Source organism: Wyeomyia smithii, chromosome 1, assembly GCF_029784165.1.
Source record: "Wyeomyia smithii strain HCP4-BCI-WySm-NY-G18 chromosome 1, ASM2978416v1, whole genome shotgun sequence".
NCBI classification, from domain to species: domain Eukaryota; kingdom Metazoa; phylum Arthropoda; class Insecta; order Diptera; family Culicidae; genus Wyeomyia; species Wyeomyia smithii.
Genome location: NC_073694.1, coordinates 92,062,423 through 92,134,511, shown reverse-complemented (window position 1 = coordinate 92,134,511; position 72,089 = coordinate 92,062,423). Strand labels below are relative to the sequence as shown.

At 40.2% G+C, this 72,089-nt stretch overlaps 2 protein-coding genes and 1 long non-coding RNA gene across 3 annotated transcripts; 1 reads left to right on the top strand and 2 right to left on the bottom strand.

The window, feature by feature from the left end:
• Window positions 1-7,726: 7,726 nt before the first annotated feature.
• LOC129718588 (uncharacterized) lies at window positions 7,727-8,167 on the bottom strand. The gene is made up of 3 exons (XR_008726975.1): window positions 8,065-8,167; window positions 7,912-7,997; window positions 7,727-7,852 (listed from the first exon to the last, which is right to left on the bottom strand). It is a non-coding gene; the product is annotated as an uncharacterized LOC129718588 (long non-coding RNA).
• Window positions 8,168-30,660: 22,493 nt separating this feature from the next.
• LOC129716930 (uncharacterized) lies at window positions 30,661-31,356 on the bottom strand. The gene has a single exon (XM_055666774.1). It carries the CDS (start codon window positions 31,354-31,356, stop codon window positions 30,661-30,663), a length of 696 nt encoding a protein of 231 aa, XP_055522749.1.
• A 10,050-nt stretch (window positions 31,357-41,406) lies between these two features.
• Window positions 41,407-45,093, top strand: LOC129716929 (uncharacterized). The gene has a single exon (XM_055666773.1). It carries the CDS (start codon window positions 41,407-41,409, stop codon window positions 45,091-45,093), a length of 3,687 nt encoding a protein of 1,228 aa, XP_055522748.1.
• The last annotated feature ends 26,996 nt before the right edge of the window (window positions 45,094-72,089 follow it).

Genomic DNA, 72,089 nt, shown 5'->3' with positions numbered 1-72,089 from the left:
GACTTATTCCGGACGTATCCGGATGGGTCGGGAGGCGCCATGGAGAAGTTAACTTCCACTTGACACAGATTCTGTCAGGTCATGGTTGCTTCAGGCAGTATCTACACAGATTCGGGCATGCGGGGTCCCCCATGTGTCCCGAGTGTGCGGATGCGGAAGAAACTGCTGAGCATGTCTTCTTCGTGTGCCCTCGTTTTGTGCATGCGCGGAGCGACATGATGGTAGTGAGCGGGCCAGACACCACTCCGGACAACCTAGTTCGGAGGATGTGTAAAGACCCAAGGTTAGTTAGCTAAGTTAGCAAAGAGATCTATAGAACCAAGAGGGTGCACAGAGCACAAAAGCCGCTCCCCGAAGCAATACCTAGCGGTGGTCCCGGGGAGTATTATGGGCTGGAGACTGGAGGGGTTTTAGTGGGTCCGGTCACTGATTCACACCAACCCCACACTCCCTGAGGTTGGTCACCTCAGGGGTTTGGATGCAAATTTCCCCTCCACCTGAAACAAAAAAAAAAAAAAAAAAAAAAAAAATATATATATATATATATATATATATATATATATATATATATATATATATATATATATATATATATATATATATATATATATATATATATATATATATATATATATATATATATATATATATATATATATATATATATATATATTTATATATATACTGACGTGTGCTGTCGGTTTTACGTAAGCGCCAAATTTTCAAATTTCATTTTTTAACGCATTACTATAGTATAGGTAACCACCTTCAAGATGCTTGTTGTCGTCCAGATCGACTTGAACTGTCCTACAGTACGGTCGCATTTTACCAACAGCTCGAGGCTAAGTCTTAGACTACCGAGAGATATTGAAATTTTGCTTTTCGCTTTCAACAGGCAATCTTTTTAAAAGACTACCTGTTGAATCGCAGAGTAATAAATTTGTTTTTTTAACGTTAACGAGTGTTTAGTGAGTAAATTTGGTTTGAGATATTTCTACTTAAATTCTATAGTGAAGTGAAAGTGTAGTGAAGTTTTCCAGTTATGCCTGGAAAAAATAAAAAAGCCCGCTTTGATGCGGCTTCAAGGAAACGTGAAGCATCTCCTCCAAGTGACACTGAAATTTCGACTAACAGGTATGATATTCTTTCTTCCGTTGGGGATCAAGAAATCCAAACTTCTCATACTGAGCATAAAGCCGTTATGAAGAAGGTTAAAGTTCCACCTATTGTGGTATTTGTAGCAAATTTAAAAGCATTTCGATCAGAACTTTCATCATTTCTGATCGGATGTCGGATGTGAAAGTTAATTTTCCAATTGGCCGCCAAGGCGAAATTCGTATTTTGGCCGAATCTCTCGATGGCCATAAACATCTTTTACAGTATTTGACTGAAAAGATGTATAAATTTTATTTTTTTGATGCCAAAAACGAGAGACCGTTTAAGGCTGTTTTGAAAGGTCTTTCAAATAACCAAACTATTGAGGAAATTAAAGATTGTTTGTCAGAATCACTTGGGCTTTGCTCCCAACCAAGTAATTTTGATGAAACGAAAGGCAAATGCCAAAATTAATCAAACTGGAATACACCAGGAAAATTACTTAGTACATTTTGATCGTACCAAAGTAAATAATTTGAAATGTTTGGAAAAAGCACGTGTTTCATTTAACGTGCGAATAAAGTGGGAAAAATTTCAAGAGACATGGAGAAATCCATAATCTTACTCAATGTCGGAATTGTCAAGCCTATGGTCATGGAACTCGAAACTGCCATATGGCAGCAAAATGTATGATTTGTGGTGACACTGGTCACACGAAAGATATCTGCCCCGTGAAAGAGACCACTAGACCGCATAGTTTCAAATGTGTAAATTGTGGGGGAAATCACAAATCTAATTTCTTTAATTGTCCTGTAAGGTCAAAAATTATTGCTTCCAGACAACGTATGAATTCTAAGCAACCTGTTGTCAATGTGGGTATACAAAAGACTTTCAATACTGTTCAGGCATCATCAGCACTTTCATTAGCAGGTTTGGTAATAAATTGAATTCAGCTAACAAATTTCAGACAAAAAATCCTGTTCAGGCGACACCAGGCTGTTCATATGCCAGTGTCTTTACAGGTAATATTTCAAATTCAAACAGTATCAAACCCTTCGTGTTTGGTGCTGAAAAGTCAGCCAGTATTGATTTAGGTAGTCCAACTCCTGAAAAGATTGAATACCTACAACAATCCATGCTGCATCTAATGTCCGTTTTGTTGAACTGTAACTCGATGTACGAGGCTGTTCAAGAAGATATAAAATTTACAACTAAAATTGTTATGAAATTGAAATTCAGCAATGATTTTAAATAATGCTGTAAATTTTCTAAATTGGAATGCTCGCTCTTTAAAAGCGAAAGAGGATGAATTTTTAAATTTTTTAACAGTCCACGATTGCAGTTGTGACTGAAACGCTTTTAAAGCCAAATATTAAACTAAAAGAGAGCCCAAATTACATAGTTCATAGGTTTGATAGAATTGATGTTGCCGGTGGTGGAGTTGCAATAGTTATCCACCGTCGAATAAAACATCGTGTTTTACCCCATCTTGAAACCAAAGTTATCGAGAGTTTGGGAATTGAAATTGAAACAAGTATTGGCATTTCATTTATAGCCGCAGTGTATTTGCCTTTTCAATGCACTGGTGAGCGAAAAAATTATTTCAAGGGAGATTTGCAAAAACTCACAAGAAATAAATCTAAATTTTTAATCATCGGTGATTTTAATGCGAAACATCGATCTTGGAATAATGCTCAAAACAATTCCAATGGAAAAATATTGTTTAATGATTGCTCGGCTGGATTCTATTCAGTTTTATTTTCAAATGGTCCTACATGTGATTCTTCTATCAGAAATCCATCTACAATTGATTTGGTACTAACAAATCAAAGTCATTCATGCAGTGATTTATTAACTCATGCTGACTTTGATTCTGATCATCTTCCCATAACATTTTCTATTCCCCATGAAACTATTTTAAATCCCACTAGATCTGTGTTAAATTATCACAAGACTAATTGGGATGGATATCGTTCTACGATCGAAGAAAATTTGAATGATGATATTATTTTACAAAATAGTGCTGACATTGACAGAGCATTAGATAATTTTAGCAGCTTAATACTCAATGCCCGGAATTTATCAGTTCCTAAAGCTCGAGTGAAATTTAATGCACCAATTATTGACAGTGAACTTCAACTTCTTATACGTTTGAAGAACATACGGAGATATCAATAGCAAAGATCTCGTGATCCTGCTTTGAAAATTATTTTTCAAGAATTACAAAAGGAAATAAAACATTGATTCACTCTCTTGCGAAATGAGAATTTCATGAGAGAAGTTGAACAACTAAAACCTTTTTCAAAACCTTTCTGAAAGCTTTCAAAGGTTCTTAAGAAACCTTCGAAGCCCATTCCAGTCCTTAAAGATGGTGATTGCATTTTTCTAACGAATGAGCAAAAATCTCAAAAACTTGCTCAGCAGTTTGAGAGTGTTCATAACTGTAATTTGAACGTAGTAAGTCCTATTGAAAATGAAGTAAACCAAAAGTATGATCAGATCACCACTCAAGAATTTCTTTCTGAAGAGGTGTTGGAAACAAACTCGAATGAGGTGCGAACTATTCTCAAAAAATTCGAAAACATGAAAGCACCAGGAGATGATGGGATTTTCTATATCCTCATCAAAAGACTTCCCGAAAACTCTTTAAATTTCTTGGTAAAAATTTTTAATAGATGCTTTGCACTAGCACATTTTCCTACGAAATGGAAAAATGCCAAAGTCACTCCAATTTTAAAACCCGAAAAGAATCCAGCTGAGGCATCAAGTTATCGACCAATTAGTTTACTTTCCTCTATTAGCAAACTTTTTGAAAGAATAATTCTTAATAGAATGATAACACATATTAATGAGAACTCAATTTTTGCAAATGAGCAGTTTGGTTTTCGCCATGGGCATTCCACTACTCATCAGTTACTTAGAGTAACAAATATGATTCGAACTAATAAATCTTAAGGTTATTCGACTGGAGCTTCGCTTCTAGATATAGAAAAGGCATTCGACAGTGTTTGGCATAAAGGTTTAATAGCTAAAATGTCAAATTTCAGTTTTCCGCTTTACCTTACAAAAATGATACAAAGTTATTTAACTGACCGCACTCTCCAGGTTAACTATCTAAATGGTAAATCTAATAGATTGCCTGTTAGAGCTGGTGTGCCTCAGGGGAGTATCTTGGGCCCAATCTTATATAACATTTTTACTTCTGATCTTCCTGATTTACCACCAGGTTGTGAGAAATCTCTGTTTTGTGACGATACAAGCATTTCCGCAAAAGGAAAAAGCCTTCGTGTTATATGCAGTCGGCTACAAAAAAAGTTTAGATATATTTTCTTCATAATTGCAGAAATGGAAGATTTCCCCTAATGCTTTTAAAACACAGTTGATTATTTTTCCTCATAAGCCAAGAGTTTCATTTCTCAAACCCACCCATAACCACGTTATTAAAATGAACGGTGTGGTCTTAAATTGGTCTGATCAAGTTAAATACTTAGGGCTAATTTATGATAAGAATCTTACTTTCAAGGAGCACATTGAAAATATCCTGTCAAAGTGCAATAAGTATATCAAATGTTTATATCCTCTTATCAACAGGAATTCTAGACTTTGTCTCAAGAATAAACTGTTAATTTACAAAAAAATTTTTAGGCCAGCAATGTTATATGCAGTTCCCATCTGGACAAGTTGTTGTACAACCAGGAAGAAGACACTTCAAAGGATTCTGAATAAACTTTTAAAAATGATTTTGAAGCGTCCTCCCTGGTTTAGCACGAACGAGCTACATAGGCTCACTAATGTAGAAACATTAGAAAATATGTCTAGCCAAATTATCAACAAATTCCGACAAAAATCGTTGCAATCCGTAAATCCGTGCGTAGCATATGGCTATAATAAAACCTCCGACCAGGCTTGTAAACGGTCACCATTTTCATTTGATCTCGCTTCCTTAGCGTGCGTCACAGTCGGCTTTCGTTCGTAAAAGTAAAACAACCAAACCATCGCCGCTCAGCTCACAGAAAGAAAAGGATAGTCAGACGACACTCGCGCATCAAAGAGATGCACACTGTCAATCGTTTAGCGATGTTATTTCGGCCTATTTCTGTCTACTTCGTTCATTTATGTTGAGAAATATTATTACAAGATCAATGATATAAATAAATTCCAGAATACACGCCCTCAACGTGCGTAATTCTCATTTCTAAAAAAAATGTCAATATACGTTTGAGGAAAATAACGTCGTGATGGCGATACTCATTTGACATTTTTATTTAAGAATGTATTCAGACACACATCCCTGTCACGAACGTCATCCCCATACATTTTGCTTGAAGCCGTTTTTCTCTGGCTCTCTGGCTCGATTATCCGTCAAAAGGCTGTCAGTGCTTGCGAAACAGCCGAATAAGCTCCGTCCATGCGAGATGAACTGTTGCTGCAAGTGGTGTGTAGGAATGCAAAAAGCGAAGAACGACTGTTTTGCTTTGAACGTTCTATGGATTTTGTGCGGGACACAAATGGTGATGTTCAAACATGTTTCAACACGTTCTGGATAGCCCTAAATTCAATATAGTTAGAAGCACGAAAAAAATCTGTACAGTAACACATGCGGCACAATGAACGGAGCTTATGATCATATTTTCAACACTAGCGTCATCATCATCGGCGGCGGCTTCAGGAAACAGTTGCCTTGACATCGGTCTGTTCAGACAGCGAGCCTTGGTAGCGTCAGAGTAATAAGAAGACGATTATCGCAGTGAAAAGCGGTTCTACCGTGACCATTTCGAAGCCTGCCTCCGACACGCTCCACCGGATTTGAGTTAATTTATTTTTTTCAACTATATAAAGAAGTTTAATTTACGACCCCATGAAAACCAAAAAAATCTGTATAAATCTGTATTATTTCCAGAAAATCTGTGATCTGTATATGCAGATATCTGTATGAAAATACGCAAAAAATCTTTATAAATGCAGATAAATCTGTATATGTGGCATCACTGGTGAAGTTCATAATTTTATTTATATCCTTGCTGCTGACTACCGACCAGTACGCATGGCAAACCAGACTATTCAGGCGTACCAACGTCACTTCTAGTGCAAAATGTTGAAATGGTTTTGCTCTTTTGCAAGAGAAGTGACGTTGGCATAAGAACTCAATGCATTTACATAAATGAACGTGTTAAAGCAATGGGGTACGATTTTCATCATATTTACTCAGATTCTATCAGATCAGATTGCGTGATAAAGCGCTTCTGGTAATTTGCGAACGATTTAGATTAAATCGCTTCTGTAGCGATTTTGTGCTTTTGGCGTTTACGTCAAAATCCCAGCCCATGGCAGTATAGGTTTCTTCTTTGGCAATTTTCATTTTTCGTTTGCATTCGCCCTGAAGCATCTTTGCGATTGGTAATACCATTCACAGTGAATACTGATCGGAATTGATCTGAGATGACAAGGCTTCTGAAACGATGTATTCTCATCCGATCGCTCAATATCCCTTCGGATGACTTGAGTAAATCGTAGCCAATACGAGTCAAACACGAAGGTAATCATATTACGTTTTAATAACTATTCATCGCCCACAAGCCACTCGTAACAGTTCAGTTCACCATAGGCGTTGTTTCCATTGCTGAGTGGATACACTGTTGCCACGTGCTGTTGTGCTTCGGCAATAACGAATGAATACGAATGCAACGAAGTGATATTCAGCAGCCCTGCGTGTGGGTCGTTGCTAAGCAATCGCAATAACCATTATCAGATTATCAGTAACGATAAACTTCGTTTGCGTTTAGTGGAATACTCACAATTACTTCATTATTCGATCGCTTTATTTGAGCTTTTAATCTTCGCCTACCGGTACAATGGCAATCATTTGTTTTTCTTGCACAAACGATTTGTCAAAGGAGGAGGAAATAACATGTAAAGGATTTTGCAAGTCGACCTTCCATCTTCAATGTGTCAAACTCAAGAAAGATATTAGGGATATTGTTCGGAGTAGCGGACAATTGTTCTGGATGTGTGCTGCTTGCACAAAAATGATGAATAATGCAACCTTTCGACAAGCAATCGCCTCCACCAACGAGGCTATGCTTCATCTTGAGGTGCAACAAAACAAAGTGCTAGAGGAGTTGTGAAGTGAAGTACAAAAAAACACCGCAAAGATCAATACCATTCTTGATCTAACTCCCCGCACCCCTAAGCGTGCCGCGGTTTTCAACTTCCCTGCACAAAATGCTAAACGTCCTCGAGTCGGTACCAGCGTGGAAACATCAGTGCCGAATCAACGCGTTGAACTTGTCGGGAACAGAGAAATCGAACCTGATATAATAGTGCCACTCGCTCGAGAGGATACAAAGTGCTGGTTGTACTTGTCGAAATTTGATCCACGCGCCACCGTGGACGAAATTTCTAGATTGGTACGCAGCAATTTGGATATCGAGCCGGCTTCGATAGTTGAAGTAGTAAAGCTAGTTCCCCGTGGCCGTAGACTGGATGAACTAACCTATGTTGCTTTCAAAGTGGGAGTGAACTCGGATTATAAGGAGAAAGCCATGTCTGCCTCGTCTTGGCAGAAGGGTATTTATTTCCGGGAATTCGAATTTACCCGTGGTGGCCAACCGAAGCCGTTTCGTGTCTCTCCGCCAGTCCAGCCAAACAACGAACAACCAAACAATGAGCAGCCTCCGACAGTCTAGTTCGATTTCACCCATGCCGTTGCTTCCCGCTACAGGACACAATGTGTTTACCTCTCGTTTGCCTGAGCCGTCTGTTAAAGAAACGAGTGATAGCAGAAAGAAAAGCGAAATTAACTTGCATATATACTACCAGAATGTAAACAGTATCCGGAGTAGTGGCCGTCTTCAAGCAGTTTTCATGTCTGCACTGGAGCGCGATTTCGACATTTACGCATTCTGTGAAACAAATTTAGATGAATCAATCCATAACCAATTTGTATTCCCACCATCGTTTGCAGTTTACCGTTGTGATAGATCCTTAACCAATTCCGATAAGAGCAGTGGTGGCGGTGTTCTCATTGCTGTTAATGAACGGCTTTGTAGCAATGTAGCTTTTGAATCCTCCTGCAATGAACAAATAACCGTTAAGATTCAATTAGGAAAAACGGAGCTTATTCTATGTTGTGTATATTTACCTCCCGACTCGAACTTTTGCCGTTTTGCATCGTACGTTGAAAGCATGCGAAACATAGTCGATTCGTCACTTGAAGCTGAAAGTAAAATTATTGTAATGGGCGATTTCAATCTGAAAAATACGATCTGGTGCCGTGAAACTGAAAATAATTTACATCTCTTACCGTTTTATGTCCGTCAACCAGAAGAAGAGCTCCTTGTTGATTCTATGGCTGCTTGCGGTTTTTTCCAAGTTTGCGACATCCCGAATCGAAACAATAGATTTTTAGATTTGTTGTTTACCACTGACGATGAGTGCTGCCGGGTCGAGGTGAGTGATCCAGTGATTAGGAATGAAGTGCACCACAATGCCATGTCAATTGACGTTAATATTAGAGAGCTGCCTGGACCAGACGAAACACAAAAGAAAATGGTTTTGGACACTCATCTTATCGATGATGCTGTGAGTGCACACATAACCGAAGAATTACTACATGTAGACTGGCACAACGCTTTTGTCTGTGATGATGCATTTAGCATGGAAGATAGTATGCCCAGCGTTGCTTCTATGTTAGGTGGAAACAGCAACTGACTTCAATGTTGTTGTCTTCTATTTTGTGGTTTATGGTATATTGGCGCATCATTGTAAAATGCGAAAAGTTAAAGCTAAGTTCAATTATCCGGCATGGTTTGATCAAGAAACTATAACACTGCTTACACAGAAAAAGAAGCTTTATAATAGATTCCGTCGAACAAAGTCAGAAGTTGATGAAAATGCGTATAGGCAAACCAGAAACGCCTTTAAAGCCTGTATCAGACTAACCGTTATAGCGGTTGACCGTTACCGTTCCGTTCCTTCTCGACCAAGCAGAGCACAGCGGTCGACCGTCGCTTGTTGTTGTTGTAAAAAATAGAATTATTTCTATTTTTGCCGCCAACCGTTCCCAACGGTTGGCGACTGCTGTCATTGCCATGACGAAGGCAAACGTGCCTTTTCACACCTACACAAATTCACATTTAGAGACATGTCAAATAAAAATGTGTGTTTCTCTTTTTGGCACACACGACAGCCAGTCAAAACATTGATAGCACCGGCAACGCTGGTTGGCGATGTCAATTTTCGACCAATGCACACTGGCAAAAATGAATCCAAATTCCCACTAATTAAAAGTCGCTGGGCTGGATACCTTAAATATAGCATTTCTTATGTAAAATTAGCCAATAAATCGATAGGTGATATTTTCATTCTGTGCAGGGCACGGGAAAGGGTCTATATTTCCAAAAATACGCAAAAATAGGGTGAAAAGAGGCGAAAAAGACCATTTCCCGTGCCCTGTCCGAAATGAAACCATCGCCAATCAATTTGTTGACCAATTTTACATAAGAAATGCTATGTTTAAGGTATCCAACCCAGCGGCTCTTAATTAGTGGGAATTTGGATTCATTTTTGCCAGTGTGCGTTGGTCGAAAATTGACATCGCCAACCAGCGTTGCCGGTGCTATCAATGTTTTGACTGGCTGTCGTGTGTGCCAAAAAGAGAAGCACACATTTTTATTTGACATGTCTCTAAATGTGAATTTGTGTAGGTGTGAAAAGGCACGTTTGCCTTCGCCATGGCAATGACAGCAGTCGCCAACCGTTGGGAACGGTTGGCGGCAAAAATAGAAATAATTCTATTTTTTGCAACAACAACAAGCGACGGTCGACCGCTGTGTTCTGATTGGTCGAAAAAGAACGGAACGGTAGCGGTTGACCGCTACAACGGTTAGTCTGATACAGGCTTAAAAACAGACACCGGTCACAGCATCGGCTGTACATGGATGAGCTGCAACGAAACATTCAATCAAACCCTAAGCATTTTTGGAAGTTCGTGAACGATAAGCGCAAAAATAGTGGTATTCCCACGAATGTTGTATATAATTCTAAGAAAAAAGAAAGTATTCAGGATGCCGCTGACTTGTTTGCTGAGCATTTCAAAAGTGTCTATGACCATAATGCTTCTGGTAATGTGCCTCAATTCGCGTCCTCCGAATCTAGTATGCCCATTCTAGCCGTATCTATGGAAACAATTCGTGAGAAAATATTGTCGCTGGATGTATCTAAGGGATCGGGACCGAACGGTATACCGAATTCATTGTTGCGAAGCTGTGTGGATGGTTTTTTGCTTCCGCTTCTCACGCTCTTCATTCATCTTCAACGAAAGGAATTTTCCCGAAAATCTGGAAGATATCGCATATTGTTCCCATCCATAAGAATGGTTCGAAAATATCAGTCGCAAATTATAGAGGCGTAGCTATCCTTTCAGCAATACCAAAGATGTCTGAAAGCATTTTTTACGAACATGCATATAAGTGGATTGAACCACAAATCCTCAGTTGCCAGCACGGATTTTTGAGAAAACGCTCCACCGTGACAAATTTAGTGGAATTTGTATCTAGAACAATACACTGGATGACAAAAGGCTACCAGGTTGATACAATATATACAGACATGTCTAAAGTATTTGACTTGGTCAACATAGATGCGATTATTGCTGTGCTAAGAAAGTATGGTTTAAATGGAGTATGTTTAAAATGGATACATTCGAATTTGTCTGGCCGGCTGCAATACGTTAGACTTCATAAGACAAACTCGAAATCGTTCGCATCTAGCTCGGGGGTGCCTCAGGGATGCCATTTGGGTCCTCTGCTGTTCATTATTGTCATGAATGAACTCCCGGGTCTGCTTACTGACGTTTTCATACTAATATATGCGGATGATGTAAAGATTTTCATGCCAATACGATGCCCGAAGGATTGTGTGACGCTTCAGAACAATTTGTGCCGCTTTCTTGTTTTTTGTCAAATGTTTGGTCTAAACGTCAACGTCTCTAAATGTTGCGTAGTGTCATTTGGTCGTAAAACCAACAAAATCGCTTACGACTACAGCTTAGGTACAGATGTAGTTAAAAGAACGACCTGCCATTGTGACTTAGGTGTAGAATTGGACAGCGAGTTAACTTTTAGAAGACACATCGAGAAGGTAGTGACGAAAGCAAACTCACAATTTGGTATGGTAAAACGTTTTGGCCGTGAACTGAATGATCCCTATACAATTGTTGCAATATACAACGGACTGGTCCGCACAAGGATTGAGTATGCTAGCGTGGTTTGGCGGCCGTACTATAATGTACATGTTAACCGGATTGAACGAGTACAGAAAAAGTTTGTACGGTTTGCGCTGCGCAATCTTGGATGGAGAGACGAAATGCCTGACTATCTGTCTTTATGCATGCTAGTGGGAATCAATAGCCTTGGAGACCGTAGAATGCAGATCGACGTCCTATTTCTAAGGGATCTGGACTCAGGGAAATATAGTGCACCGTACTTATGCAGCCAATTGACGAGGTACGAAGTTAGAGCCGATCTAAGAAGGGTAAGGCCGTTCCACTTGTCGAACAGGGTTCAAAATTATGCCAGGAATGAGCCGTTATATAGAATGATGGCTGCCTACAATAATCTTTGGCCATATGTAAAACTGAAGATGTCAACGGAACAGTTGTAAACTAACCTTAGGCAATATTTTAACAGTAATGTGTAATACCTTTTTTTTTAAGTCTGATAACGGGGAAATCCCATATATCAATAAAGACCATTATTATTATTAAGTGGGGTTAATGGCCGCGAATTTAAAATAGCTGCTATTTGGTGAATAATAGTGTTAAGCTCAACGTTAGCGGATTGTTGCCGATTGTTCGTCGAAAATGACCTTTGAACGATTTTACCGCCGCCTCCCATAACCCACTAAAGTTGGGGGAGCGAGCCGGTATAAATTTGAATTCGATATCATCATCTTTTGCTGCTGCTACCATTTTATATTGAAATTGTTGATCAATTAGTTGTTGACGGAGCTCTTTGAGCTTTGAGCTTTCCGCTCCAACAAAATTAGTAGCGTTGTCGCATATCACCAGAGATGGTCTGCCCCTGATCGCCACGAATCTCCGAAATGCTGCCAAAAACGTCTGGGTGGATAAATCTGCTGTGACGTCACACCCTGCGAAGAACCCAATGCTCCGTCACGAGCCTTATAATTAAAGTTTAATTTTGTTCCTAGGAGGGCATAGCCTTCTGCTATGCTTTAGTCAGGCGAAACATTCGGTTCCCTTGACAGAGGACCGCGAACGTCTCTGTCAACACTCTATGTATCAACAGATTATGCCACAGGTGGCAAAGAACTTCGCGCAGCCTTCTGCTGTGCTACAGGCAAACAAACTCGAATAAAATAAACAAGTTTTGTGTTATAAACAAAACAGAAGTCGCCGGTTCAACGGTGTTGATGCTCTCGCATGCGTTCTATCGTACATGCGGTACTAGATTATAGGTTAAGAGATTAGTAAGGTAAACAGAGAGTGGAGAAAGTCTCTCTCTCTGAGTTACCGGTAGGGTATATTTAAGTAGTGATGTACGAAAATAAAGTCAGTTAGTCCACCGTTATCTTGTGTATTAATTCCGCGCCAAAGGCGCGTACAGGGATATCTAGTAGAAGAATTCCCTGGTAGGTTATAACCTACACATCTGGTGACAGCGCGTGGTCTTGTCCACGCCATTGAATATTTTCTTTAATCGGACGTATCTCGGAAGTCAGACGCGGTCGTAAACTCGGTCGTAGTAATCACGCTAAGGGAGCAAAAAGAAAAAGTAGTGGTTTAAATATCTGTGGTTCAGTGAAAAATGAAATAGTTTTTCGGAGTTTTAATCCAAGTAGTGCTCGCGGAAGAAAAAGAGTGTGTTATTTAAAGAAAAAAAAAAAAAGGAAAAAAAAAAGAGAACTGAAGAAAAAGTACTTAACGATTTATCGAGGTCAGCAGCTTGGAAAGTAGTGCTGCTAGTGAAAGAGAAAAAAGAAAAGAGAAACGAAAATCGAGAAAAGACGTTGACAAAAAGTGTTCCCTTTTCTCGCTTTTTGCATGGAAGTGAACTGAGTTGGTGGCAAACCCAAGCGAGTGACATTCGTATGCGGGGAAAAGGTGCTGTGTTTTGCTGCTGAAGACGACTTGTAAAGTGCGATCGTTTTTTTCATGTAAGTGTCAGTTTCGACGTTGGCAGATATTCGATATAGTGAATTGTCGTATTAAGAAGGTGCCGAAGTTACGTAGTGGAAATTGAAGTCAACAACGATGACCGGCCCTGTGTCAAGGATACTCGGGTGAGTGAGTCATTTCCTTTTTTATTATGCGGCATATTGCAAAAGCAGAATAGGTGTTAGACGGTTATGACCATAAATGTCAAGATTAAAAGAGCTTAAGGATTATGTCTACCAGGAGTACCATAATCTGAGCAATAACATAAACAGGCCGAGAACGCGGGCAGCAGTCGCTAATAGAAGAAAATTATTAAGCGACGCCTTAAACGACTTTTCGGAAATTTTAAAAGAGTATGAAAATTCGAATTTAACGCCAGAACATTGGAATAGATTAACAGATCAGTACACACTCCTTCAATCGAAAGTGTGTCTGGCATTGAAAATCTTAAATAACTCGGCGATTGTTCCTGAGCCAAACAGAAATAGAAGATTATCAGAAAATTGTCTTGAGTTTGAGACATCAGATCTTGCAGAAGATCAGTTGGCGAACTTAGAGCGATCGGTGATTTTTGAAGATCCCCCGCTTTCATCGACCCTTGTAGAAACTCAGGAATCAGGGGAGGAGAAGCACGACGGAGAGCGCGGAAACCGCGCAAGCGCACTTGAACAATTAGAAAAATTAGAAGAAGAATTTGTTAAAAAAAGCCTCCAAATCAGCGAGGTAGAAATTCAAGACACACCCAGTTTTGGGGATCATATCGAAAATTTAAAAAACATATTCTGTAGAAGCAGTTTTATTATTGGGAAACAACTAAATAAAATGAATATGAGCCGAGCGGCAGATTACGTTTTCCCGAAGGCGGACGCACTGCAATGCATCCCAGAATTCAGGGGACACAAAGATGAACTGGAAGCGTTCCTATACCATGTTCAGCATTTCGCAGACGAAATCCCAGAAAACGGGTCACACAGTGCACTAATTTATGTAGTCCTACTAAAACTAAAAGGCAAAGCAGCGGCAGTTTTGCCTCGGATCAAGGCGGAGAGCTGGCCAGAGGTCAAACGCAACTTGATCAAAGAATTCGGTTCCATTGAGAACATCGAGTCGGTAATAAAACGGATCGAAACGCTACGACAGGAACCGAGCGAAGATTACAGCGCATATAAAAGGAGAACGATAGAGATAAAGGAATTGCTGGATACATTTGAAAAGAATCAGGAGGGTGCAGCGGGTTCTGCAATGGAAAGAAGCCTCAGGATTCATTTTATTGGGGGTTTGCGGAATTCACATCTGAAGTTAATGGCGGGAGGAAATAAAAAATTGAGCTTAGACGAGCTGCTGGACCTACTGGAGGAACGAGGGGAGGAATGCGAACAACTCGCGGATGTAGAAAACAGACTACGCTGTTTAGATCTACTGGAGCAAGAGAAAGAGAGAGGCGGTAGGCGCTGGCAACCGAATGGAACAGGTAGTAACACCCAGGGAGGAGGCCGGGATGGTTTCAACAGAGCCGGGGGCTCGCAGAACAGGGGCAATGAGCGATTTAGCAATCGCCAGCGGCAGATCAATTATACACGAAATAACGAGGCCCAAGATTACAGACAGCAGCCAGGTGGGAACAGTAGCAGCACCAACAACTACAATTACAATAACAATCGTAACTACAGGGAAAACGCTAATAGGGGAAACGAGCGACAACAAAATAACGGGAACTACGGAAGCCAGTCAGGGAGCGGCTGGTCTAATCAGGGTAGAAACCTTGACAGCAACCAAACCAACCAACATAATAATAACGATCGCTACCAAGGTTCACAGGGAGCGCGTTGGAACGGGTACATACACCAAACCGAATCGCAAGATTGGCGGGTTGCCGCTCGGAATAACAACCAGCAAAGCAATCGAAATAGTTACAATAATGATGGGTATGACAACAATCGATATAATGACCGCCAGTATCACCACCATGATGATGGTTTTAATTACGGCAGCAATAGAGGAAGATCGCCCGGGCGCGGAAATTACAATAATAATAATGGTAGATATAATGATGCGTACGATCGCCAATTTCGAAGCCGAGGCTACGAGCGCTACCAACAATCAAAAAACTAGGTCGCCGGGGGCCCGACGGCAACGCCAGCCGGGCACCCCGACCGATGAATAGAAATAATTTTGTAAGGAACAAATTTAACAAACCGGTCGAGAACATTTCTCCCAATGTTGGAAATGAGCACGATATTTTTCCAAATTATTCCAGGTGGAGTGACGATGATACGCACGGTTGCTCACAATATGTGTTAAGTATAAATCAGCCCAACGGAGGGGCGAAGAACTCGGGGAACGAAAATCATGGGATGAAGGACCCGTTTGCGAAAGAATACTTTAGCGATGATTTCGCGGAATTATGCCAGGACGTCGATTGGCGGAGAATCACTGACGAGCCCAGCCACATAGAGATAACGGACTGGAGAACAGCATGTAACCACATACGGGACAATAGTGCCTGTGTGGCGAAGCGAGTCTACTTTGACACCAGCCGGCGGCTTATGATTACACTGCTGGCAAAACAAAATGTGCAGCAAACGCTGAACTTGATTTTGGACACAGGCGCGTGCGCGAATATGTTAAGCATGCATGTTGCAGAAAAATTGAATGTGCATATAAACAGACAAGACACAAACACTTTTGAGGGCATTGGTCGCGGGATCGTGCGAACCTTAGGAACGGTTATCCTGGATTTATTAGTCGGGAACTTTTTGATTCCGGCAGAGTTTCACCTGATGAACGTTTTACCGGCGGACGGCATAATCGGGGTAGAATTTTTGAAAAAACACACCCTCCAGATAGGGAATAACTTCGACTATATTGTGTTTAAAAAACACGGCAACAGGGGTCCGGATAGTTTGGGCCCATGGAGCGTGCCTAGAGCGGAAGTCCTTAGTCGGCATGTGTTTTTAGCAGCAAGAAATAGAGTCATGGTGCAAAGCCAACTGAGAAACAACATCGCTAATGAGAATGCCACAGCCTGCGTGGAACCTAGAGAAGGTCCCAACATAGGCGGAGAAATACCCCATGCGTATGGAGGGCCGAAGGACACACCTCGTGACAGGGAAAATACGATAATGACCGAGTTAGATCTTAACTCTAGGCTAGATTATGACCTATTAGAGCATAAACTAACACCAGAGTCAAAAGGAAATGCAAGAATTGAAAAACTACGGCAAGTGCTGAATTTGGCGCACTTGCCTGATAGAGAATTCAGGACAGTGAAGAATATAGTTGAAAGCTATGCAGATATTTTCTTTTTCGAGGGCGACAAGTTAACTACTACTGACGCCGCCGTACACACGATAGAAACTTCATCGGAGGTGCCTATCAATAAGCGGCAATATAGATTTCCGGAGGCCACGAAACGGCACATTAATAAGGAAATCGATGAAATGAGGGCGCAGGGTATTATTAGACCCAGCACTAGTCCCTGGAATGCACCGGTGTTATGTGTACCAAAGAAACCGGGTGCTGACGGAAATAAAAGATACAGAATTGTGGTAGACTTTAGATCATTGAACGAAGTTACCAAGCCATTTGTATACCCAATACCTCTTATAAATGAGATATTGGATAATGTTGGAGGAGCAAAATTTTTCTCCTCAATTGATTTAAAATCGGGGTTCTATCAAGTCCCGATAGACCGCCGAGATGCGGCTAAGACGGCGTTTTCCACTCCCAAAGGCCACTTCGAATTTACACGGATGCCGATGGGGTTAAAGAACAGCCCCTCAACATTCCAAAAACTTATGAATACTGTTCTCTTTGAGATAGGGGACGTGAAAGCTTTTGTCTACCTCGATGACATTATAGTTTTCGGTGACACTATCACCGACCATAATGATAACTTGCGAAAAGTATTACAAGCTTTGCGCAAACATAACTTAAAAATAGAACCATCAAAGTGTCAGTTTTTGAAAAAGGAACTGGAATATTTGGGTCATGTCGTTAATGAAGAAGGCATAAAACCCACCAATGCAAATATTAAGGCCATTCAAAGCCTTAAGCCACCCACAAACGTAAAAGGTATAAGGTCATTTCTGGGAACAGTAAATTTTTACGGGAAGTTTATCCCCAACATCGCGGGAGAGCGCAAGCCGCTGAATGATTTGTTGAAGAAAGACGCTAAATTTGTGTGGGGAAAAGAATGTCAGGAAGCGTTCGAATTCCTTAGAAACGCGCTGATTACAGAGCCAGTTTTAGTCCGGCCAGATTATCAAGACACTTTCGTTATTACGACAGACGCTAGCAATTATGCTATTGGAGCCGTCCTGTCGAATGAAAAATCCATGCACCGGCCGATCGCGTTCGCGAGTCGTGCACTTGTAGGTGCAGAGACCAGATATCATATCATAGAAAAGGAACTATTGGCTATTGTATGGGCCATAGAATACTTCAAACATTACATTTTTGGTCAAAGGTTTATCGTTTACACAGACCACAGACCACTTATAGCGATTTGGAGGCTCAAAGAGACATCTCCAACGCTGACAAGATTGAGACTAAAGTTGCAGGGTTTGGAATGCAGCATCAGGTATAAACAGGGTAGCGAAAATATAGTCGCCGATTTTTTGTCACGTTTATCAGATGGGACGTGTCAGGGGCAGGAAAGTTCACCCCACAGGCAGATAGCCATGATTACGCGCCAGCAGAAACGCCTGCTAGAGCAGCAGAAGAACGCTTCGGATGATTTGAACGGCACAATACAAGATTTGAGTGCCATAGACATTGCGGACATCGCTGAGGACGAGGATGAGCAACAACTCGTCAACATTTCATATGATGACTTTTCACAGGCATTATCAAATGACCTGATACCAAGTGAGACGGTGGAAGTCTCGAAGAGAATATTGGACGAGAGGAATATCGAAGCTCGTCTTGTCATTTTGAACAGTCGGACGGCGTACAGAGAACTTCAGACACTGTATCAGCTGTCACAAGGATTGAAAGACTACGTAGAGGATGGTGTACTCAAATTTAAAGACAAGAAGGTGGGCGGTTTCATAGTAGACGGCAGCGAAAGTTCATTAATCGATTGCCGGAAATTTTTTTCACAATTTTCAGATAGCTTCAATAAGAGCCCCACGGCAGTAAAGGGAGCCGGGGTCATTCACCTAATATCATTCAGAAAAATCAAGCAACAGGAAGTTCTGCAAATGATTCAGTTCCTAGCGGGTAAGCTAGAAAAACAAATAGTATTATATAATGCTAATAGCGGGCGTACAGTAATTGCGCCAGATCAAGTGGAAACAATTTTAAAGGAGTTTCACGATGCACCCCTAGGAGGGCACGTAGGAGCGCGACGAATGCGCCAAAGAATTGGCACACTTTTTACGTGGGCTACGATGAAACGGGATATCGAGAACTACGTTCGGCAGTGTGATTCCTGCCAAAAGAACAAAATTGGAAGATCAAACAAGATACCGATGCAGATCACCACAACCGCATCGGAGCCATTTGAAAAATTATACATGGATATAGTAGTATTACCCGAGTCCGACTTAGGAAATCGTTATGGTCTGGTCATGCAGGACGACCTAACTAGATATTTAACTGTCGCACCTATGGAAAACCAAGAAAGCCAGACGGTAGCGAGGACTTTTGTAGAGAATTATATTTGCAAATTTGGCGTACCGTTGGAGTTAGTTACAGATAACGGTGCGAATTTTGTAAGCACACTCATGAAAGATGTGTGCAAAATTTTGAAAATTAAGAAAATAACGACGAGTCCGTACCACCCACAAGCAAATTTGGTGGAAAGATCTAATCGGGAGTTAAAAACTTACCTAAGGCAATTTATTGGCGGAAAACCGCACACGTGGGATAACTTACTCCCATTTTTTACGTTTCAGTATAATACTTCATTAAACTCATCAACGGGGTACACCCCTTTCGAATTGTTGTATGGACGTACAGCACGCATTCCCACCTCCATTTACAAGCGGAATGGAGTGGACAATTTGACATATGAAACATATACACAAGAGATGAAAAAAATATTTTTTGACCTCCACGCGAACGCACAAGCCAACCTGAAAAAGAGTAAAGAGAACCGCAAACAAATTTACGACAGATCATCTAATGATTACAAACCCATGTGGGGTGAACAAGTATTAGTGAAGGCCGTAGCGACTGGTGCAGGCCAAAAGCTTCAGAACATATGGAGAGGACCATATGAAGTAGTGGACATTCCAAGCGAAATGACCACAGTAATTAGAAACGGAAATCGTTTAGAAAAAGTTCATAATAACCGGCTTAAGCGTTATTATGACTGAATATATGAACTTAAACTATGCTGTTAAGGTTAACGGACAGAATATATTTAATGAAATACGATATTGGAGGGCATGAGTTATAATAGCAAGCACCTAAAACTGTATGAAAAAGTAAGGTGGAAGTAAAATATAGGCGTGAAAAAATACGAAAAGTCGCCGAGAAAGATGAATGATTTTATTGAAGAAGCAGAACCAAACGAAAAAAATATACTGAAGTTAAGGCGTGAAGAAATAGAAAAAGTCGCCGAAAATATCAAGAGCCTTTCAATGACAGGAATCAAAAGGCGTAACAAGGTTTAAAAAAGGAAATGACGTGAAAAAATACGAAAAGTCGCCGATAGAGATATACAGCCTTGGAGGATACCGGTCAAATGGCATAACACAATTGAAAAAATTAAAATACGAATGGAGGCGTGAGGGACGAGTAACCCAGCCGATAACAGTTAAATAAATAGAAAACTTGGGGAATTTGAATGACTAGAATGACCTGGAAGGTGGTGATGGAAAATTAAAGAGTTAATAGAAATTGAAACAGCATTTGTTTGTTTTTTGTAAAATGCAAATGTAAACATGGGAAAATTATATAGTGAACAAAGACCTCATGAAAACGAGATTTGATTAATGGCTGATGGCCCAATGAGAAAAGAAAACCGATTAATGAAGTATTGGATTTTTTTTTCTTTTTTGAAAGGGAGAAAACTTAAATGACGGAAAACAATAGAACTAGGAGAGACTTTGACAAGAAGGCTAAACCTACCGGACAAGGAGACTGCTGACTTTAAGAGATTCAGACTATTCTAATTTTAGTTAAGGACGAGCGAATGTAGACAACGGGGGTGGTTACCCAAAATGATTGACGGGAGTGCAAATTGAGTGAGAGAAAAACAAGGGAATAACCGGCCCAGGATGATTGAGTGTGCGAGTTTTCGTTTATTTCCTAACCTTCTTATCTTTCAGGAATCTCTAAAGCGGGCGGTCGCACCTTCGGACGGAAGGGGGAGAGGTATTATGCAGACTACTGCATACCAGGAGAAGTGTAAGTAGTGTAAGTATGACAGTAGCAAGAGACAAATCGAAAATTAAATAATTACAGATTCAAAAAGAGATGCAAAAAAAAAAAAATTAAAGAATAAAGCAGATGAGAAAGTGACGGGTCATTTTAGGTGCAAATAGAAGATGATATGAGGTGTTAAGAACACGTCAGTTATTAGATGAACATTGTAAACGAAGACAGAAGAAAACGCTAAATATTTAATCAACGCGGTTTGTACAATGAAAAGATTTATTTATGAATCAGACAGGAAATACTTGACAAAGGACAAGAAAAGATTGAACCAATGCGGTTTGTTCGATGAAAACATGATGAAACAAAAACAGAGAGATAAAAAAATAATACATTGTGCGGAAACAGATTTATTTTATTGAAAACTGTTATTAGAAGAAGGAGGAAAATATTTGGAAAGAACGCAAAATGAAGAAAATATGTAACCAAAGCAAAGCTACTTGATAAAATTGAAGAAAGTTATTTGAAGAACATAAGCACATTTGATGAGAAAAAAAAACTAATAATGAGCCACAAGACAAGTTAAACTGATATTTTAACGCGGAATAAAGAATGAGAAAGCCTAATACAGATAAATGGAATTGATACGTGACGCAATGATTTGTTATGTCAAACAAAAAAAAAAAAAAACATCGAATACCAAAGTTAGAGAATGTATGATAAAAAAAAAAGTAAACAATGCACATTTTGTTATGTTTGTAAAATTGAATACTAATAGAGATGAACAACTTAGTAGGGGAAGAGAAACCAGATTATGTCATCCGAAAAGAAGAATAATACGGGCCTAGATTGTAAGCAGAAGCGTAGGGTAGAAAATAGAATGTAAGAAGCCCGTACGCGAGTGAACAGTAGTTTTAAACAGCAAGTGGAAAAAGTAACGAAACCAAAAAAGAATTGATAAAATAATGGCAAAAAAATAATGCACCACTTGCTAAGTTGGGCAACTAGCATCTAAGAATTGACAACGAGACGAGTTCCTGATCCTCGAAGACGACCGAGGTGATTACAACGGATGCTGAGATGGGGACATACCATAATGCCCAGTATGACGCGAAAAGGGAAGCAGACGGTTTTGAGGGGAGTTGAACGGCGGGTGTCTATGGTCGAGATGGAGGTAAAGCCAAACGATATTACCAAGAGGAGACGAGCAGTATCCAGTTTTTGAAGAGGCCAGATGTGCAACAGAATTCATTCAATGCGGCTCATGGTCGAGCCAGAATCGAGACTTCAGCGCGAAGAAGAATACAGCAAACTACACAGCAAAGGGCGTAATAATTTGTTCCAAATATATATTACTCATTGAGAGTTATTGACTTCTACAAATAAGGATTCGAGGTCAAAGCCAAACAAGCAAAATGACGCTATAAAATTTTGCTCGTGTTTAATCAACTATGGTCTTTACGCACTACGCTTCGAAAATGTGCACACATGCTAGCGGGTAATTGGACACCCCGCGCAGACAGTTAAAGATGATAAACCAAGTGACCGCAGAGCCAGTGGCAATCGCAAATCTTTTTGCCACACGGCGCATAACAATACTATAAGCCAAACAAAAATACAGCCGATCTATGCCAAAGGGGCACGGCTAACCCAACATTGAAGTTCAACAACACACTCTGAACAATCGTAAAACAAGCAGCTGAACTGCAGCCTTAAATAAAAGTGCAATGATAACCATTGAACTATTGAAAATAACCCGATGAAGCCTTAAAGATGAGTTCGCGAGGATGACATCACAAACAACCGATGAGAACCTCTACTGCCAGACGCACCCTCCCGTTTCAAACCCCCTGTAACCCGTCGCTTGAATCCGACAGCCAAGCAGCGGATATCTACAAGGCGCAGCGCACCAGGCGAGCGAACATTTGTCAATTTGTTATGAAGAAAATCCATGTCTGAAAACGTTAATTTATGTAGAAATGATATGTATCACTATTGTAATTAATTGAATTTTACGTGCAAAGGAAAGAAGGAATATCATGAAAACGAATATGTATATAGTTGCATAAAAACTAGAATAATTGTAATAGAAAAATAATTGCAATAAAAAACAAAAAAAAGAGAAAAACACACCTATCGGCCATCAGAACAGACCGTGTGTCCATTGTCTCTTCTAGATAATGGCCAACTAGGCGGGGTGGCAGATGTGACGTCACACCCTGCGAAGAACCCAATGCTCCGTCACGAGCCTTATAATTAAAGTTTAATTTTGTTCCTAGGAGGGCATAGCCTTCTGCTATGCTTTAGTCAGGCGAAACATTCGGTTCCCTTGACAGAGGACCGCGAACGTCTCTGTCAACACTCTATGTATCAACAGATTATGCCACAGGTGGCAAAGAACTTCGCGCAGCCTTCTGCTGTGCTACAGGCAAACAAACTCGAATAAAATAAACAAGTTTTGTGTTATAAACAAAACAGAAGTCGCCGGTTCAACGGTGTTGATGCTCTCGCATGCGTTCTATCGTACATGCGGTACTAGATTATAGGTTAAGAGATTAGTAAGGTAAACAGAGAGTGGAGAAAGTCTCTCTCTCTGAGTTACCGGTAGGGTATATTTAAGTAGTGATGTACGAAAATAAAGTCAGTTAGTCCACCGTTATCTTGTGTATTAATTCCGCGCCAAAGGCGCGTACAGGGATATCTAGTAGAAGAATTCCCTGGTAGGTTATAACCTACACACTGCTACTAGCTCTATGTGAATAGCCTTGGTTACGAGACAGATAAAAATTGCAATGAAGCATTTAATAGGAACACTGCGCCGAACTGGCTATCGCATGTAAAATGGACCGCAGAGATCTACCCCAACGTTCAGGAAAACAGCTGCCGGCGTGACACGAACGGATGGTAAATCCACAGAGAACAGACATTCATGTTCATATAAAGAAATTTGAAAATCGTGTGTAAAAATTTGAATCCAAATACATTAATACACTAACGACATCTGTCTTGTGGTGCCCCAGTTGCACTGCATAAATATCGCTGTATCGATATGTTATCGATATATGTGCTTGGTTTTTAAGTGACACGAGCGCCACATATCGGGAGCATTACCACTTACTGTTAAATGACGGTTGCATGTTTTTAAACATCTTTTGAAAATAAGATGAACGTCTGTTCTCTGTGGTAAATCTGCCATTATTTGCTCATGCAGTTTGGGTATAGCTTGAAAGCATTGCACACACTCATGAATGACCTTACGTGCGATATCGCGAGCTCGAGTTGGCCAGAATTTCTTTCGGATAGAGGCTATAAGTAATTACTGGCTAGCGTGGAAAAGTTTGCGATGATAATGGTCAAAAATTAATCTGGTGAGTACATGCTTATGGTGCATAATCATAGGATGCTCCGAGTGTCCGAAATCGGAGCATTGGCAAGTCGCCCTCCAATACGCATTATACATTCTATCAATTGGGGATCATGTGCGAGAAGAACGGATGATGATCGAACTTGTCGGCCTTTGGAGAGATTTGAAATTTCCTCCGGAAAGCTTTTCTGCTGTGCCAATCGAACTAAAATCGTTATTGCGTCGCTACATTCTGCAATCGATAATGGTCCGCTCCGTCTGCTTGCCCGATTGCAGCGCTTAGCGTTATACGTGAACCGACTAATCCACGCAGTTAGATGAACCAGATTTTGAAAAGACGAGCGTGAGAGAATAGTTCATTTGTGGGTCTCATGCACGCTGGTAACGATATGACCGATTTTTCCTCAAGGATCGTAGCATCTACATCTGGTAACATATCTGACCCTTTTGGCCAAGCAGACCGATCGTAAGAAAGCCATTTCGGCCATTCAAACCATAGCGGTTGATATAGAAGCTGATCGGGTGTCATTCCCCGTGAAATGACGTCTGCTGGGTTTTCTGCCCCAGATACGTGATTCCAAATACCGCCTTTAGTTATGTGCTAAATCTCCGAGACTCGATTCGCCACGAAGATTTGCCATCGAGACGGGAGTGAGGCAAGCCAGCACTTCACTATCATGGAGTCAGTCCAGAAATATGAGGTGATCGGTGATTGAATGCTACTACAGACCTTTTCGTAAAGGTGACTCAAGATCAGAGCAGACGAAAGCTCCAATCTTAGAATGCATTGCTTCATCTTTTTTCGGCTTAAGTCTTCTAGTGGAGCAACCTTTGATTTTGACGTAATAAGGCGAGTCGTTATCGATCCATCAATCGATGTACTTCTTAGATAGATGCATGCTCCGTAAGCGGCTTCCGATGCATCACAAAAGCCGTGAATTTCTAGCTTCGTCTTGGTGCGGCTATATCCGGTCCAACGATGTATGGAGAAGGAATCAAGCGTCATTAGATTTCTGCGGTATTCTAGCCAGGAACTCTGTAGTTCTTCGCTCAACGGTCCGTCCCAATCAGTTTTTTGTTTCCAAAGTTGCTGCAAGAATATTTTGGCCTGCACGACGACTGGACCAATCAGTCCAAGAGTGTCAAACAGACGGGCAGCATCAGCCAAAACTATTCGTTTTGTGATTGGGGGGTTGTTGTTCCAGTTGGGAAAACGAAACAGGAAACTATCAGATCTCGGTTCCCAGAGCAATCCCAAGGTTTTTACGTGTGAGCTGGACGAATCTAACTCCAGCATGATTCGTTCGTCAAGCAAATGATTTGGAAGCTCGGCTAATAACCTACGTTCATTAGAAGCCCACTTCCGCAAGCTGAATCCTCTTGAGCAGGGTGGCCACTCATTTTACATTTTCGTGTTCCCGCATTTTTTCCGACTTTTTCCCGCATGATTGCAAGAAATTCCCGATTGTCAAAAACGGTAACTAGGTTATGTTATATCGACGGTTGAACATCAATTTTTGAACCTTGAATTGGAAGTAATAGCGCATATCACTTCTACCGAATTTGCTCGGGACATTCTACACAAACAGTTGACTAGTTACATAAAATACACTATCTGCTTATTTTCCGTGAGCGATTTGTTCGTCGATAATCGAATCTATCTCTGTCTTGCAACATTATTTCTCTCCGTTTTGATGCAACGTTTCCCGACGGCTTTAATCGTGTGTGATGTGTGTTGGAAGATACTGTGTAAGTGTAGCTCACCCGTTTGCGTTTTTAAATTTTGAAAAGTCACAAACCAATTATTATTTTGCATATTTTATATCCATAGAGTAGTGTAGTTAACCAACAGCAATTTTACACCAATGCACCATATTTTGACGAGAACTTGTTTGTTTTGTTTGTAAGTTGTGTATGTAATAACTTAATCCGTGTGACTAATTTATGTAAATTGTAAACTGTTAATCGTAGTTGTCCTGAGGACGAGGAAATATATCCTTGAAACGTCGGCTTTGACATAATAAAACGTGTTTTAAAGAAACCCGTGATCGAAATTGCCAATCATTGAACCCATTAGCTATTTTGTGCATTCATTATGTTTGTCTATCTGTCTTCTTAAAATATGATATAAGCACCGTTTTTATTTAACGCATAACAGCCTATTAGGGGAACAACAAGAAACAAAACAGCACTTTGCGTACAAATTTTTTTTCCGTTTTTAAAATCGGAAAAAGTCATGGGAAGGGTGAACATAAAACTACTTAACCTAAGAGTCAAAAATATTTTGATTGAATTGATTATTTAGGGAACAAAACTTGTGACATGGATTTGCGTTTTTTTTCCCAAACTAAAGATGTTATTTCACGTTCAGGAAAAATACTGCGATTTAACTGTATTTCGTTTATCACGCATAACATAGATTCAAAACTTTTTAGAAGTGAATTCTCAACTTTTTCAGCATTCTGATTTGATAGTCCATTAAAGTTTCATCTCTCTGGTCATCTGCCAACATCTTCAACTTGTTTGCATCCAGCGCTCAAAATGGTCAACTTTGCCGAAAACATCGCACCAATCAAACAAATCGTTCTAGTTTCGAATAAATTTTTCAGAAATTTTAACTTCTTCCGTGTTCAAATAATCAACGTTGAAACATTTGGCGACTTATAATTCAAAAAATAAGCTTTTTGAGATATTCAATCAATTTTTTAAATAGAACTACCATCGACAGCTTTGCCGGAAACATCACACCAATCAAGCTAATTATTTTGGCTTTTAGAATATTCAAAGTATTTTTGTTTATTAGCCACAGATTTAGCAGCCAACTGTTTAGTGCACGGGCGATTGCAGGGCTAGCGCCACGATCCTGCAGACACTAAAGCCTGTATCAGACTAACCGTTGTAGCGGTCAACCGCTACCGTTCCGTTCTTTTTCGACCAATCAGAACACAGCGGTCGACCGTCGCTTGTTGTTGTTGCAAAAAAAAGAATTATTTCTATTTTTGCCGCCAACCGTTCCCAACGGTTGGCGACTGCTGTCATTGCCATGGCGAAGGCAAACGTGCCTTTTCACACCTACACAAATTCACATTTAGAGACATGTCAAATAAAAATGTGTGCTTCTCTTTTTGGCACACACGACAGCCAGTCAAAACATTGATAGCACCGGCAACGCTGGTTGGCGATGTCAATTTTCGACCAACGCACACTGGCAAAAATGAATCCAAATTCCCACTAATTAAAAGCCGCTGGGTTGGATACCTTAAATATAGCATTTCTTATGTAAAATTGGTCAACAAATTGATTGGCGATGGTTTCATTTTGGACAGGGCACGGGAAATGGTCTTTTTCGCCTCTTTTCACCCTATTTTTGCGTATTTTTGGAAATATAGACCCTTTCCCGTGCCCTGCACAGAATGAAAATATCACCTATCGATTTATTGGCTAATTTTACATAAGAAATGCTATATTTAAGGTATCCAGCCCAGCGACTTTTAATTAGTGGGAATTTGGATTCATTTTTGCCAGTGTGCATTGGTCGAAAATTGACATCGCCAACCAGCGTTGCCGGTGCTATCAATGTTTTGACTGGCTGTCGTGTGTGCCAAAAAGAGAAACACACATTCTTATTTGACATGTCTCTAAATGTGAATTTGTGTAGGTGTGAAAAGGCACGTTTGCCTTCGCCATGGCAATGACAGCAGTCGCCAACCGTTGGGAACGGTTGGCGGCAAAAATAGAAATAATTCTATTTTTTACAACAACAACAAGCGACGGTCGACCGCTGTGCTCTGATTGGTCGAAAAGGAACGGAACGGTAACGGTCTACCGCTATAACGGTTAGCCTGATACAGGCTTAACAGTCTCTCTCGAGCCGAGACACGAACCTACGACGACTGACTAGTTAGGCCAGCATCGTACCCTAATATCAGTTGCAAAACAAAAAGCATGTAAAAAGTCGTATGAAGCAACAAATAAAATAAATAAAATGTTTTCTTGAAAAACATCGCAAACGGAAAACATCGCTAAGAACATTTCTGATTGAATTTACATCAAAACTAGTTTTTTTACAGTCAAATTTTGTAATTTACATAAACAATATGAATATTTCAAATATGTACAAAAATTAGTTTTTCAAAAAATTCCAAAATAATGTTTGCTCTATTTTGTGGCAAGTTTTTAATGTTTTTTCAATTAACTGCTTCGCATAGCAAGTTCATCCCAAACCCAAAATTTCACTAGCATTGAGTTTCTAAGCGGAAATGGTAGCTAGTTTCGCTAGAGTTCACCAAATATTTCTTCAAAAAGACTAGCTGAAATAAAAATCTATTAGAATAACTTGAGAATCAGAACTGTGTGCCACTTATTTTATCCTCAATTTGTTTATTCAAATAACTACTAATAACTAGTAATGTTAGTAAGATTGCACAGTGAAACTTATTTTGCATTGCTCTTAGAAAATGAAACAGTTTCTATTGTACATATGAGAATTTATGATTGATTCTCTCACTAAAACGTTTTCTCGATAAACTAGCAACTTCTATTCTCAGAATCCGGACCGGTTTTCGACCCCGGTTTCAATTGCTTTACCATCTTGAGAAGTCCCTCAGAGTCATTCAATTTCGACGTGTTTTTCGTCCTATTCTGGCAACGGGTAAGTAACTGGCTGCCTCTGCCAGCTTAAGTTTTTGGTATAGGTTCGTGGTTATGAAACAATATTCCGAACAAGAGTCCAACAATGCTCGAGCAAATTGAACATTGCCATAAGAATCGAAAACATGCACTACAGCGGTTGATGATAAAACTTGACGAGATGGCGTGTAAATATTTACAGATAAAGCATTGCTGTAATCTACGGGTGTACGCTTTGCAATATGTGGTGGGTGGTTGGTTCATTGCATGTTTGTGTGTGCGATTGGGAGTGAATCCGTGAAGGGTGTGGATGTGGTCTGGTGCTGTGTCTGCATGTGTGAAGTGTTCGCGGTTGGCGGTCTGCTCTGCGCGTTAGAGACGTTCAAATTGCTCATCGACGATGACGTTATCATTGCTCCACCGTTTGTTGGTCCATTGTGTAGAAGCGTGTGATGTTTCTGCTTGCAGTGGTTACAGAAACCCTTTGAACAGAACCGAACCAAGTGCGATGGAGACAAACAATTTAAACATAAACCGCAACGCTTAACCTTCTCGTACCGTTCCGCAACCTTCAATTTCAGGAACCGTTGACATTTAAGTGCTGAGTGCATATCATCTCCACAAAATGGACAACGACCATTAGTTTGCACTGATGTTTGAGTATGGCTAACCGTATGTTTTGATCGTCTAATCTCAAGTTGGGGTTTTGTGGGTGCAATAGATTGCAAAACACTACACTGGTTTTGCAAAAACTCGATCAGTTCATCGTAAGTGGGAACCTCCTTCGAACTGTGATGAGACTCCCAATGTCGTAAGGTTGCTGAATCTAGCCGACAGCAAATCATATATACGAGTATCGTATCCCAGTTCGATGTATCTTCGCCAATCTTGTTCAGCATTTGTAAGGCTCACTAAAATTCACTAATAAGATGACTAAGAGCATCGTAGCTCTTCCTTTTTATCGGTTCCTCAGCAAATAAAGCATCCAAATGAGCCTTGACGATAAGTTTTTTGTTCTCGAAGCGTTTTTGAAGTAGATCCCAAGCAATTTGATAATTCGCAGCTGATAACTCAATTGTTCCGATTTCTTGAAGAGCTTCACCCACGAGAGTCGAGCGAAGATATGTAAATTTATCTATGTCGGTCAGCTGATCGTTGCGATGTATGAGACTCTGAAACATATCCCGAAACGTGACCCACTCACGAATTCGGCCACCAAACGTAGGCAGTTTAATTTCTGGAAGCTTCTCCTTCGACGAGACACCTTGCACAGCCGGTGCTAATGCGGGAGGTTGTTGAAACTATGGCGGATCCAACCGCTGAAGCCACTCTTTCCACGATGGCGAATGTTCACTTTTACCGCTATTGTTCACTATAGGTCACTATGCCAACACGTGGCACACCTTCCAACGGTCCTCCGGTCCACACTATCCGTCTCGAAGAACCAGAAACTACCTGGAAGAACCAGAAACTACCTGGAGGACCGTGGTAGGAAATGTCACTGAGCCGCTTCTACTTCACTCGCACTATTTGTTTGATTGCGCTTATCGCGCCAGTTCTGCCGATCAAGCAGTTAAATGTCACCGACGCACAACTACCGTCAACCCGGAACGAATTTCGGTGCAAAAAGTGTTAGTCCAAATTTTAACTGAGAATACCGAACTATATTTCCAACTATTTTATTAGACAAAAAAGAAAGTGATCTAGCTTCAAGTAAGGTTTATTCGCTACTGACTATTTCTTGCTATACTGGACGATAGTAAGTCTTAGTGGTGAGTTCAATAAGCCGATCGTACCCGAATTCTACCTACGATAACGATCGGGATCAAGTGAAACAGTGATAAGGCTATACGGGTGTGTAAGTGGGAGATAAAACTTATCGTGTTTGTGGATCACGTGTGGTTGCCAGTATGGTGGCCCTAACATCCACCTTCAGCTCCCACAGTTTGCGCATTACCAGTTTCGCCATGACGATAATTGTGGCAAGCAGGCCCAGCGGGTCGAAGAGGCTGGCGATCTGTGACAGGATGATGCGCTTTGTGGGCTGAAAGCTCTTAAAGGGTTGATACTAAAACGTGAACTCGTCGCTACACGGCTGCAAGTGGATTCCGAGGGCCTTGATTGTGTCGCTGCCGTGGAGTTCGATGGGGATTTTCACTTCGAGGTCAGCTTCTGGTACACCTTCCAAAGCGGATGAGTGGTTCGGTGCCCATTTGCGGAGGTGAAAAACTCCCGTTGAAAAAAATTCGGATAATTGTTGTCGCAATTGCCGTGCCTCCTTTGGGGAATCCGCGCCGGTCAAAATAACATCGACGTAAATTCCCATTGATGCCTTCTCGAATGTATCAGGATCACTTTCAGTAATATTACTTAACAATTGCTGGACACATTTTGTAGCTAAGTCGGACGCAGATTTGGTGCCATATGTAACGGTGTTTAGAGTGTACTCGCCGACGTCGTTCAACCACCATAGTATACGCTGATAGTTGCAATCTGTTGCAGCCACTTCCACAATACGATACATTTGTCGAACATCTTCTGTGAGGGCGATGACCGGGGTGCGAAAACGTAGCAAAATGTTAACAAGCGAATCTTGTAAAACTGGTCCAGTCATTAGCACGTCGTTTAATGATTTGCCGCTAGCCGTTTTGGACGAAGCATCAAATACGACGTGACATTTTGTAGTCGAGCTGGTTTCCTTCAGTACGCAATGATGAGAAAGGTAGACAGCCCCTTTTGGGGCTGAAATTTCAGCAAGACTCATAAGGCCAGCGTCTAAATATTCCTTTAGAAAGGCGTGGTAATTAACCTTTAATTGAGGGGATTTTTTCTACTTTTTCTCGATGTGTTCGAGCCGGTTCAACGCAATGTCACGAGATGCACCAAGGGTATTAGGATTTTCGCGAAACAGAAGTCGAACTTCAACACGGCCAGCCAGATCACTAGTAGTGTTGCTCGAAGTGTGCTTCACATTTTCGTTCCTCTTCGCTGAGATGCTGGCTAGGGTTCACATAATCCTCATTTTCGAAAAACGTTTGCAGTTGTTGGGAGAGTGTTTCGTTGTGGGAAGTGATTAGGCAGGTGGGAGAGTTCCAGTACGACTTGAACTGCCTTGCAGAACGGTCGCATTTTACCAACAGCTCGAGGCTTGTCTTAGACTACCGAGAGATATTGGAAATTTTCCGCTTTCAACAGGTAATCTTTTTTAAAGAGCATTTGTTGAATTGCAAAGTATTGAATTTGTTTTTAACGTTTAACGAGTGATTAATGTGTAAATTTTTGCTGACAAAATTCGTGAAAAGTGGAAGTGAAGCGAATTTTGTCCTGAAATGCCAGGACGAACCAAAAAAGCTCGCTTTGATGCGGCTACGAGGAAACGTGAGGCTTCTCCTCCGAGTGATTCTGAAAGCAATAGGTATGAAATTCTTTCTACTATAGGGGATCAAAAATTTGAAGCTTCTCATTCTGAGCAAAATGCTGGTATGAAGAAAGCTAAAGTTCCACCTAATGTGGTAATAGTTGCAAATTTTAAAGCTTTTCGTTCAAAACTTTCATCATTTCTTTCTGATGTGAAAGTTATTTTTCAAATTGGCCGCCGAGGCGAAATTCGTATTTTGGCCGAATCTTTTGAAGGCCATAAACATCTATTACAGTATTTGACTGAAAAGATGTACAAGTTTTATACCTATGATGCCAAAAACGAAAGACCGGTTAAGGCTGTTTTGGAAGGTCTTTCAAATGACTAAACTATTGATGAAATTAAAGATTGTTTGACAGAATTACTTGGTTTTTCCCCAATCAAGTAATTTTGATGAAACGTAAATCAAATGCAAATACAGTCAAACCTCCATGTTCTAGGAGTCGATATTTTCCTATACTCGATGATATTTTCAGTCCCTTCGATTTCCCATAAAAACTCACCACCAGTAGTCGATATTTCTATTACTCGATGCCTCCTTCGCTCGATGGTCCCGGATGGTAACTATGTTAGTTGGTTTGGTTTCTATGAGCCGATGTTGTTTTCAAATTCCAAGTTCTTCTGGTGTGAAAGAGTGACTGGAATCTCAATTCTCGCAGAAGATGAAGAAAACTGAGAAATGAAGGAATAATGTGCTGACTGTTGTTGAAATGTGATAGGCTAGATCGAATTTTGATGATTTTTGTTAGCGAAACTAGACGAAACAACAATCTCTAGGGCAATAATACTGGAAGCTCTACAGCTAGCAAAAAATCTTGCTTCAACATTATCTAACTAAATTTATGATCCAGCAAGAAATCATTTAATAGCCGAGGCAAATAACCTGAAAGTTTCTCTAATAAAGAAATATTATCAAATGCTCACAACTCTTATTTTTCTCATTTTAACATTTGCAAATTTTGACACTTGCTATCAAAAAATGTTAGATTTTTAGTATAAAAAATCAACAAACTTATAAAAATGCCCTCACTTCTTATACATATTTTTAACTTTTGCTATAAAAGGAAAAGTTACTTTTACATGGTATATTTTTTCTGCAATTTAACTATCTATAACATTGTCGATTACAGTATTTCAATAAAACATGTCATTTTTTAGTATATTATATTCTACACATTGACATTTTTGAATTATTTTTTCGGAATTGTGACTTTAAATGATCAACCAATATCATAGAATAAAAACTCTATCAATATCAAACAAATTCGCAGCTATATCGGAAACAATCGGTCCGGATCGATTCGGGAAGCAACACCTGTTGCTACTAAAAATGGAATAATATCTTGAGTTTAAAATGGCAAAAAATAGTGTACACAGCTTTTTGCAATCTATTGTATGAATAATTGACGTCTTCAAAAATTCTATGAGTCGATATTTCCTTGAGTCGATGATCCCTTCGATATCGATTCCTGGAGGTTTCACTGTATTAATAATACTGGAATACACCAGGAAAATTACTTGGTACATTTTGTTCCTACCAAAGTAAGTAATTTAAAATTTTTAGAAGAAGCACGTGTTTTATTCAATGTGCGAATAAAGTAGGAAAATTTTAAAGCCTAACATTAAACTAAAAAGGAACCCCAACTATATAGTTCACAGGTTCGATAGAATTGATGTTGCCGGAGGTGGAGTTGCAATAGTTATCCACCGTCGAATAAAACATCGTGTTATGCCCCATATTGAAACGAAGGTTATTGAAAGTTTTGGAATTGAAATTGAAATAGGTATTGGTATTTTATTTATAGCCGCAGTGTATTTACCTTCTCAATGCACTGGTGAGCAGCAAAATCGTTTCAAGGGAGATTTACAAAAACTCACGAGAAATAAATCTATGTTTTTATCATCGGTGATTTTATTGCAAAACATCGATCGTGGAATAATGCACAAAGCAATTTCAATGGAAAAATATTGCTTAACGATTGCTCGGCTGGGTTTTATTTAGTTCTATTTCCAAATGCTCCTACATGTTTTTCTTCTGTTAGGAAACCATCCACAATTGATTTGGTATTAACAAATCAAAGTCATTCATGCAGTGATTTGTTAACTCATGCTGATTTTGATTTTTCCATATCCCGTGAAACTATTATAAATTCCACTAGGTCTGTGTTTAATTATCACGAGGCCAATTGGGATTAATATCGTACCACGATCGAAGAAAACTTGAATTGTGATATTGTTTTACAAAACAGTGCTGATATTGACGGAACATTGGATGATTTGTGCAGTTCAATACTCAATGCTCTAAACTTATCAGTTCCTAAGGCTAGAGTGAAATTTAATACACCAATCATTGACAATGAGCTTCAACTTCTTTTACGTTTGAATAACATACGGAGACGTCAATATCAAAGAACTCGTGATCCTGCTTTGAAAGTTATTTTTAAAGATTTACAAATGAAAATCAAATATAGATTCACTTTCTTGCGAAATGAAAATTTCATGAGAGAAGTTGAACAACTAAAACCATATTCCAAACCTTTCTGGAAGCTTTCTAAGGTTCTTAAGAAACCTTCAAAGCCCATTCCAGTCCTCAAAGATGGTGACCACATATTCCTTACGAATGAACAAAAAGCTCAAAAATTTGCTCAGCAGTTCGAAAGTGTTAATTTTTGCCTTTCTCCTAGAAAGGTATAGCAATCACTGGAAAAACCAAAGGTATAAAAGTGCTCCAAAGGGTCGAATCTCGTATATCAATCGACTTAGTTTGACGAGCTGAGCATTTTCTGTATGTGTGAGTGTGTATGTGTGTGTGTATGTGTGTGTATGTAACGCTCTCTCAATCTCACTCGATTTTCTCAGAGATGGCTGGACCGATCTTCATGAAATTAATTGCAAATGAGAGGTCTAGTTGCCCCATAAGACCCTATTAAATTTGATTGCAATCGGATTTTTAGTTTAGAGGTTATGTTCAAAAATGTGAAAATCACGAAACATCATTATCTCAGAAACTACTCAACCGATTTTAACAAAATTGGATTTAAATGAACGAGCTACTTAAAAACCCTAAACTTTTGAGTTTCATGAAGATTGAACGTGTGGTTCAGAAGTTATTCAAAGAAACGTGTTCTGGAGAGTGTTTAATCTCACTCATGTTTCTCAGAGATGGCTGAACCGATTTCCACAAAATCAGTGTCATTTGGAAGGTCTAGTTACCCCATAAGACCCTATTGATTTTTTTCTGCAATCAGACTATTACTTTGCCTGTTATGTTTAAGAATGTGAAATCCAGCTTTGAAAAGAAACATATTCCGAAGACTACTTAAACTCACTCACTTTTCTCAGTGATGGCTGGACCGATTTCAATGAAATTATATGCAAATGAAAGTTCTAGTTGCCCCATAAGACCCTATTTAATTTCGTTGTGATTGGATTTTTATTTTAGAGGTTATGTTTAAAAATGTAAAAATCACGAAACATCAAAACTCAGAAACCACACAACCGATTTCAATATAATTGGTATCAAATGAACGGGCTATCTTAAAAACCCTTACCTTTTGAAATTTATATAGATTGAACTTGTGGTTCAAAAGTCATGAAAAGCAACGTCTTCTGAATACTGTTCAATTTCACTCATGTTTCTCAGAGATGGCTGGACCTATTGCCACAAAATCAGTGTCATATGAAAGGTCTAGTTACCCCATAAGACCCTATTGTTTTTTTTTTTGCAATCGGAATATTACTTTGCCTGTTATGTTTAAAAATGTGAAATCTAGCTATGAAAAGAAACATATTCGAAGAATACATAAACTCACTCACTTTTCTCAGAGATGGCTGAACCGATTTTCACGAAATTAGTGTTAAATGAAAGGTCTAGCTGACTCATAACACCCTATTGAATTTAACTGTAATCGAACTGTAACTTCGTCTGTAATGTACCGAATTGTGAAAATCACGAAACTTCATTATCTCAGAAAGTACACAACCGATTTGATCAATAGTATTATCAGATGAACGGGCTAGCTAAGGGTTAACTGATGAATTATGATTTAACACGTAGTTTCAAAGTTTGGCTGCCCTATACGTTCCCATTTCATTTGATCATAATCGAACTAAGCAACCGTTATGTATTAAATTGTTAATAAAGGGAGATGTTTTGTGATGAATTAATTATTCACTAATATTTATGTAGAATTTTTATTGTGTGTTCTGCCACAAACGGTGACATATCAACACTCTTACATGTATTTTAAGCTTTGTTTCATTAAAAGATTGTAATTGCTTCCGCAGTTGAGTCGAGAGTGTTCATAATTTCAATTTGAACGTATTGAGTCCTATTAAAAATGAAGTATTACAAAAGTATGATCAGATCACCACTCAAGAATTTCTTCTTTAAGAGGTACTGGAAACATATTTGATTGAAATACGAATTATTATCAAGAACTTTAAAAACATGAAAGCTCCAGGAGATGATGAGATTTTTTATATCCTCCTCAAATTTATTGGTGAGAATTTTTAACAGATGCTTTGAATTAGCATATTTTTCCTCAAAATGGAAAAATGCCAAAGTCACTCCAATTTTAAAACTTGAAAAATATCCAGCTGAAGCATCAAGTTATCGTCCAATTAGTTTACTCTCTTCTATAAGCACATATCAATGAAAATTAAATTTTTGCAAATGAGCAGTTTGGATTTCGCCACGGGCATTCGACTTGTTGCGCCCACAGTGCGGCCCGACGGTGTAAGCGCCGACGGCAAGACGGAATGTACCCTCTGATTGGCAGCTGCCTGACAGCGAGATTTGAACAATAGGGAGGAAGATAAACAACCAGTTTTCATTAGTGAGTGAGAAAGTTTAGAGATTTCCAAATTTATATTGCGAATTATTAGTGCAAATTAAAATTAAAACACATTAGTTTGCAAAGCAGAAGTAGTTCGGAAGACATAGTTAATAGTAGTCGAAGATTTATTCACCTCGACCGCAGCACCTGTTGTATGTAACCTGAAAAGAAGAGATTAAAATAGAAAAAAAACCCAAACGATCGATTCGAATAGCAGGCAAAAACAGTGCGCTGAGATAGGCAATTTGGAAGATCGCAAATTGGTAGAGGAACTTGTGGCGTGCAAGAAGGAAAATATAGGCGAAACTATTTATTGTAAGATTTAGAAAATATTTAAAACGGAAACTAAAAATAACACTAATGGTCAAACTTCTGTAAATAAATTCTCTTCTAGTTTGAGCTGTGCAAATCAACACTGCTGCAAAAAAGTGGTTCGATTCTATCCGAACATTCTCAAAAATAAATAAATAGAGAAACGGATCAGAAGTCTTTCAAATCACCATGAGTGAATCTGCCGAGCCAGGTCTGGACCTCACGCAAACACCGTGCGCAGCATGTGGCGAGATTTCGACATCCAATGAGGGGATGGTTGGGTGCGACGGTTGCGAATCTTGGTACCACAACCGCTGTCACGAAACATCAAAACTCAGAAACCACACAACCGATTTCAATATAATTGGTATCAAATGAACGGGCTATCTTAAAAACCCTTACCTTTTGAAATTTATATAGATTGAACTTGTGGTTCAAAAGTCATGAAAAGCAACGTCTTCTGAATACTGTTCAATTTCACTCATGTTTCTCAGAGATGGCTGGACCTATTGCCACAAAATCAGTGTCATATGAAAGGTCTAGTTACCCCATAAGACCCTATTGTTTTTTTTTTGCAATCGGAATATTACTTTGCCTGTTATGTTTAAAAATGTGAAATCTAGCTATGAAAAGAAACATATTCGAAGAATACATAAACTCACTCACTTTTCTCAGAGATGGCTGAACCGATTTTCACGAAATTAGTGTTAAATGAAAGGTCTAGCTGACTCATAACACCCTATTGAATTTAACTGTAATCGAACTGTAACTTCGTCTGTAATGTACCGAATTGTGAAAATCACGAAACTTCATTATCTCAGAAAGTACACAACCGATTTGATCAATAGTATTATCAGATGAACGGGCTAGCTAAGGGTTAACTGATGAATTATGATTTAACACGTAGTTTCAAAGTTTGGCTGCCCTATACGTTCCCATTTCATTTGATCATAATCGAACTAAGCAACCGTTATGTATTAAATTGTTAATAAAGGGAGATGTTTTGTGATGAATTAATTATTCACTAATATTTATGTAGAATTTTTATTGTGTGTTCTGCCACAAACGGTGACATATCAACACTCTTACATGTATTTTAAGCGTTGTTTCATTAAAAGATTGTAATTGCTTCCGCAGTTGAGTCGAGAGTGTTCATAATTTCAATTTGAACGTATTGAGTCCTATTAAAAATGAAGTATTACAAAAGTATGATCAGATCACCACTCAAGAATTTCTTCTTTAAGAGGTACTGGAAACATATTTGATTGAAATACGAATTATTATCAAGAACTTTAAAAACATGAAAGCTCCAGGAGATGATGAGATTTTTTATATCCTCCTCAAATTTATTGGTGAGAATTTTTAACAGATGCTTTGAATTAGCATATTTTTCCTCAAAATGGAAAAATGCCAAAGTCACTCCAATTTTAAAACTTGAAAAATATCCAGCTGAAGCATCAAGTTATCGTCCAATTAGTTTACTCTCTTCTATAAGCACATATCAATGAAAATTAAATTTTTGCAAATGAGCAGTTTGGATTTCGCCACGGGCATTCGACTTGTTGCGCCCACAGTGCGGCCCGACGGTGTAAGCGCCGACGGCAAGACGGAATGTACCCTCTGATTGGCAGCTGCCTGACAGCGAGATTTGAACAATAGGGAGGAAGATAAACAACCAGTTTTCATTAGTGAGTGAGAAAGTTTAGAGATTTCCAAATTTATATTGCGAATTATTAGTGCAAATTAAAATTAAAACACATTAGTTTGCAAAGCAGAAGTAGTTCGGAAGACATAGTTAATAGTAGTCGAAGATTTATTCACCTCGACCGCAGCACCTGTTGTATGTAACCTGAAAAAAAGAGATTAAAATAGAAAAAAACCCAAACGATCGATTCGAATAGCAGGCAAAAACAGTGCGCTGAGATAGGCAATTTGGAAGATCGCAAATTGGTAGAGGAACTTGTGGCGTGCAAGAAGGAAAATATAGGCGAAACTATTTATTGTAAGATTTAGAAAATATTTAAAACGGAAACTAAAAATAACACTAATGGTCAAACTTCTGTAAATAAATTCTCTTCTAGTTTGAGCTGTGCAAATCAACACTGCTGCAAAAAAGTGGTTCGATTCTATCCGAACATTCTCAAAAATAAATAAATAGAGAAACGGATCAGAAGTCTTTCAAATCACCATGAGTGAATCTGCCGAGCCAGGTCTGGACCTCACGCAAACACCGTGCGCAGCATGTGGCGAGATTTCGACATCCAATGAGGGGATGGTTGGGTGCGACGGTTGCGAATCTTGGTACCACAACCGCTGTGTGGGTATTGTCGACGAGACTAAGTTGGATAAAAGATGGTTCTGCACGGCTGAGTCCTGCAAAGCACTTGCTCTGAAATACAGGAAGGAGAAGGAAATCAAAAGGGGCAAGGGTAGCGGTAAGAAAAATCCCGAAATCGCCAAATCCGTGGAACAACAGCTGAAGGAGATGGAGGAAAATCGAAAACGGCTGGAACAAGAAATGGAAGCGGAGGCGGTGCTAAAGAGGAAAGAAAGGGAGATTAAGCGAGCTCTGGAACAGAAGCGACTGTTGCTCGAACAGCAACTTCGTGAGGAGGAAGAAGAAGAGGAATATGCTCGCCAGGAACGAGTTTTAATGGAGAGAAGGATGCAGGCTCGGCGAATGAAAGAACGACATGAGGAGTTCCGGAACGAGATGGCAAGCCTAGACGAAGAGATGCAAAAGCTGAATGCGGCTGGGAAAAAGGTCGAATCGTTGTCTTCGGTCGTTCCAATACCAAGCAGTTCCGGAAATCCGTTGAAGATACCGAAAGCCTTTGGAAAACAACAGTCCACCGAGCAAAACGAAAACGACGAAGAAGATGCCTCCAGTGAAGACGAAAGTTCCAGTGAAGAAGAAGAAGACGAAAACGGCGAAGATGCAGAGGAAGAAAAGCCTGAAAAGATCAAGCCGAAGGACAAAACAGACCAAACGAACCGAAATAGGCAGGGGCAGCAGCGATCGGGGCCGACTAAAGCTCAACTGGCGGCGAGAAGTGGGGTCACTAAGAAACTTCCCTCTTTCTCAGGAAAACCGGAGGAATGGCCGCTGTTTTACAGTTCGTTCCAAGCTTCCAACGAAGCGTGCGGATTCAGCGACGTTGAGAACCTAGTTCGACTTCAAGAATGCTTGAAGGGTCCAGCCTTGGAAATGGTACGTGGACAATTACTTCTCCCGAAATCGGTCCCAAAAGTCGTCGAGAAGTTGCGCATTTTGTACGGTCGGCCGGAACAACTTCTGCAATGCCATCTTGAGAAGGTTCGGAAGTTAGAGTCGCCGAAGGCGGGAAAACTGGCCAGCTTCGTTCCCTTTGGGACCGCAGTGGAGCAGCTTTGCGAGCATCTGGAAGCAGCTGAGCTGAAGCAGCATCTGGTGAATCCACTACTGATTCAGGACTTAGTTGATAAACTTCCCGACAACGACAAGCGTGAGTGGGTGCGCTACAAACGTGGCAAAAAGTGGGTGACACTACGGACCTTCACCAATTTTATTTCGGAAATTGTTGCGGAGGCCTGCGAAGCAAACGTGTGCCTGGACTACAAGCCGCTGAGCAAACCCGTTGCGGAAGTTCAGCTAGGAAAAGGAAGAGTCAAAGAGAAAGGTGCGGTCTACAACCATGGCGAGTACACGAGTGGGGCCGGCAACGAAGAGCGGAAGAAGCAAAAGCCATGCAGGGTGTGTGAGCGCACGGATCATCGATTACGGTACTGTGAAGACTTCAAGAAGCTGCCGTATGTTGATAGGAAGAGGATAGTTGATCGTTTCAAGCTTTGCCAGGTGTGCCTCAACGATCACGGAACTGCCCAGTGCAAGTTTAAACTGCGATGCAACGTCGGTGAGTGCAGAGAAGCCCACAATCCTCTCCTACATCCGGTGCAAGGCGTAGTGAGCGCTCATATTCGGGCCGACAATGTAACGTTTTTCCGGATGATTCCCGTGAACCTTCATTGCGGCGAACGGACCGTTACAGTTTTGGCGTTCCTAGACGAGGGAGCATCAGTTACGCTAGTGGAGAAAAGCTTGGTGGACCGGCTGGGAGCTGTCGGCGTCGCGGAGAAGCTCACGATTAAATGGACTGCCGATATCGCACGAGTGGAGAAGGAGTCCCGGCGGCTGAACCTCTGGGTGTCGGCGTTAGATGCGGATGAAAAGCTTCTACTGAAAACCGTGCGTACAGTTGGGAAATTGATGCTGCCACAACAAAAACTGGATGCTGAAGAACTTTTGGACCAGTACGCCTACATGCGCGGACTACCTATCCCGTCGTACAACGGACGGCCGGAAATACTTATCGGGTTGAACAACATCCACACGTTCGCCCCGATTGAGGCGAAGATTGGTTCAGTAGCGGATCCGATTGCAGTGCGATGTAAACTCGGCTGGACAGTTTACGGCCCGAGGCAAACAAATACTGCTGAAGCGAGTGGAGCCTACCTAGGTGTGCATCAAGACGTCACCAACGAAACCCTGTACGACCTCCTTAAATCCCACTACGCGTTGGAGGAATCAGTGGTAAGCGTGCCGCGAGAATCTGTTGAAGACGAAAGAGCGCGGAAGATATTAGAGCTAACCACCAAACGAATCGGGGATCGCTTCGAGACTGGACTTCTTTGGAACACAGATGATCCGACGTTTCCCGACAGCTATCCGATGGCCTTGAAAAGGATGAAGCAGCTGGAGAAGAGGCTGCTGAAGGACTTGAAACTACGTCAAAACGTCCACCGACAAATCGAAGAGTACCTGGAGAAGGGGTACGCTCACGTGGCAACGGCGGAAGAACTCGCCAACACGGAAACCGGTAAAGTGTGGTATCTTCCCTTAAACGTTGTCCGGGACCCAAAAAAACCTGAGAAGGTACGGCTCATTTGGGATGCTGCAGCTGCAGTACACGGGGTGTCCCTCAATTCAAAATTGCTGAAGGGACCAGACATGCTTGTACCTCTGATGTCCATTTTAATCGGTTTTCGAGAGCGCAGAATCGCTTTTGGTGGTGATGTGCGTGAAATGTATCACCAGCTCAAAATGATCGTTCAAGATAAGCGCTTTTTACGATTCCTCTTCCGCAAAAACCCTCAAGATCCTCCAAGTGTCTATATCATGGATGTTGCCACCTTTGGGTCGACAAGTTCTCCTTGTTCAGCCCAGTTTGTGAAGAACCGGAATGCGGAGGAGTTCGCCGGAAAATATCCGGAAGCAGCGGCGGCAATAATACATCGCCATTACGTCGACGATTACTTCGACAGCGTCGATACTGTTGAAGAAGCCATAGATCGAGCGAAGCAGGTGCGGTACATTCATCAACGAGGTGGGTTCGAGATTCGTAATTGGGTGTCTAACTCTCCTGAAGTGCTACAGAGTCTAGGTGAGCGAAGTTCACTTACGTCGGTCCACTTCACCCAGGATAAAACGACGATGCAGGAACGCGTGCTGGGAATTCAGTGGAACCAGGCCGGTGATGAATTTTCCTTCTCCACACAGCTTCGTGACGAGCTTCTTCCTTATTTGCATGGAGACAAACGACCTACTAAACGAACAGTACTCAGCTGCGTCATGAGCTTTTTCGATCCGCTGGGCATGCTTTCACCATTCACCATTCACGGGAAGATCCTTGTCCAACATCTATGGCGAAGCGGCTGTGACTGGGACGAAGAGATTGGGAGCGACTGCTGGGACATGTGGAAGCGTTGGATAGGCTTGTTGTCGGACGTAGAGAACATTCGCGTCCCCCGTTGCTATCTCGGAGACGTTTTATCTTCTAAGGTCGAATCGATTGAACTGCATGTCTTCACCGATGCCAGCGAACATGCATACGGATGTGTCGCGTACTTGCGTGTCGTAGTCGAAGGAGTGGTGCGGTGCAGTCTGGTCATGTCTCGGTCCAAGGTAGCCCCGCTGAAACGCCAATCGATCCCCCGGCTGGAGCTGATGGCCGCTGTCTTGGGTGCACGGTTGAGTGAAACTATCTTCACAACGCACACTCTCAAAATCGACCAGTGTTATTTCTGGACAGACTCCAGAACTGTGGGCAGTTGGATCCGCTCGGATCAGCACAAATTCAAACAATTTGTCGCATTTAGGATCGGAGAAATTCTGGAGCTGACACGGGCACCAGATTGGCGGTGGATCTCAACAAAGCTCAACATAGCCGATGTTTTGACCAAATGGAGTCGAGACCCGATTCTGCAAAGCGATAGTGAATGGTTCACTGGCCCTTCTTTCCTGTACCAGTCAAAAGATCAATGGCCGATTACCGACACGCAGATTGATGATACGATCGAGGAAGCAAGAGGGTCTGTAATGTTTCACGAAGTGATCACAGACAAAAGATGTTCCCGGTGGACTACGTTGTTAAGGGAAACAGCATACGCATTGCGCTTCATAAGCAACTGCTTTCGCAGGAAAAATAGCGTACCGATCATCACGACGAAGGCGACAGAGAAGCAACTGCAGCTGATCAAAGCTCGGCGTTCTTCGGTCCAAAAACCCCTTAGCCAGGAGGAATTAGCGAAGGCCGAGATCGTTCTGTGGAAACAAGCGCAGTTCGATGAGTTTCCAGACGAAATGAGTGTACTGATGACGAACCTTAAACTAAAGCCGGGACAGGAACCCGAAAAGATAGATAAATCCAGTAGCATCTACAAGCTCACACCAATCCTGGATCAGGACGGTGTTCTGCGAATGGGCGGTCGAATGGAAACGTCGACTGACATACCGTTCGATAAGAGATTTCCCATCATCTTACCGCGGAAGCATGGGCTGACCGGGAAATTGATTCAATTTTATCATGCGAACTTCGGACACGCTAATAAGGAGACCGTGGTAAACGAGCTTCGCCAGCGATTCTGGATCCCAAATATCCGAAGTGCGATTTCTCAGATAACGCGACAGTGCACTTGGTGCAAAGTGCATCGATGTCTACCAGTTGCTCCGCGGATGAGTCCGCTTCCGATACAGCGAACAACGCCTTATCTTCGGCCATTTAGTGCGGTGGGCATAGACTATTTGGGTCCCGTCGAAGTCGTCATTGGCCGGAAAAAGGTAAAAAGGTGGGTCGCAGTCTTCACCTGTCTTGCCATACGCGCAGTGCATCTCGAAGTCGTCCATACACTCACTACACAATCCTGCATGATGGCCATCCGAAGGTTCAGCAAAGCGCACGGAGCACCGGCAGAAATCTTCTCGGACAATGCTACGTGCTTCCGAGGTACTGCCAACGAGATGCGGAAAATCCACTACGAATGTGCAGAGGCTATAGGTAGTGTAACGACAGCATGGCATTTCAATCCACCAGCAACGCCGCACATGGGCGGAATATGGGAGCGAATGGTGCGGTCAGTGAAGGAAAGCTTGAAGGCGTTGGACGATGGACGAACCCTCACGGATGAAGTGCTGCTAACGGTTCTAGCGGAGACGGAAGATGCAATCAACTCTCGACCGCTGACGTACATGCCTCAAGAGCCAGGCAATGAAGAAGCGATCACCCCGAACCATTTTCTCCGGGGAACGGTCACAATAGCGGACATGAGAGTAGATAGTTCCATCAATGCTGCAGAAGCTCTGCGAGATGCCTACAAGCGGTCCCAAGACGTAGCTAACCGGACTTGGGAAAGGTGGACCAAGGAATATTTGCCCACCATTAACAAGCGGACGAAGTGGTTCGACGATCAGAAGCCGTTGGAAGTGAACGATTTGGTGTTCATCGTCGACGGGAAAAACCGGAAGTGCTGGACCAGAGGTATCGTTGAACAGGTGTTTAGCGGAACGGACGGGCGGATCAGGCAAGCGAACGTCAGAACGGCCGGAGGAGTATTCCGTCGTGCAGTAGCAAACTTGGCGGTGCTCGAGGTACGTGACGGTAAATCCGGGACTTCTTGAGGACCCACCGGATGTTACGGGCTGGGGTATGTTGCGCCCACAGTGCGGCCCGACGGTGTAAGCGCCGACGGCAAGACGGAATGTACCCTCTGATTGGCAGCTGCCTGACAGCGAGATTTGAACAATAGGGAGGAAGATAAACAACCAGTTTTCATTAGTGAGTGAGAAAGTTTAGAGATTTCCAAATTTATATTGCGAATTATTAGTGCAAATTAAAATTAAAACACATTAGTTTGCAAAGCAGAAGTAGTTCGGAAGACATAGTTAATAGTAGTCGAAGATTTATTCACCTCGACCACAGCACCTGTTGTATGTAACCTGAAAAGAAGAGATTAAAATAGAAAAAAACCCAAACGATCGATTCGAATAGCAGGCAAAAACAGTGCGCTGAGATAGGCAATTTGGAAGATCGCAAATTGGTAGAGGAACTTGTGGCGTGCAAGAAGGAAAATATAGGCGAAACTATTTATTGTAAGATTTAGAAAATATTTAAAACGGAAACTAAAAATAACACTAATGGTCAAACTTCTGTAAATAAATTCTCTTCTAGTTTGAGCTGTGCAAATCAACACTGCTGCAAAAAAGTGGTTCGATTCTATCCGAACACGACTATTTATCAGTTACTTAGAGTAACAAATATGATTCGTACTAATAAATCTGAAGGTTACTCCACTGGAGCTGCTCTTCTAGACAAAGAAAAAGCACTTGACAGTGTTTGGCATAAAGGTTTGATAGCTAAAATGTTCAGTTTCCGTTTTCCTCTTTACATCACGAAAATGATACAAAGTTGCTTGACTGACCGCACTCTTCAGATTAACTATTTGAATAGTAAATCTGATAGATTGCCTGTTAGAGCTGGTGTACCTCAAGAAAGTATCTTGGGCCCAGTCTTATTTAATATTTTTACTTCTGAACTTCCTGATTTACCACCAGGATGTGAGAAATCTCTGTTTTGTGACGATACAAGCATTTCCGTAAAAGGAAAAAGCCTTCGTGTCATATGCAGTAGGCTGCAAAAAAGTCTAGATATATTTTCTTTATATTCGCAGAAATGAATGATTTCTCCTAATACATCAAAAACACTATTAATTATTTTTCCCCATAAATCAAGAGTTTTTTTTCTCAAACCCACCAATAATCATGTTGTTAACATGAACGGTGCAATCCTAAATTGGTCTGACCAAGTTAAATATTTAGGGCTAATTTATGATAAAAATCTTACCTTCAAGGAGCACATTGAGAATATCCAAACAGAGTGCAATCAATATATATATATATATATATATATATATATATATATATATATATATATATATATATATATATATATATATATATATATATATATATATATATATATATATATATATATATATATATATATATATATATATATATATATATATATATATATATATATATATATATATATATATATATTTGTATCCTCCTATCAACAGAAATTCTAGACTTTGTCTCAAGAATAAGCTGTTAATTTACAAACAAATATTTAGACAGCAATGTTATATGCAGTCCCCATCTGGACAAGTTGTTGTACAACCAGAAAGAAGATGCTTCAAAGGATTTAAAACAAACTTTTGAAAATAATATTGAAGGGTCCTCGCTGGTTTAGCACGAATGAACTACACAGGCTTACTTATGTGGAAACAATAGAAAATATGTCAAACCAATTTATCAATAGGTTCCAACGAAAATCGTTGCAATCCTCAATTACAACGATTAGCTCACTTCATAGTCAGTAAGATAGGTGTAAGATTAGATAAAGGTTCAATTTTAAATTTCTTTTTTTTTATTGACTAGTAGGTTTACAATTTCCCTACAATTCACTAATATTCACTTAACTGCGGAAGCAATTACAATCTTTCAACGAAATAAAGCTTAAAATATATGTAGTAGTGTTGATATGCTACCGTTTGTGGCAGAACACACAATAAAAATACTGAATAAATATTAGTAAATAATTATTTCATCACAAAACATCCCCCCTATTAAAAAAGAAAAAAAAGTAGGAGGGTGGTATTCAAGACACGACCGCATGACGTTGACTACCGTGTTCTTATAAAAAAAAAAAATATTCCATTGAAGCAAATAGTAGAGGGAATTGCAACGCTTCTTTTACAAAACTTCTGTAACAAAATTTCGAGGCACCAAAAGGTATCAGTTGCCGATTATTCTCGTTTACTGGTTAGTCCGTCCAGAACTCCAGCCATTTTAGTATTTTGCAGTAGCCATTTATTACTAACAGCCACCAGCATCACGGGTGAAACCGGCACGAGATGACCGGTACTATTTTGTTTTTCCTCCTTTTAGCTGCTAACACCGAGCGTTCGTATGTATCCGGTACGGTTTAATAATGAAACTGATGGGGTGAAATGTTCGAACAATACGTTTTATACCAAGGCTTCGTCAGATAATTAGAAAGAAGGAGGGGCTACAAAGATAATGGAATGGTAGAGACAAATGTTTATTGAAAGCAGCGCCGGCCGCTGTCGTATTATTAACAGCAACACAAACATGCATTTTTGCAAGGTTTTTTCCGCTAGCAGCAGCATTTGGTAAAACAGAAAATTCAATTAGCCGCATCTGTACCAAAATTTCGAGGCACCAAAAGGTGCCAGTTGCCGATTATATTGTTGTTTTTTGGTTAGTCCGTCCAGAATTCCAGCCATTTAAGTGTTTTGCAGTAGCCATTTACTACTAAAAGCCACCAGCATAACGGGTGAAACCGGCACGAGCTGACCGGTACTATTTTGTTTTTCCTCCTTTCAGCTGCTAACACCTAGCGCTGTCGTGAAATTAACATCAACATAAACATGCATTTTTGCAAGGTTTTTTCCGCTAGCAGCAGCAATTGTAAAACATAAAATTCAACTAACCGCTTCTATTATAAAACTGCGAGGCACCAAAAGGTGCCAGTTGCCGATTTCTTGTTTACTGGTTTCCGTCCAGAATTCCAGCCATTTTAGTATTTTGCAGTAGCCACCAGCATCACGGGTGAAACCGGCACGAGATGACCGGTACTAATTTGTTTTTCCTCCTTTTAGCTGCTAACACCGAGCGTCCGTATGTATCCGGTATGGTTTAATAATGAAACTGATGGGGTGAAATGTTCGAACGATACGTTTTATACCAAGGCTTCGTCAGATAATTAGAAAGAAGGAGGGGCTACATAGATGATGGAATGGTAGAGACAAATGTTTCTTGAAAGCTGCGCCGGCCGCTGTCGTAATATTAACACCAACACAAACATGCATTTTTGCAAGGTTTTTTCCGCTAGCAGCAGCATTTGGTAAAACAGAAAATTCAATTAGCCGCTTCTGTACCAAAACTTCGAGGCACCAAAAGGTGCCAGTTGCCGATTATAGTTTCCTGGTTAGTCCGTCCAGAATTCCAGCCATTTAAATGTTTTGCAGTAGCCATTTACTACTAAAGCCACCAGCATAACGGGTGAAACCGGCACGAGATGACCAGTACTATTTTGTATTTCCTTCTTTCAGCTGCTATCACCTAGCGTCCGCATGTCACTGGTGCGGTTTTGGAATCAGAATGATGGGGCGCCGGCCGCTGTCATAAAATTAACACCAACAAAAAGATGCATATTTGCAAGGTTTTTTCCGCTAGCAGCAGCTTAAACATCGGAAACAGAAAGTGACAACAACAATAACAACAAAGTCAGATCGATTGTATCCGTTAGTGTCGACTGTGCTTGGGAAGAGAGGTAGTGATTGGCTGCGCGGTATGATTTAGACAATCGATCTTAATTACCAATTTTTCAATAGTGTATCTCGAACAATAGTTTGTTTTTGTTACATAAATTTAACCGTAAAAGAATTTCTGATCGATTGATGCCAAAACCTCGAAAACCTGATTATAGATGACTGCAAAATAAGCGCTCAAAACCTGACCACTTTTCTCTGGTTTTCCCTGGTTGAATTACTAGATTTTCAAATTCAGGGGCCTAACTTCGATATAGACGTTAGTCAACGTCAAAAAAGGTGGGAGAGTTTTTCATTGATTTGCTATCCTCGTAACGGCCGCAGATCGTTATGCGGAGAACTGGCAACGATGCCCGCTAAGTGTTGTGCGTGTTTTATCTCTACATGAAATTCAACTAATTTAAGCTGTTTCCCCCCAAATCATATTAGTGTATTCAGTGAATTTTTCAAATATGTTCTGCTGGTTGCCGGAACAGTGGAAAAAGGAGTCCCCAGGATATTCTAAGGAAGCTAAGTAACATTTTATTTTGAAAATATGTTGTTTGTTTTGGAATCGGTTATTCGAGACGCACAAAAAACACCGACGAATAAAGTACGCTCGCAGCGCCGTCTGTTAGCGAATAGAAGAGCGAGAGGTGTCCATGAAAAAGTTGCGACCTGCATATTATTCACTCATATTATTGCGTGCGTGTTAGGCAATTCCATTTTACCATTTTACGAACTGCAAGAATAGGATACACGGTATTTGCTGCTCTATGTTTTCTGTGAAGATATTATTCATGTATTGAGGTCTGAAACGTCTCGTGAAATAGTGTATTGCCGTGTAAGGTCGTTTCTGTTTCGCTCAAACTGTGAATCGCCGCATCGTACTCTAATTTTTCCACTTATTGCCGATAACGTTCGTGGTTGTGATGAATGCGTGAACGTGTGGATGATCTGTTAAGATGACTTTACGCGATAAATAGTCGTAGAAAAAAGCGAGACGTCTGTGCAAGCGCGGCAGTGTTTTTGTAATAACCTATTTCAATTCATGTTTTCAGCCACTGAAAGGAGCACAACAACAACTATTGATATGTCATGAAATAGTCTAGAAAAGTCCATCACTCTTTTCGGGTATACAATATAAAAGACACTTTTCATATTTTTTCTCGAATCCGTTTTATTTATTTTGTTTTCCACTATTGCGTTTTCCACTTTAAAAATTTGAGAATTTCTGCTATGGAAGGCAGTCAACAGAGATTTTCTTCACATGCCTCTTGTCTTGTTGTATTTTATAATTCATTTTTTAAAATCTCACATTATACATGATCGTATCTACAATGTTTGGATGACTTTATACGGTGAATAGTTGCGATGCAATGTTGTTGTAATAACTTATTTCATTTAATGTTTTCAGCCGCCGAAAGCAGCACAATAACTACTTTAGCACAACATGACTTTTGCGTTTTCTGCGTTAAAAATTTGGATTTTCAGCTATGCAAGGCAGCCAACCGAGATCTTCCTTACATGCCATATTACTTCTTATTGTATTTTAGAATTCATCTTCTTTAATCTCACATTATATGTATATGATCATATCTATATTGTTACATTAATCCAATTTAATCATGGTCATAACATTTATCAAAGTGAATCCTGATAAAAAACCCACTCCACTAATGAAAATTTCCTTCCGTGGTCTTTGTAGGGATGCAGAGGTATACTCGGTCTCTAACAAAGCAAAGACTACATTCTAACATTCCTTCCTTATTGCAGGCTTCGTGCGGTACTGGCATAACTCGAAATTCAGAGTTCCAAAAGAAACGGGATTGAAAAGTTGGCGTTTAAAATTACCTTTATCGTCTCCAAGAAATCTATGATCAAGTTAAAAACTTTCATAGACACATCGACTTATTACTCAGTTTTTTTTTGTGGATTTTGAAACAAGTCTTTGTGAAATAAAACTTAATCATATTTGGTATCATTTGACTGCAACATGGAAAACTTTTGAGTTGTGCCGGTGTTGCACGAAACCGACGATATCCCCAACTGACTGTAAGGACGTGGCCGGCGCCGTTATTGGTCTATGAAAAATCGGATCATTGAATGATGCGCAATGAGAAGGAGTTACCACTCCCAGTGGCTCGGACCCATCACGGAGTAGCAACCATTGTTATGTACAGTCAGAACTAAGCTAAGCTAAGCTAAGATTTGCTATCCTCGTAACGGCCTGACACCACCCAGCCTAGCTTTGTGTTTTTTAGAATGGGGAAACGACCATCTGCATCCAAGTTTATTCGACCTGGTTCAAGCAAATCTAGGAAAGGTTTAAGCCTGATAATAGACTTATTTTTCCCGGATGATGGAATTGCGGATCAGCTAGGTAGACCGAATCAGGAATTGGCCAGTCGGTAATATCCACAGGGCGTAGTTGAAGGTCAGACGAAATTCGATCCAACACCGCGCATGGTATTGTAGTGCGATAGCTAGATCATCGCGAGGCAAAGGTGACCGATGTACCCATGCTGGAATGTGAGGTGGCTGCCGATATCCCATGAAAGTCTAAATCGATTGGTGATTTTGCTATGGCTAGACGGTCGTAAAAATCTTTCCGGATGAAATTAAGATGAGAGGCGCAGTCGAGTACCACGCGAGCAGCATGACGACGACCGTATCGATCGAAAACATCAACTGTAGCTGTTAGTAACGGTACATTCGATCCATCAAGATGATTATTCAGGTTAAATGACGAGATAAGCGTTTGAGGCGCTACCGGAACCGTGACGTTATTTGTTGGCGGAGTGCCATTTGGTTGAAATGCTGGATGAAGAAGCGTGTGATGCATTTGGTTGCACTTTCTGTATGACTCAGACTTACACACCTCACTGCCGTGAGACCGGAGGCAATTTTGACAAAGCTTCAACCTAGAAATCATTGCGAGGCGGTCAGATGAGCTGGCATGGAGAAATTTACAGCATTGATACGGCTGACGACCGACTTTAGAGCAAACGCCGCACGCAAATGGTGGCTTATCGGTGGCCACGAGAGCGGACGAGAGTAGTTTGTGTGAGTGTCTCAGTGGTTGAGATTTCACGGGCACAGCAGTATTGGGCTCCCGGATGCATTTTCGAGTATATTGAGATGACTGAAGAGCAGCGAATCGATTATCTATAAACTTTAACAACGCGTTGACAGTGATGTGACTTTCTTCCATGTCCTTTGTTTTTTGACACCGAAGTTCCTTTGTTTGTTGGTCGAGCCTTTCGTGGATGAGATGAAGTAGCCAAATGTCTCGTCCTTCACGTTGAAGAGCATTCAATGCCCGAATCACTTCATTCGAAACATCGTGTAGGGAGCGCAACCTGGCCCGGGACGACGATGTCAAAGCAGGTTGGCTCAAAAAGCGAGTGATGTGTAGGTTGGCAATTTCACGGGGTTTATTGTAGCGACTTTGCAATTTATCCAGTGCTGGTAGATAATTTGCATCTTCCACATTCAAGTGAGACACAAGCGTAGCTGCTTCACCCGCTGGGTGCGTATTTAGAAAATATAATTTTTGACTCGGTCGTAGTGACGGGTTCTGATGCACAGAACCACAGAAGAGGTCATAGAATGACTTCCATTCAAGGTAGTTTCCGCTGAAAATAGGCAGATCCATCCTTGGAAGTCGAAGGTCCGGTAGCGGTGCGCAATCTGGCAGCGCTGTAGGTGATGGCGGGAGAGACATCGGAGAGGAAGAGGCATCTGCATTTACAGATAATGCTTGTAGGAGTTGTGCCTGCTGCTGAATCAAGATGTCAATAACGCCCGCGTTGCCACCATTCTGCTGGTTGAGAGTTATTTCGTGATCGGCTGACGCCGTTCCTAACCTTCTCTTCAGTTTTACAAAACCCTTTATTAACGCCAAGTACTCCTCCTCAAAGGCGATTTAGTGACTCATTGCTTCCTCATAAATAGCATCAGTATCTGCCTTGTCCAGAATTCGTTGCTGAGCGGCGAGATAAGACGACCAAACACTGTTGAGGTAATCCAATTCCATGACGACGTCCTCTGGATCCGCGTGCTCGGCATCTTCCAGCTTTTCTAGTGCCTTTATGACACGTTCCATCTTCACCGAAAGCAAAATGGAGATCGCGATGAATGTTCCACGCGGTAATCCCTATGTCACCGAAACTAGGCGAACTTATCGAAAGGTATATAAATTTACCGACGGTTATTTACGCGACCGAAAACCGGAGCCAAAATCCGGCTCGAAGGATCAATTTTTGGGGGGACGATTGCCTAATGGCAATATCAAAACGATAAAAAATGGCGACGGACGGAGCAGACCAAGAAAGCGTGTGAACTAGGAGAGCTGCTGATTTCAAGAGAACTCCATTAACTAGTGTGAGTAACAATGTGAGTATAATAAGTATTGTAATAAATGTGCAGGGTATCAAAAATTTCGTGTGGTTCCGATGTGAGATTAGAGATATAGTATCTTTGAAGCAATTGTTTGTAATGAAATTGCCCACATGATGTTGCCATGCAACTATAGCCATAGCCTACGATGCAAAAAATAAAATTTCTAACTTTTTTGTTTCTGCATGAAACTAAAAGTTGTCTTCGGCAAAGTGGTAGATAATTTCATTATAAACAACTTTGCCAACAAGACTTTTGCTCTATATACTGTAGATTTTGAAAGAACTTAAGTTTCGTGTGACTATGTCCGTAAAATCTGTTTTTTGCTCCTAACTTTTTGGTTTGATTTTTTTTATAAACACACTGTTCTAGAGAATTTTAGGCCTTATCATGCTTTAAAAATTCCATGGAGATACTATGCTAAAATTCCTTTTGGTTCAAAAGATAGAAGCAATATTAACAGTAATTTACCCTATCTCCAACTGTGGATTAAAGAAAAAGGGGGACGCCCGGAAGTACACACTCACCGCCATTTTGAAGCTTCAGGTTAGTACTACAAAATGGTGAAAGAATTACTCGTCCGACTCGTCACAATTTTGAGAAAGAGCGTTAAACATTTTCGTAGTTTTGCGTACTTTTCCTTCAGCGGAACGAGATATATTTTTTTTAGTTAAAATTAGTTTATTTGACACGGCACGATACATTTTCTGTTTTACTGAGCCAAGTACAATTCGTATTAATTCTACGTTAGCAGGGAAAAGAGGGAGGCCTTTTTTTATTCTCGCGGCCGACTACGAGCTAGTGGGTATTTAAGGTGAGAGGAGGGGAGATACAATTTTGACTTAAAACTATTTTGGAATTTTGTTTTTCAACTGGTAGAGCAATTGTATTCTTGTTTGTTGTGGGTTCAAAATATTTGTGTCAGCATAGATGCGGGCTCTTCGTTTCCGTGTCTTCAGCATAGTATATTTGTATCCTTAATCTGACAAATAGACAAAGAAAATTTTAAATTTTAATGTCAGCATTTTTCAGAAAGCAGTATAGCTGTGTCATGTACTGCAGATCACCGCTTCCCAGAATGTCTCTAACGGGAACGTTCGGTTGTTTTCCTCGGGCCCGGAGGGATTCTATAAGCTCGGACCTGACATCACAGAATTCGGCACACGACCAAACAACATGCTCGATGTCATGGTAGCCATCGCCACAAACGCAGTGATTACTGTCTACAAGCCCTATACGAAAGAGATGCGTGTTTAACGTATAGTGATTGGACATAAGTCTTGACATCACGCGAATGAAGTCCCGACCTACATCCAACCCCTTGAACCATGCTTTCGTCGATAGGAAAAATGGAATGTAGCCACCGTCCCAGTTCATCTGAGTTCCATGATGATTGCCAACTGTTGAGTGTTCTCTGACGCAAAATGCTATAAAATTCATCATAAGCAATTGGTCTTACATAAATATCGCCATCAATAGCACCCACCTTAGCTAAAGCGTCAGCCTTTTCATTGCCCGGAATGGAACAATGAGAAGGGACCCACGCTAAGGTAACCCGGTAATTTTTATCTGTTAAAGCACTTAAAAACCGCTGTATTTTCCCCAGGAAATACGGGGTGTGCTTGACAGTCTTCATCGATCGCAGAGCCTCAATGGCACTGAGACTGTCTGTGAAGATAAAGTAGTGGTCTATGGGCAGGGTTTCGATGATCCCAAGAGAGTACTGAATAGCAGCAAGTTCTGCGACGTACACGGAAGCAGGAGCATCGAGTTTGTAGGAGGCGGTAAAATTTTCGTGGAAAACACAGAAGCCAGTGGACTCATCTAGATTAGATCCGTCAGTATAAAACATTTTATCACAACTCACATGTTCAAACTTATTTAAAAAAATCTCAGGGATCTCTTGTGGGCGCAATTGATCCGGGATACCAATAATGTCTTTTTTCATGGTGGTGTCGAATATAGCATTGTTAGAAGTATCTAAAAGTGCGACATTGAAGGGAACGCATGAAGAAGGGTTAATATCTTGAGCCATGTAGTCAAAATATAAAGTCATAAATCTGGTTTGGGATTGAAGGTCGACCAACCTCTCGAAATTTTCAATTACTAATGTGTTCATGACCGTACATCGAATTAGTAACCGGTAAGAGAGATTCCAAAAACGATGTTTCAACGGAAAAATTCCCGCTAGCACTTCAAGACTCATCGTATGGGTCGACTGCATGCAACCCAAGGCAATACGCAAACAACGATATTGTATTCTTTCTAGTTTCAAAATATGCGTGTTCGCAGCGGAACGAAAGCAGAAACAACCGTATTCAAGACCACCAGGTTCCGGTAATCGTACCAGGTTCCGGTAATCGTACGAAGAAAATTAACCCTTAGTTGGCATTTTCGTGTCAGATACCTAATATGGCAAGCCCAGGCGCATTTAGAGCCGAACCAGACCCCGAGATATTTAGCGACTAAAACCTGAGTGATCGTTTTACCCGTTAGTAGGAGCTGCAGCTGAGCTGGGTTGTGCTTCCTAGAAAAAACGACCAACTCAGTTTTCTCCGGAAAGAAATCGATACCCAGCTTAAGAGCCCATTCAGACAAATTGTCTAAGGTATCTTGCAATAGTCCTTGCAGATCGCTAGCCTCGCTACCAGTAATGGATACAACGCTATCGTCTGCAAGTTGCCTTAGCGTGCATGAATTTGCAAGACATTCATCGATGTCATTGACGTAAAAAATATATAAGAGAGGATTTAAACATGAGCCCTGGGGAAGGCCCATGTAACTAATTCGGGAAGTTGTCGAATCGTCATGTGAGAAATACATTTGCTTTTCTGACAACAAATTGAGCAAAAAGTTATTCAAATTTGGTGAAAGTCCCTGCGGATGAAGTTTCGTGCTTAAAACTTCTACAGAGACAGAGTCAAAAGCCCCCTTAATATCCAAGAACGCAGAAGCCATTTGCTCTTTTCGAGCAAATGCGAGTTGAATTTCAGTAGAAAGCAACGCTAGGCAATCGTTCGTCCCTTTGCCCCGGCGAAAGCCAAATTGAGTATCTGAACTCTGAACAAATTCAACAAGCGTCTTTTTGCAGAGTCGGGTAGATTCTTCAACAGGTTGAATTTTATTCTATCTAACCCTGGAGCCTTATTGTTGCACGACAGGAGAGCCATTGAAAATTCCAACATCGAAAATGGAGGCCCTTCCGTAGTTACTAAAAACGCGGCGCGAAAGGTTTTCTGTTCCGGTACAGAGTCCGGACAGACCTTTTTGGCAAAATCGAGTATCCAGCGATCTGAATACTCCTCACTCTCATTCGAAACGTCACGGTTCCGCATGCGCCTGGCGGTATCCCAAAGAGTGCTCATCGCTGTTTCCCTCGTCAACGCGTTTACGAACCGCCGCCAGTACCCGTGTTTTTTCGCCTTTACTAAGCTCTTCATCTGCCTGCCTAGTGCCTCGTACTTTCGAAGTAGGTTGACAGTGCCGTACTTCCGGTAGTCCTTATACGCCGCGGACCTTCGCGCGTACAGCTCAGAGCACTCTTTGTCCCACCATTTGTTGGGAGGGCGCTGTCTAATCGTTACCCCGGGTATCGGTTTCTTCTGAGCTTGAGTCGCGGCATCGATTATCAAGCCAGCTAAAAACGCGCATTCTTCCTCCGGAAGTAGTTTCCGTGAGTCTCGATAGATTCCGCTATAAAAGACTCATAACGCTTCCAATCAATATGACGTGTGAGGTCGTAGGAAATATTGATTGGGTTCGGGGGAGTTGAATCATTAGCAATTGATATAACGATTGGAAGATGATCACTACCGTGGGGATCGTTGATTACTTTCCACTGGCAATCTAACGCTAGTGATGTCGAGCAGAGAGATAGGTCAAGCACGCTTTCACGTGCTGGAGGATTAGGTACACGTGTCGCTTCCCCAGTATTCAAAAGTGTCACATTGAAGTCGTCGATCAAGTTACAGATTAAAGAAGATCGGTTGTCGTCGTACAGCGACCCCCATAGCGAACAGTGAGAGTTAAAATCCCCCAAAATCGAAAAAGGTGCGGGAAGCAATTCCGCTATATCAAGGAGTTGCTTCTGTTCAATCCGCGCGGATTGGGGAATATATAACGAAACAAGGCACAGGTCTTTTCCATTCATAGTCGTTTGAATGGCAACAACTTCAATATTCGAGATCGAGGGGAGGTCGATTCTGAAAACAGAATAGCACTTTTCGATCCCTAAAAGTACCCCTCCACCGTGTGAGTCTCGATCTCGACGAATGATGTTGAAATCGTGGAAATTAAGTTGGTCATTTGAATTGAGAAAAGTTTCACAGAGTGCGAACGCATCACAATTGTATGTGTTTATCAAATGTGAAAATAAATCGAATTTGGGGATGATACTTCTGCAGTTCCACTGTAACACAGTGACAAAATTCCTAACCTCTTTCGACGCATTAGTCATCGAAAGATACGATAGCTGAAATGAGGGGCCAAGTTGCTGTGAGTTGCTTCAAAAAAGTTTTCACTGTAGGGAGAAGGGCAAGAAGAATATTTTGAAGGGGATCTGGTATGTTGAACGTTTTGAATATCCAATCCACAATATCAGAGAATTTTATGAACCCAGTTTCTTTTCTATTCTCTGATCGAGAAATGGGTGCACGAGAGGTTTTTGGTGCCCCAGGAAGCGGTGGGTACTCCTGGTTTGATTTAAAATAAACCCGGGAGGTACTTGCTTCGGTTTTTGTGTTGTCTTATCGGTTATTCCGCTAGGGGTTATCTTACGACCTTTGCGAGAAAGATTAGGAGAGTTGAGCATTCTCCTCTTCCTAGATCCCTCTGGCAAGACATAAGAACACCCTTCGACGGGATCGTCAGATGTACCCTCATCGGTTGGCAAAAAGGAAAAGATGTTTCCTCTCGAGGGTGGCTCAGCCCTCCTCAGCATTTCTGCAAAAGAGCGCTTTGATCGTTCCTTAAGGGAACGCTTAATTTTTTCCTCGCGCTGTTTGTACGCGGGACACGCCGAAAGGTCATGCCGAGTTCCCTTCGCAGTAAAGACACTTTTCAGTATCCTCACTGCAAGCGGTCTCAGCATGATTGCCTCCGCACTTGCTGCAGCGTGCCTTGTTGCAGCAGTAGGTGGCTGTATGACCTAACTGCTTGCAGTTTGGCAATGCATGACCCGCGGTACGAACAGGCGTACAGGCAGACGAACCCTGTCCAAAGAGATGTAGTTCGGCAGTGCGGATCCGGCGAATGTTACACGGAAGGAATCCGAAGGGAGGAATTTCTTCTTCCCTTCTTCGATGGATACTGAATGCAATTGATTGACATCCAGTATCTTTCTATCTTGAATCAGGGGGTTCTTGAAGCAGCCAACCCCGTGACGCAAAATGTCATCGACCGAGAGGCTTCCTTCGGTAACCACACCGTCGATCTCCACGTCTTTGGCAGGGATGTACACGCGGTACTCCCTTGTAAAGAGCTCGTGGCTAGCAATTTCGTTTGCTTGCTTCAAGCTACTCACGACAACTCGCAGTTTGTTCGGCCTCACCTTCGTAATCTCGGTTACGGCCGAAAACTGTTTTGCCAGGTCTTTGCCTATTTGAATTATATTCAAAGGTTTTTTTATGGGCCGGAAGTAAACAATGTAGGGACCGCTAGCGGCATCTCCGAAACATTTCATTCATTTCATTCATTTCCGAAACCCTTGGTACGGGGCTAGGTAGCGGGGGTGGTGCAGGGGAAGGAGAACTGCTGGTGGAAATTTCAATTTCTTCCCTATTTGTTTCCACATCCAGAAAAAGTTGCACCTGCATGTCGTCCATTTTGCGGGAGCGTTACGCTCTACCGCACACAAACGATAAATATTCGAATGTGTGGGGGGGTCAAACAGTTGATATTAAATTTTAAAAACAATATTTCAAACTACAATGGATCAAATAAAAAAAACCTAAATTAATCCACCTAGCGGTCAGACCCAGCCTTTCTCATTCAAACTTATTATTTGTAAAAATAGATTTACATGAACGCTTCAATCCAATAAATGTGTATTCACTTTTTGGGTTCTAAAATAATGATGTTGTAATAGAAGTATAAAATATGAAATTTGATGTAATGTAAATGCTCGAAAAATAGCGAAACAAAAGAAATGACTCTTAATTTCGAACAATTCAATCACGTGCGATACCGGGAACATTCAAATGGTACGATACCACATTTAAACTATATTGTGACCACATATATTGATCAAAACAGGTATAGTTTTAAATAGCCTTTGAATTTCTTTTCTTTCCATAATTTTTGAACCACATATCAAATTGTTATGAAGTTTGTTATTTGTAAGTTTGAGAGATGATTCGTTCGTATGACACTAGTTATGTTCAAATAAGTCGTGTAATCTTTGAGATAATAGAATTTCGTTGCTTTATTAACAATTTAATACATAACGGTTGCTTAGTTCGATTATAATCAAATGAAATGGGAACGTATAGGGCAGCCAAACTTTGAAACTACGTGTTAAATCATAATTCATCAGTTAACCCTTAGCTAGCCCGTCTGATAATACTATTGATCAAATCGGTTGTGTAGTTTCTGAGATAATGAAGTTTCGTGATTTTCACAATTCGGTACATTACAGACGAAGTTACAGTTCGATTACAGTAAAATTCAATAGGGTGTTATGAGTCGGCTAGACCTTTCATTTGACACTAATTTCATGAAAATCGGTTCAGCCATCTCTGAGAAAAGTGAGTGAGTTTATGTATTCTTCGAAATATGTTTCTTTTCATAGCTAGATTTCACATTTTAAAACATAACAGGCAAAGTAATATTCCGATTGCAAAAAAAAAATCAATAGGGTCTTATGGGGTAACTAGACCTTTCATATGACACTGATTTTGTGGAAATAGGTCCAGCCATCTCTGAGAAACATGAGTGAAATTAAACAGTATTCAGAAGACGTTACTTTTCATGACTTTTGAACCACACGTTCAATCTATATAAATTTCAAAAGGAAAGGGTTTTAAAGATAGCCCGTTCATTTAATACCAATTTTATTGAAATCGGTTGTGTGGTTTCTGAGATATTGATGTTTCGTGATTTTTACATTTTTAAACATAACCTCTAAAATAAAAATCCAATTACAATTAAATTAAATAGGGTATTATGGGGCAACTAGAACTTTCATTTGCATATAATTTCATTGAAATCGGTCCAGCCATCTCTGAGAAAAGTGAGTGAGTTTAAGTAGTCTTCGGAATATGTTTCTTTTCAAAGCTGGATTGCACATTTTTAAACATAACAGGCAAAGTAATAGTCCGATTGCAAAAAAAAAAATCAATAGGGTCTTATGGGGTAATTAGACCTTCCAAATGACACTGATTTTGTGGAAATCGGTTCAGCCATCTCTGAGAAACATGAGTGAGATTAAACACTCTCCAGAACACGTTTCTTTGAATAACTTCTGAACCACACGTTCAATCTTCATGAAACTCAAAAGTTAAGGGTTTTTTAAGTAGCTCGTTCATTTAAATCCAATTTTGTTAAAATCGGTTGAGTAGTTTCTGAGATATTGATGTTTCGTGATTTTCACATTTTTTAACATAACCTCTGAACTAAAAATCCGATTGCAATAAAATTCAATAGGGTCTTATGGGGCAACTAGACCTCTCATTTGCAATTAATTTCATGAAGATCGGTCCAGCCATTTCTGAGAAAATCGAGTGAGATTGGGAGAGCGTTACATACACACACATACACACACACACACATACAGAAAATGCTCAGCTCGTCAAACTAAGTCGATTGATATACGAGATTCGACCCTTTGGAGCACTTTTATAGCTTTGGTTTTTCCAGTGATTGCTATACCTTTCTAGGAGATAGGCAAAAAAGACAGTAATACTAATAATAATAACAATAGAAATAATACTTATAATAATGATAATAATAATAATAATAATAATTATAATAATAATAATATTGCTAGTAATAATGTTAATAATGATGAAAATTCTAAAGTGAATACTTCACCGAACGTCTAAGTCACGATCTCACGGCTGATAGTAGGATCAATCGAGTGTCTCCGCAGAACAAACAATGACGATCCAGCTTCGCGTTGTGACACAGTGGCCTTGTAGATGCCACTTGTAGTTGACTTCCACTCGCTCGATCGTATGGTGGTCCGTGCTGCTAGCGTGGTAACAGCGGTGCGGGAGAATTATTCTTGCTGATATATCAGCTGCGTATCAGATCACTGGCGGGGTAGCCTGCCCCTACCAGTGTGCAGAAGATGTTTCTGCCGATATACTCACGCTATTGTTATCGCTCAGCACAAGAACTAATCGACAAAAAAAACACCCGTACGATAACTCGTGTATTGTTATTTTGCGAATCAAGCAGAGCTGAACAATATGCGTTTAATCGAGACGAAAGCAAAACAACGAATGAACGAGATATGTTCATAGTAACACGGTTTTGGACATTTTTTATATGTATATATGATTGCATATGTAAGTGTGTGTCTCTATGGACGTATGTGTGTGAATGTATGTGTGGGCATATCTGTGTATGTGAGTGTAGATATCTATAAGTAAGGATATCGTTATATATTTTGCATTATTCAGAATGCTGTAGAAAACCTGCCGAAAACTTCACTACGGATGTAGTCCAATAACCTGCTGCAATTTTCATTGATAGGTATAATCATATTCTCTGATATCATACGTGAGTGTAATAGCAAAAAGCAAATTGGTATCAGTCTCTATCTTCTGCTTATTGGTTTTCACAACCGCTTTCTGACGATACACATATGGCTTTTGGTGCATGGCTGCATGGCTTTTTGCGATATCACACACAATCACTCAGATTTAATTAATCCTAGCAGTATTTAGAAATTAGATTCTGAATATGAATCACACATACACTCATTTTTCACATATATACGATTTTAGAGACACACACTTACATACGCAATCATATATACATACACACAATGTCCAAAACCGTATTACTATGAAGATATCTCGTTCCGCTGAAGGAAAAGTACGCAAAACTACGAAAATGTTAAACGCTCTTTCTCAAAATTGTGACGAGTCGGACGAGTAACTCTTCCACCATTTTGTAGTACTAACCTGAAGCTTCAAAATGGCGGTGAGTGTGTACTTCCGGGCGTCCCCCTTTTTCTCTAATACACAGTTGAAAATAGGGTAAATTATTGTTATTGTTGCTTTTATCTTTTGAACCAAAAGGAATTTCAGCATAATGTCTTCATGGAATTTTCAAAGCATGATATGGCCTAAAATTCTCTAGAACAGTGTGTTTATAGCAAAATCAAACCAATAAGTTAGGAGCAAAAAACAGATTTTACGGACATAGTCACACGAAACTTAAGTTCTTTCAAAATCTATAGTATATAGAGCAAAAGTCTTGTTAGCAAAGTTGTTTGTGATGAAATTATCTACATCATGTGGGCAATTTCAATACAAACAATTGCTTCGGAGATACTATAGTCCTAAAGTGAAGCACTTAGGCACTATAGAAATAAGTTCGCGACATTGCTATTTTAAACCACTGTGCATTAGGTAGATGCAGGAGATGGATATGATTAACTTTATTGAACTACTAGTTGGCCCGTAGTGGTTAGCCACTTTTAAAATGCATGTTGGACTAATGAACTTACAATAAATGCCGGAATTTAGTCTAAAATGATTAACCTTCTTCAAAAAATCTAGCTTGAAATCAAGATTCAACTGTGACAATTCGACATTACGATGTAGATGGTCAACGCAAATTTTAACTCAACTGTTAACCTTAACTGTGAGAAACATCCTCCTTTCAGTATATCATTGAAACGCATAATTGATTGTTTATTTGAAAACGAATCAACATCTTCCCTCTCATGCGGAACCACTGCACAGAACATTTTTGTTTCAATTATTTAACCATTTTCGGAAAATTGTTTTCTAATAATTTATAAATTTTCGTTCAAACTGTATAACTTAAATAAGAGTCCAATTTTTCAATTGTATGATGATACGTTTCAAGTAAAATTTACAAAACAAATAAAAACGAATGTAATTGAGAGAAAAGTAACAGTTTGCAAAATAGTTGCCCATGAGAAAAGACCGAACAACTCCAGAAAACATTCACAAGTGCAAAAGTTTGCTTCCGTAATTACTATGACGTTTATTCCGTAGTTTGCTATGACGTTTATTAGTCATAGCAAAGCCTAGAATAACTGGATACTGACGTCTCCTAATCATTATTGAGTAGATCAAATCACTCTGAGGTACCCGATATAACCTCACACATGATCAAATTCGCGCATGCAGAGTCTGTCTGTTTCATCATAGAGACCTTGTTTTTGGTGTTAAACCTGAAATGTGTGGTGCAAGCCTTAAATGTGTATAAGGGTGTCAACGGGAAACACACTAAGAACTTTTTACGCAGATTTCGGAATTTACGCGTTTCTATTCGCGGATTTCAGATTTTACGCGGGTTTGAACGCAGATTTTTAAGAAAAGTCTGTTTTTACGCGGTATGTTTTTAATAGTTTTTCATTTTCAAATCGCTTATTTAGTGTCCCAAGAGTTTACTTAATCCGATTACTGAATATTCACTGATTTGGCTTTATCGTTTTATATTTTTCCTTGATATTCAGCTTGATTCGTAGGTGGGAATAACACTGCTGTTATGGTTTTCGATTTTTTTTTTTCGCAGAAATTGTTAAAAACTTTTAGTAAAAAAAAAAACATTTTTTGACGCGAATTTCGGAATTTACGCGGTTTTTTGCCGATTCCGAAATTTGTTTTGTTCTTCTTTTAAAACAAATCACAGATTAAACAAATCAAGAATGAATCAATAATGAAAGAGTTTGTATACTGTTGAATATATTCAGTGAATTTGTAGGATAACACCTATGTTTGATTTTAGAAAAATCTAAAACTACATGATTGAACGCTGAACATCTAAAATAAAAACCAGTGATCAAATTTGACATCATGTTTCAAAATACACTAAGGTCGCTTTTTACGCGGGTTTTTTTACGCGGTTTTTTTACGCGGACTCGGAATTTACGTGGTTACGGCGGATTTCGGAATTAACGTGGTTTTTTTTACGCGGATTCCGGAATTTACGCGGTATTTTTTTTACGCGGATTTCGGTTTCTCTTCACACGGATTGCAGAATTAACGCAGGTTTCCGTAGCATCCCTTGTGTTTTATTTTGCTTATTTTACATGACCATGTCCCTCCCCAGTGCAAAAGTGATTTTTGGCGAGCAGTAAATACACCAAGGAAAATTTTTCTACAAAACTTTATGAAGCAATATTTATTTTCAATATCCGCATATGTATGTTGCGCATTTGCGGATGCGGATGCGGATATCCGTAACATCCCTAATCTATATTTATAAGCAATGACATAATATCTTATGATTTGAAGTCGTTATTGACTGGTGAATTTTTCATATATCGGCAAGTGAATTATCACTTTATCCGTACAGTTTGAAAGTCGGGGTATAGCTGAAGGATTACGTTGGAGCACAATATGTACAGCATTTTGATCTTGTTTCAATTAACCCATGGTGCACTTGACTTTTTCATAGTCGGGCACTGTCTTGTGCCGTCACTTAATAACCTAATTTTGATGATGCTGTATGATGTTACAGGACTAATTGGATATGTAACCATAGATTGATGCTCATAACACTGTGCTACAAATGAAAAAAAAAATGCAAGAAGTTCTAAAGTGACCTAGTGTAGGTTGTAGGTCTTGTTGAGTGTTACATTCGCTCATACTAGAAATTTTTTAAACACCCCCAGAGAGAATTCGTTATCGATATTGTTTTTGGCACGTTTGGCATGTGTAGAATGAATACAACGATACACTGTGCCCCAGTGCTGAACCGAGAAAATTATCAGCTCTAAAAGATCCTGGACTAGTGTTCGACATCGGAACGAAAACGTTGGGTCCGCGTTCCAGTCCGATAAAAAATCGGAACTAGCTCGTTCCGGTCCGATTTGGGTCCGGTCCGATTGGCTTCGTTCCGGTTCCGGTCCGGAGTCCGGTCCGAAGTCCGGGAACAAAAGTTGCCAGTTCTTCGAGAGCGTTATTTTAGTGAAAAAAATATCATAAAGACTTTGCTCGTGCTAAAACCCCCGCCTCAGCTGGGCATTACTGTCATCCGTGAGTGACCAGCTGAGGCCCAAGCGACGCTGGTTTGCGCGCGATTATTTTGAGCTTTGTTCTGGTCCGACAATGCTGCCGTCCGAGAGGCAGCCTATAAAAGCGCTCTCCACAGCAGCGCTAGGGTTCATTGTGGTTAGTCAATTTGCGTCGGGCGACAGCGCCGGCACGCTGCTCAGTTGTAAATATTTTCCGTTTAGAATAAATGTACAGTAATTAAAGTGAAGATTTGCGTTTGTGTCGTGGCGAAAGAAACTCGTCCCTGGGCCGTAATTGCCCCACCCGTGATGCAAAAGGGCAAGTCTGTTTTTACGCGGTATGTTTTAATAGTTTTTCATTTTCAAATCGCTTATTTAGTGTCCCAAGAGTTTACTTAATCCGATTACTGAATATTCACTGATTTGGCTTTATCGTTTTATATTTTTCCTTGATATTCAGCTTGATTCGTAGGTGGAAATAACACTGCTGTTTATGGTTTTCGATTTTATTTTTTCGCAGAAATTGTTAAAAACTTTTAGTAAAAAAAACATTTTTTGACGCGAATTTCGGAATTTACGCGGTTTTTTGCCGATTCCGAAATTTGTTTTGTTCTTCTTTTAAAACAAATCACAAATTAAACAAATCAAGAATGAATCAATAATGAAAGAGTTTGTATACTGTTGAATATATTCAGTGAATTTGTAGGATAACACCTATGTTTGATTTTAGAAAAATCTAAAACTACATGATTGAACGCTGAACATCTAAAATAAAAACCGGTGATCAAATTTGACATCATGTTTCAAAATACACTAAGGTCGCTTTTTACGCGGGTTTTTTCACGCGGTTTTTTTACGCGGATTCGGAATTTACGTGGTTACGGCGGATTTCGGAATTAACGTGGTTTTTTTTACGCGGATTCCGGAATTTACGCGGTATTTTTTTTACGCGGATTTCGGTTTCTCTTCACACGGATTGCAGAATTAACGCAGGTTTCCGTAGCATCCCTTGTGTTTTATTTTGCTTATTTTACATGACCATGTCCCTCCCCAGTGCAAAAGTGATTTTTGGCGAGCAGTAAATACACCAAGGAAAATTTTTCTACAAAACTTTATGAAGCAATATTTATTTTCAATATCCGCATATGTATGTTGCGCATTTGCGGATGCGGATGCGGATATCCGTAACATCCCTAATCTATATTTATAAGCAATGACATAATATCTTATGATTTGAAGTCGTTATTGACTGGTGAATTTTTCATATATCGGCAAGTGAATTATCACTTTATCCGCTCAGTTTGAAAGTCGGGGTATAGCTGAAGGATTACGTTGGAGCACAATATGTACAGCATTTTGATCTTGTTTCAATTAACCCATGGTGCACTTGACTTTTTCATAGTCGGGCACTGTCTTGTGCCGTCACTTAATAACCTAATTTTGATGATGCTGTATGATGTTACAGGACTAATTGGATATGTAACCATAGATTGACGCTCATAACACTGTGTTACAAATGAAAAAAAAAATGCAAGAAGTTCTAAAGTGACCTAGTGTAGGTTGTAGGTCTTGTTGAGTGTTACATTCGCTCATACTAGAAATTTTTTAAACACCCCCAGAGAGAATTCGTTATCGATATTGTTTTTGGCACGTTTGGCATGTGTAGAATGAATACAACGATACACTGTGCCCCAGTGCTGAGCCGAGAAAATTATCAGCTCTAAAAGATCCTGGACTAGTGTTCGACATCGGAACGAAAACGTTGGGTCCGCGTTCCAGTCCGATAAAAAATCGGAACTAGCTCGTTCCGGTCCGATTTGGGTCCGGTCCGATTGGCTTCGTTCCGGTTCCGGTCCGGAGTCCGGTCCGAAGTCCGGGAACAAAAGTTGCCAGTTCTTTCGAGAGCGTTATTTTAGTGAAAAAAATATCATAAAGACTTTGCTCGTGCTAAAACCCCCGCCTCAGCTGGGCATTACTGTCATCCGTGAGTGACCAGCTGAGGCCCAAGCGACGCTGGTTTGCGCGCGATTATTTTGAGCTTTGTTCTGGTCCGACAATGCTGCCGTCCGAGAGGCAGCCTATAAAAGCGCTCTCCACAGCAGCGCTAGGGTTCATTGTGGTTAGTCAATTTGCGTCGGGCGACAGCGCCGGCACGCTGCTCAGTTGTAAATATTTTCCGTTTAGAATAAATGTACAGTAATTAAAGTGAAGATTTGCGTTTGTGTCGTGGCGAAAGAAACTCGTCCCTGGGCCGTAATTGCCCCACCCGTGATGCCAAAGGGCAAATTTAATACACAACGTAGGGCCGTGCGCGATCATATTTGGTGCCGTGACCAGGATCGCGCCAATTTGGCATCACCCGCGAGTGTTCGAGTGCCAATTTTTACTAACGGGACGTCACCCTCATCGAACTAAACCTACCCAGCTAGGTAAAGTGTTGAAGTTTTTACGTTTACGATTAATCATTCACGCGATGAAAGCCAGCCGACAGTGCACAGTAGTCGGTAGTGAAATAGTCTTTGCCGCATCGCAATGGCAAGAAGGAACAAATAAAAATGTGCTGTGAGTCGAAACAATAGCCATTTGTACGTAGAAAAGTGAGTGGATTTCGGACTAGAAGGTTGAGTGAAGGTCAAACGAACGAATTTTACCAATTTGCAACCGACAACGTGAAAATTGGTAGTGTGAAACATCTTCGGACAATGATTTCCGTGCGCCACTCAGTGCGGAGACAGCGACGCACAAGCAGTAGGAATTTACTGTTACCGTGCCGTCCACTAGTTTCAAGGAATGCTGATCAACGGGACGAATCGACTTTCATCCGTTTCATCATGGGCAGCCACATGCTAAAAGTGGTAAAGTTTAGATTCTAGTTGGAGTCGCCTCCCCGGGTGTCGGGGATTGACATAATAGTGGCAGAAATAGACCATCAGAAAATGAGCAAAAATAAAAAAAATCGTAACCTAACCCATTCCCGGCGGATGATGCCATATGGCATTAACTGACATTCAAACTTTGATTTGAGTTCAACAACTATACTTGAAAATTTACAAAACGAAACTATTCAGCATCGTTAGAGAATAGATTGATGTTTAATATGCAATACAGTTTATGTTAATTATGCATAATTGATTAGTGATAAGAGTTTAAAGTTTATTGTTTGAGGTAAAAACTGATGAAATACTGACTGACTGAAATTTCAGAAATTGATTTTAAAGAATTTGCGTTTCAAAAACCAGAGGCAACGGAAATAATTTAAAATTCAATTCAAAATGTATTAAATAGTATTCTAGAGGCTTAAAATGAAGAGCCTGTCTTTGTTTTTTTTTTCTCAAATTGCTTGCATACTCCTCTTAAATTAGAAAGACATATTTTTCAAATAAAAAAGGCAAAACTATAAGGTCCATAGCGGAAATAATTCGCCTAAAATAAACCTGGAACAATACCACCTAAGGATAACAATGGTATCAAATTAGTCCTTTCTATATTGTCAAGACAATAACTGAGCCTCAAGAGATCCTTAAGAAAACGGAAAAAATATTTTGAACGACAGAAATACACACAGTTGTTCATAATTCAGTTCACAATTGCCATGAAACGTTTACATAGACTAGAAAAAGATAAAAGATATGTTCAAATGTTTCTAAAGTTCTTCGATAAAAGTCAGCAATCAGATTTTAATTTAAAGTCAGAAATGCACAAAAAACATGGAAAGAATTCAATGATATTATAAAAGTAATAAATTAAATTTTTTAAATAGATATTTGTTGAAAATTCTGAAATTTAGAACGCGGAAAACACAAATCAATCTTCTTATTTAGCTTTATAATTGTATTGAAGCCTGAAAGAAACTAATAATATCATTTTAAAATCAGTTTCAAAACTGAATCTAGAAAAGTGTGTGAACACTAGAAAATGGGTAATAATTAGGTTGAAAATGCAAAAATTTATTCTTTATATTTATACTTATTCTTAAACAAATTTAAAATTGCCAGAAACGGCTATCATTGCAGATTCAGGCAAGGCGAAAAACAATCTCGATTCGGGGTCAAGAAAATGTGTTCTAATTATTTTAAAAACTCTGAAAAATAACTAGAATGTTTCCTCTCATCAACTAAAAATGACTATGAACAAGTTATCAGGAAGCAAGAAAAAAATAATAAAAAAAATTTTGAAATCAAATCAATAAAAAAAATCAAAGTCAATTCGATTTAAAATTAGGTTTCAAAAGAGAAAATGAACTCAGAATTGGGAATTTAGCTAAAAAAATTGCTAAATTTTAGTCTGACGAGAAATCAAAAAAAAAACCCTAGAAAAGATTCAAAATTGAATTTGAAAAAATCCACAATCATATTTGAAATTCAATTTAGAATTAGTGGAAAATGAATTTTTATATTTTATTTTCAAATAAGCGCTTTGAAAAAGGCGCAAAAAAACAATTAATGAAATTTCACAAGGCTTGAAACGATAGAAAATGATTTCAAAAATTTGTCTTTCCCGAAGCTCAACAGCAGCCAAAACAACTTTGAATTAAATTCCAAATATGTAAAAATATATATTAAAGGTTTGAAAAACCAGAAACCAGTTCTACAAAACGCAGAAAATTACAAATATTGCTTTAGTTAAACAAATAATGCGTTAGTTAAATCGTAACCTAACCCATTCCCGGCGGTTAGTTTAGATTCTAAACTAACGACCCGTTGATTAACGGACCGGTGTCAACGGCTTCACTTTCCCATGCGATAGAAGAACCAGAGATTTTTCGCCTCAGAAAATCTCCGGAGGATTGAATCTAGATCAGTTTTGGTTGATTGTGAGTGGATAACGTCACCACACAACCATCGACACCTATGGCGATGGGATTCGAACCCAGATCCAGCGTGGTTGGTGGAGGTATTACTTGTTTCAGGTTTAAGATATTTTTTTATCATAGTTTAGTTTTTGCCTATTTCAAGTTAACATATAAAACCTTATTGGAATCATTCCTAACTTCTCTGGCCTTCAAAATATTTTTTAGTAATTTGAAGTTTTTACCTTCCCTGGGCTTTGTAGGTTTTTGTTGGCGATTTGTAACCTAAGATTCAAATCTTGTTTCTTTTTAACCCGTAAAGACCCGGAACGGAACTTGTGTTTTGAAAATGCTCGTTCTCAGCACCGGAACGACCGATTTGGGAAAACTTGGAATTTTACTCAAGGGAAATAGTTGCTCTGAGTTTTGGTAAAGGTGCCACCCCTCTGAACCTCTCCCCGTTTTCGTGAGACGCAAATATGTCTGTGTATTTTTTTCCTAATTTTTCAAACAGATTGAGCAAACACTGGGGATTTTCATACGTATCAATTGCTCCATGTATCAAATCATGTCAGGTGGATGAAATATGGTATGTAAGAATAAATTTTGGAGTTTCTAAATTAACTCATTGCAAAATCACAAAACTGCGTATTTTCATAAAAATTCAAATAAGAAAATTGTTCTTTAAATTTTAAGCTCTACATTTGTGAGGTAAGGTCTGCGCAAGACTACGCGATTGCAGATCCAGCTGAGTCTGTTTTTACGCCTGCTAGTCGAACGCTGCTTGTGGTGTCGCCTTTTTTGGACTCAGACAAAAAAATTTTGTTTGCAACCACCAATCGCGTTGCTTGGATCTCGTTTTTGTTAACAAGGATTGTTGTTCTAATTGCCTTGTTTCGGAAGCACCAGAAACGATTGCTGTACTTGACGTGTTTCATCCTGCTCTATGCGTAGAACTGACTGCCCAACGGATTGTTGAATTCATGGACGAGCAAAATTTGAACCAACCAACTGGACTACCGCAGAACGAACACAGTGTTGTTCGTCCTGCGTCCATTAGTAAGGACTATTGTTGTATGACCCATGTTTGATTTGGTATTAGTCGATTATCCTATCACAACTAAGGTGTGATGGACACTGGTTGACATAATACCCGATCCCAGTTAGGGTCGACTCGTTTTATGAAGTCTAATACCTTACCAGGATCACAATGCCAAATTTCATGGGGCTCTAGTAGCCCTTTTCCAAATATTGACATCCTTTGATTGAACAAGGCTCCACAGATGCAGATATTCAGCAGTTTCGGTTTCAAATTGGCAAAAACGACATTCTGTAGATCGAGTTTTTCCAATTTTGTTTAGGTGATACCTACTCGGGCAGTGACCGGTCAACAGACCCGTTAGTACCCGAAGATCTTTTTTATTCAGATTTAGTAAGATCCGAGCTTTCACAGCACTCGGTGTGACCATTAAAATTTGATGCTGAGCCTTCTCTTGCTAGGCTGTCGGCTTTTTCATTTCCTTCAATGCCGCAATGGCCAGGCACCCAGTAAAGAGTAACTTCGTTCCTTACTGGCCAATTGTCTTAAAGAAAGAAGGCATTCCCACACTAGCCTCGATTTACATGTGAAAGCTTTAAGTGCATTTAAAGCTGCTTGGCTGTCAGAAAATATGCAGATTTTCGCAAATCTGTAATTTCTTTTTAAACAGATATCCACACATTCAATAATAGCATGAATTTCTGCTTGAAATACCGTTGGACTGTGGCCCATTGGTATAGCTCTACTGATTCCAGGGCCAAACACCCCGGCTCCAGTATTTTCACCCATTTTTGATCCATCGGTGTAAAACACAACAGAACCTGGACGCAGACTCGGCCCTCCTGACTCCCATTCATAGCGGCTTGATTTAACTACTTTGAAGGGGATGTC

Excerpts from the sequence above, each read along its gene's own strand:
- LOC129716930 (XM_055666774.1), bottom strand. The coding sequence starts at position 31,356 with ATGAGTCTTGCTGAAATTTCAGCCCCAAAAGGGGCTGTCTACCTTTCT.
- LOC129716929 (XM_055666773.1), top strand. The coding sequence starts at position 41,407 with ATGCTGCCACAACAAAAACTGGATGCTGAAGAACTTTTGGACCAGTAC.